This window comes from Oncorhynchus mykiss, chromosome 6 (assembly GCF_057628025.1).
Source record: "Oncorhynchus mykiss isolate SJ-2025 chromosome 6, ASM5762802v1, whole genome shotgun sequence".
NCBI lineage: Eukaryota > Metazoa > Chordata > Actinopteri > Salmoniformes > Salmonidae > Oncorhynchus > Oncorhynchus mykiss.
Window position 1 is genome coordinate 82190972 of NC_143027.1, and position 72089 is coordinate 82263060.

The window sequence follows — 72089 nt, forward strand, 5'->3', positions numbered from 1 at the left end:
CTTTGGGGATGACCAGTGTTGGCTTTGGGGATGAAATATACCTGCTGGAGCACGTGCAACGGGTGGGTGTTGCTATGGTGACCAGTGAGCTGAGATAAGGCGGAAAGCTTTGAGGAAAATTAAGGAAAGCATAGCCTTGCTATTGAGCAAAGGCGCCGTAGGCAGACAGGCTATGTGCACACTGCCCACAAAATGAGGTGGAAACTGAACTGCAGTTCCTAACCTCCTGCCAAATGTATGTCCATTTTAGAGACATATTTCCCTCAGACTTCACAGACCCACAAATAATTCAAAACTCCCATATCTATTGGATAAAATACCACAGTGTGCAATCACAGCAGAAAGACTTGTGACCTTTTGCCGCAAGAAAAGGGCAACCAGTGAAGAACAAACACCATTGTAAATACAACCCATATGTGAATTTATTTTCCCTTTTGTACTTGAACATTGTTACAATACTAGATGTAGACATGACATTTGAAATCACTTTACTCTTTTGGAACTTTTGTGTGTCATGTTTACTGTTCATTATTCCTATTTTTTCCCCACTTTTGTTTATCATCGATTTCACTTGCTTTGGCAATGTAAACATGTGGTTCCCATGCCAATAAAGCCCCTTAAACTAAATTGAGAAGAGCGAGAGAGAAGTTCCTCTTCTGCTCATAGATAATTGTGACATTTTTAAAATAACTAATATAAATATATAGTGGGGAGAACAAGTATTTGATACACTGCCGATTTTGCAGGTTTTCCTACTTATAAAGCATGTAGAGGTCAATTTTTTTTAATCATAGGTACACTTCAACTGTGAAAGACGGAATCTAAAACAAAAATCCAGAAAATCACATTGTATGATTTTTAAGTAATTTATTTGCATTTTATTGCATGACATAAGTATTTGATACATCAGAAAAGCAGAACTTCATATTTGGTAGAGAAACCTGTGTTTGCAATTACAGACCAGGTTTACACACACTGCAGCAGGAATTTTGGCCCACTCCTCCATACAGACCTTCTCCAGATCCTTCAGGTTTCGGGGCTGTCGCTGGGCAATACAGACTTTCAGCTCCCTCCAAAGATGTTCTATTGGGTTCAGGTCTGGAGACTGGCTAGGCCACTCCAGGACCTTGAGATGCTTCTTACGGAGCCACTCTTTAGTTGCCCTGGCTGTGTGTTTCGGGTCGTTGTCATGCTGGAAGACCCAGCCACGACCCATCTTCAATGCTCTTACTGAGGGAATGAGGTTGTTGGCCAAGATCTCGCGATACATGGCCCCATCCATCCTCCCCTCAATACGGTGCAGTCATCCTGTCCCCTTTCCAGAAAAGCATCCTCAAAGAATGTTTCCACCTCCATGCTTCACGGTTGGGATGGTGTTCTTGGGGTTGTACTCATCCTTCTTCTTCCTCCAAACACAGCGAGTGGAGTTTAGACCAAAAAGCTCTATTTTTGTCTCATCAGACCACATGACCTTCTCCCATCCCTCCTCTGGATCATCCAGATGGTCATTGGCAAACCTTAGACGGGCCTGGACATGCGCTGGCTTGAGCAGGGGGACCTTGCGTGCGCTGCAGGATTTTAATCCATGACGGCGTAGTGTGTTACTAATGGTTTTCTTTGAGACTGTGATCCCAGCTCTCTTCAGGTCATTGACCAGGTCCTGCCGTGTAGTACTGGGCTGATCCCCCACCTTCCTCATGATCATTGATGCCCCGCGAGGTGAGATCTTGCATGGAGCCCCAGACCGAGGGTGATTGACCGTCATCTTGAACTTCTTCCATTTTCTAATAATTGCGCCAACAGTTGTTGCCTTCTCACCAACCTGCTTGCCTATTGTCCTGTAGCCCATCCCAGCCTTGTGCATGTCTACAATTTTATCCCTGATGTCCTTACACAGCTCTCTGGTCTTGGTCAGTGTGGAGAGGTTGGTGTCTGTTTGATTGAGTGTGTGGACAGGTGTCTTTTATACAGGTAACGAGTTCAAACAGGTGCAGTTAATACAGGTAATGAGTGGAGAACAGGAGGGCTTCTTAAAGAAAAACTAACAGGTCTGTGAGAGCCGGAATTCTTACTCGTTGGTAGGTGATCAAATACTTATGTCATCCAATAAAATGCAAATTAAATACTTAAAAATCATACAATGTGATTTTCTGGATTTTTTTGATTTTTAGATTCCGTCTCTCACAGTTGAAGTGTACCTATGATAAAAATGACAGACCTCTACATGCTTTGTAAGTAGGAAAACCTGCAAAATCGGCAGTGTATCAAATACTTGTTCTCCACACTGTATATAAAATTATATATATAATAATATAAATATTTACTCAGACAGCCCAATTCAGATCTTTTTCCACTAATTTGCAAAATATCAAGATTGGGCTGCCTGTGTAACCGCAGCCTATAAAAACTGATGAGGGTGCATGTTTTTGGGTGGCTTGGACTAAATAAACCCACCAGGACTGAAGAACACTGGACAACTATAGTTCATCAAACAACCTCTGAACACTCTTAAGTGATTAATATATTTATTAAAGTCTCACATTTACATAAGTTCACAACTATTCAGAGCAAAATAGGGTTGCTGCCACACAGATGGCATCAGTTCTGATGGACTGTACATCACACAATTGCCCAACTCTAAATCAAGACCTTATGCTGTGTTCATAACCAAGTGGGAAGGTGTTATTTACCACATACAAAACCTACTTGAACGCCCCTCCAACTGGTAATTACTAGTAGGAAACTCATATATCATTCCTGAGCGCCAACTTCTCCCACATGTTGACCTCTGATGTCACCCACTAAGGAAATTATCTCGATAACAGCATTTTAGGCAGTTACATGCAGTAAAACATTATTTATAAAAAGCTATCTATTAATGTTTTTGAACACATATGTTTACAAGCATGATAGCTGTACTTTTAGTTTATGATTGACGCAGCTTGTTTGCCATTAGCCAATCAGCGTTTCTCAATGAGTTCAAAGCATGTGAATGCATCCAACTGATATTTACGACTTCACAGCTGGTAATTACCACCTTCCCACTCGGTTATGAACGCAACATAAGCTCCAAGATAAAGTCCCTGTGTAGATTTGAAAGGTTTGGATGGGTGTAACCAACATCACAGAAACCCATAAGAGAAAGAATAAACTGTTACCATATTGCTAACACCTATCAAATCTTCTGAGATCTACACAGGTGCCTAGGGGTTAGGGTCTAAGGGTCAAAGTGGAATTGAGCAAATTATCTAGATTCTAGGCCCTTACTGTCTGAGATTTCAAAATGTTATATCTGTATATAAAGTGTACAAAAAAGCCCAGCTTCTTTTAAAGAAACTGCATTGAATGAACAGTTTCTCAGTGTATAGTGTTGAGCAAATCAGACAATGCATTTCTAAAGACTGGTATGTTTTCATTTAAAAACACCAGTGATGTCATGGCTTCATTAAATGTGTAGGTAGTTCTAAACGGTTCCATAAAGAAACGTCAAAAACAACCACAATGGGAAAATGTGCTGAAAATCTGACATTATCAAAGCTGATTGGGATCAATTTAAGTCACCCCCCCTATCTCGACCCCAGATATCTTACACGTTTCATCTCATACATGGCATACTAACTGTACATACAGTATACTAGTAATTCCAGTGTTGGATATTTGAAATCCACCACAGAGCAGCCAAACTGATCTTTTTTGAAAAGGTTAACAATTTGACTATAAATACTTGTTCTGTAAAGAACGCTGGTTTCTATGACCTGGCTGACCTCGTCAGAGTTGTGAAGAAACAAAATGGCTTCCTTAAATTACATCAGAAAGACATGGTGGTTAAAACCAAATTTACCTTAATCCTTGACTGTCAAAAATAAAATGGTGTCAAAACAAAATAAGAGAAAATAGATTTTGGACTTGATACAATCCATTTCCATTAAGGTTTCCCAAACAAGTACTTATCACAAAGAGACACTAGCTACTTTATGAGAAAAAGTAAAAGTATCTTTACATTTAAACAGGATAACGTTCTTTCTCCTTTTCTCTCTCTCTGGGAAAGATGGGTAGAGAATACTTGGTTAATGTTAATTAAACCTTTGCAACAATTTGGGAACAAACTTTTTCCGATGTATGAAATTGCATAACCTACATCATCATGATCAACACTGATGTAATTCAGATGACATAATTACATTTGAAGTTACAATAATGGTATTTGTAAAATGCCATAGCTTATTAAATCGAAATGGCAATTTCTGAAGTTCCATTTTCCATTTTTGTTTGTTAGTTGTTGGCTGCATCCGCCTGCCTTGGCCAGCTCTCCTCCTCTATCCCAGAGTCATACTCCTCCTCAGACTCTTTAGCAGGTGCTCTGGAGACACACAAAAAAATATTAAATTCTGCTGCAAATAAATGAAAAGTCATGGTAAAAAACTGTATTTTCAATTAAATTGCTGTGAAACCACACCATATAAGATTTGCATGGGTCCTCAGATCCTCAAAAGGTTCTACAGCTGCACCACCGAGAGCATCCTGACGGGTTGCATCACTGCCTGGTATGGCAACTGCTCGGCCTCTGACCGTAAGGCACTACAAAGGCTAGTGCGTACGGCCCAGTACATCACTGGGGCCAAGCATCCTGCCATCCAGGACCTCTATACCAGGCGGTGTCAGAGGAAGGCCCTAAAAATTGTCAAAGACTCAGCCACACTAGTCATAGACTGTTCTCTCTGCTGCCGCACGGCAAGCGGTACCTGCACGCCATGTCTAGGTCCAAGAGGCTTCTAAACAGCCTCTACCTCCAAGCCATAAGAGTCCTGAACATCTAATCAATTGGCTACCCAGACTACTTGCAATGCCCTCCCCCCTCTTTTACACCGCTGCTACTCTCTGTTATTATCTATGCATTGTCACTTTAATAACTCTACCGCCATGTACATATTACCTCAATTACCTCGACTAACAGGTGCCCCTGCACATTGACTCTGTACCGGTACCCCCTGTATATACAGTTGCAAGAAAAAGTATGTGAGCCCTTTGGAATTACCTGGATTTCTGCATAAATTAGTCATAAAATTTGATCTGATCTTCATCTTAGTCACAACAATAGACAAACCAATAACACACACATTATTGTATTTTCTTGTCTATATTGAATACATCATTTAAACATTCACAGTGTAGGTTGGAAAAAGTATGTGAACCCCTGGGCTAATGACTTTTTGAAAAGCTAATTGGAGTCAGGAGTTAGCTAACCTGGAGTCCAATAAATGAGACGAGATTGGACATGTTGGTTAGAGCTGCCTTGCCCTATAAAAAAAAAACTCACAAAATTTGAGTTTGCTATTCACAAGGAGCATTGCCTGATGTGAACCATGCCTCGAACAAAAGATCTCAGAAGACATAAGATTAAGAATTGTTGACTTGCATAAAGCTGGAAAGGGTTACAAAAGTATCTCTAAAAGCCTTGATGTTCATCAGTCCACGATAAGACAAAATGTCTATAAATGGAGAAAGTTCAGCACTGTTGCTACTCTCCCTAAGAGTGTCCGTCCTGCAAAGATGACTGCAAGAGCACAGCGCAGAATACTCAATGAGGTCAGGTGTCAGCTAAAGACTTACAGAAATCTCTGGAACATGCTAACATCTCTGTTGACGAGTCTACGATATGTAAAACACTAAACAAGAAGGGTGTTCATGGGAGGACACCATGGAAGAAGCCCCTGTTGTCCAAAAAAACATTGCTGCACATCTGAAGTTTGTAAAAGAGCACCTGGATACCTCGCTAGGATTATTTACGTTAAGTTAGCTACAGCTCCTGCTGTCCTTTACTAGCTACTTCTGCTTCATGCCTCTAAAAATGACTAGGTCTCCAGTAAGGTTTCCATTTTGATGACTGTTACTTACGCCAAACCCAAACCGGCCGAGCGCTTGCGCCATCGTGCGCAAATTGATTTTGTCCCACCACATCAAACGCGATCATGATACGCAGGTTGAAATATTAACACAAACTCTGAACCAATTATATTAATTTGGGGACAGGTCAAAAAAACATTAAACATTTATGGCAATTTTGCTAGCTAGCTTGCAGTTGCTAGCTAATTTGTCATATTTAGCTAGCTTGCCGTTTCTAGCTAATTTGTCCTGGGATATAAACGTTGAGTTGTTATTTTACCTGAAATGCACAAGGTCCTCTCCTCCGACAATTAATCCACACATAAAATGGTCAACCAAATAATTTCTAGTCATCTCTCCTCCTTCCAGGCCTTTTCTTCTTTGGACTTTATATGGCGATTGATATCTAACTTCCATAGTTACCATGATGACCGACCGAACTCAGTTCATCTTTCAATCACCCACGTGGGTATAACCAATGAGGAGACGGCACGTGGGTATCTGCTTCTATAAACCAATGAGGAGATGGGAGAGGCAGGACTTCCACAGCCTTCAGCGTTACAAATAGAACTGACTTCTATTTTAGCGCTTGGTAACGCAGATGCTCGTTGGCGCCCGCGAGCTGTGTGGATGCAATAATTGAATAACATGTATGTTTACATTTATTTTGCAACACTCACGCACGTGACGTGAGCGGAGTGGTCAGCATGTTACTTATACACTTTAATACTGTATTGTCCCCAACCGAGTTGAGTCTCAGGTAATTATGAATACTTACTTTACATACACAGGCACTGATTTCCCTTGGACCACGTCTTCGTTCAGCTCAACAGCCATGATGTCTGAGTGTGGCACTTCAAACATGGGTTCAAGGAGCAATTTTTCCTTAAAAAGACAAGAGAAGGAATATTACTCGCCACCATCAAAGGTTTAAGACGTACATTTCAAAATGCATGTAAAACAATTACATTTCATATTCTTAAATATACATTTTAAAATGTAAATCACAATTTATACATTACTGTACGTTTCAAAATATATATTGGAGGTGCTTACCATAATGGACCTTAGCCCACGAGCACCGGTCTTCCTTTCCAAAGCCAACCTGGCGATGGCTCTCAAGGCATCTGGAGTTACATTCAGTTCACACTGGAATGAGATTAAGGTAATTAAAGTGTTAATGAAGTCATCACAACTTTTTTGGAGGGCACACACAAAGACATCAGAACCCACAGATGTATGTACACAGACACTAGTGTGTGCACATCCAAACACAGATAAATACAGGAAAGTACGCACACCCTTCCTCCATCCCACACCACCTCCCCTCCTGAAACACCTTGTCCATGCTGAACAGGGTCTGGTACTGGGGGATGACGGCGTTACTACTACTATCACTGCTACTTATATTACTACTACTATCACTACTAATGCTACTATTACAACTGCTGCTACAACGACTACTACTATTCCTGCTACTACAACTGCTCGTACGACTACTACTGCTACTACTACTATTCCTGCTACTACAACTGCTGGTACGACTGCTACTAATACTACTGATCCTACTACTACTAATACCACTGATCCTACTACTACAACTGCAGCTACTACCATAACTGCTACTACTGCTACTTATATCACTACTACCATTACTACTGCTGCTATTGCAACTGCTGCTACTACTACTACAACTGCTGCTACTACTACTACAACTGCTGCTACTACTACAACTGCTGCTACTAATACTACTGATCCTACTACTACTAATACCACTGATCCTACTACTACAACTGCAGCTACTACCATAACTGCTACTACTGCTACTTATATCACTACTACCATTACTACTGCTGCTATTGCAACTGCTGCTACTACTACTACAACTGCTGCTACTACTACTACAACTGCTGCTACTACTACAACTGCTGCTACTAATACTACTGATCCTACTACTACTAATACCACTGATCCTACTACTACAACTGCAGCTACTACCATAACTGCTACTACTGCTACTTATATCACTACTACCATTACTACTGCTGCTACTACTACTATAACTGCTGCTACTACTACAACTGCTGCTACTACTACAACTGCTGCTACTACTGCTGGTACTACTACTGATACTACTGATAATGCTGCCGCTACTACTACTACTGATAATGCTGCTGCTACTACTACTACAACTGCTGCTACTACTACTACTACAACTGCTGGTACTACTACTGATACTACTGATAATGCTGCCGCTACTACTATTACTACTGATACTGCAGCTACTACAACTGCTGCTACTACTACTACTACAACTGCTGCTACTACTACAACTGCTGCTACTACTGCTGGTACTACTACTGATACTACTGATAATGCTGCCGCTACTACTACTACTGATAATGCTGCTGCTACTACTACTACAACTGCTGCTACTACTACTACTACAACTGCTGGTACTACTACTGATACTACTGTTAATGCTGCCGCTACTACTACTACTGATAATGCTGCTGCTACTACTACTACAACTGCTGCTACTACTACAACTGCTGCTACTACTACAACTGCTGGTACTACTACTGATACTACTGATAATGCTGCCGCTATTACTACTACTGATAATGCTGCTGCTACTACTATTACTACTGATACTGCAGCTACTACAACTGCTGCTACTACTACTTATATTACTACTACTGCTGCTGCTACTACGACTACTATCACTACTGCTACTACTGATCCTACTACTATTGATGCTAATACTACATCTGCTGCTACTATCACAGCTACTACTATTGCTGCTACTATTACTACTACAACTGCTGCTATAGTACTACTGATGCTACTACTACTACGGACACTATTACTACTACTGCTGCTACTACTGCTACTCCTACTAATATTACTACTACTACCACCACTACTACTTATATTACTACTACTACAACTCAGTCCTTCCAGGATTTGGCAGAGATTTGTTGTGATATTTGCAGGCATAAATGCTTTATTTTGCTGTGGCAATATGCGATGAGGGAAAACGTTTGTTTGCGTCTGGATCGACTGAATCACATTATGCTGGAAATGTGGGGTGATCGGCAGTTTTATGCAATAATATTGCAATGACTGTTTTATGTACAGAATGGCAAAATCCTGAAGGGACCGATTATTACTACTATGACTATTACTACCACCACTAACCCCACTATTACTTCTACCACCACCAATAACACTAATACTTCTACTACTACTACCACCACCACTAATAATAACAATAATGAGTCTCCACCTTGTCCATGCTGAACAGGGCCTGGTACTGTGGTATGACAGCATTGCGTGGCTCCGTCAGGATCCTAACCAGGGTCTCCTCATCAAGGCTGTGCAGGGGAACCACCACAGGCAGGCGCCCCACAAACTCGGGGATCATCCCAAACTCTATGAGGTCCCGGGCCTCCACGTGCTTCAAGAGTCGGTCCTTCTCCTTGATCTCCAGCACGGCGTCCATCTCCGCTCCGCTGCTGTTGGCCAGGTCTGCGGCCGCAGCCGCCCGACGCCCCTGTCCCATATTGGACGGCGTTCCGAAGCCCAGATACTGCAGAGAGGAGGGATTCAGTTAAAGAGGGACAGTTCTGCTACTATAGGCTGATGTTGGCTGATTTTGTACTTATGTTGCATTGTCTATTTTGTTCTTTTTTAAACTTTTCTCCATAATAACAAAACATATAGTGCCTTCAGAAAGTATTCAGACCCCTTGACATTTTCCACATTTTGTTACGTTACAGCTTGATTCTAAAATGTATTAAATAAAAAATCCTCAGCAATCTTAACACAATATCCCATAATGAGAAAGTGAAAACAGGTTGTTAGAAATTTTAGCAAATGTATTAAAAATAAAAAACAGAAATACCTTATTTACATAAGTATTCAGACCCTTTGCTATGAAAATCGCAGTTGAGCTCAGGTGCATTCTGTTTCCATTGATCATCGTTGAGATATATCTACAAGTTGATTGGAGTCACCCTGTGGTCAATTTAATTGATTGGACATGATTTGGAAAGGCACACACCTGTCTATATAAGGTCCCACAGTTGACAGTGCATGTCACAACAAAAACCAAGCCATAAGGTCAAAGGAATTGTCCATAAAGCTCAGAGACAGGATTGTGTCGAGGCACAGATCTGAGGAAGGGTACAAAAACATTTCTTCAGCATTGAAGGTCCCCAAGAACACAGTGGCCTCTATCATTCTTAAATGGAAGAAGTTTGGAACCACCAAGACTCTTCCTAGAGCTGGCCACCTGGCCAAACTGAACAATCAGAGGAGAAGGGCCTTGGTCAGGGAGGTGACCAAGAACCTGATAGTCACTCTGACAGAGCTCTAGAGTTTCTCTGTGGAGATGGGAGAAACTTCCAGAAGGACAACCATCTCTGCAGCACTCCACCAATCAGGCCTTTATGGTAGAGTGGCCAGACCGAAGCCACTCCTCAGTAAAAGGCACATGACAGTTTGCTTGGAGTTTGTCAAAAGACACCTAAAGACTCTCAGACCATGAGAAACAAGATTCTGTGCTCTGATGAAACCAAGATTGAACTCTTTGGCCTGAATTCCAAGTGTCACGTCTGGAGGAAACCTGGCACCATCCCTAAGGTGAAGCATGGTGTTGGCAGCATCATGCTGTGTGGATGTTTTTCAGGGACTGGGAGACTAGTTAGGATCGAGGCAAAGGTGAACAGAGCAAAGTACAGAGAGGTCCTTGATAAAAACCTGCTCCACAGCGCTCAGGATCTCAGACTGGGGCGAAGGTTCACCTTCCAACAGGACAACGACCCTAAGCACACAGCCAAGACAACCCAGGAGTGGCTTCGGGGCATGTCTCTGAATGTTCCTGAGTGGAACCCAATCAAACATCTCTGGAGAAACCTGAAAACAGCTGTGTAGCAATGCTCCCCATCTAATCTGACAGAGGTTGAGAGGATCTGCAGAGAAGAATGGGAGAAACTCCCCAAATACAGGTGTACCAAGCTTGTAATGTCATACCCAAGAAGTCTCGATGCATCAACAAAGTACTGAGTAAAAGGTCTGAATACAAGTGATATTTCAGTTTTTTTATTTAAAAAAAATTGCAAATATTTCTAAAAAACAATTTTTCTTTGTCATCATGGGGTATTGTGTATAGATTTATAAGGGAGAAAAAAACAATTTAATCAATATTAGTATAAGGCTGTAACGAAACAAAATGTGGAATAAGTCAAGGGGTCTGAATACTTTCTGAAGGCACTGTATACACACAGGTGAATCTGCTACGAATACCCAAATCTTCTTGACCGCCCCTTGAACCTTACTAATCCCACCCACATTTGCAGTCTTTTCTGACCCAAGGCTGAATCCTAACTTGAGATAGGCCTATGCACAAATAGCTTGGATTTTCACGCAAATCGTGAAAGGACATTTTTACACACCAATTTCAAGTTAGGATTGGTTCACAGTAACTGGACTGTATCAGGTTGAGAGCGTTGTAAACACAACTAAAGTTGTCCTCATTTACCTTGTAATGTCATGGCGATACAGTGCCTTCAGAAAGTATTCACATCCCTTTACTTTTTACACATTTCACTGTGTTACTGCCTGAATTTAAATGGATTAAATATACTATTTGGGGTCACTGGCCTAAACACAATACCCCATAATGTCAAAGAGGAATTATGTTTTTAGAAATGTTTACAAATTAATAAAAAATGTAAAGCTGAAATGTCTTGAGTCAATAAGTATTCAACCACTTTGTTATAGCAAGCCTTAAGTTCAGGAGCAAAGATTTGCTTAACAAGTCACAATAATTTTCATGGACTCACTGTGTGCAATAATAGTGTTTTGAACGACTACCTCATCTCTGTGACGCACACATACAATTAACTGTAAGGTCCCAAGAAGTGAATTTTAAACAGATTCAACCACAAAGACCAGGTTTACAAATGCCTTGCAAAGGGCACCTATTGTCACGTTCGTCATAATGAGAAGACCAAGGCGCAGCGTGATAAGAATACATACTTCTTTGAATGAAGAATAAACACTGAATAAACATACAAAACGACCATGAAGCTATACGACACGAGTACTGACAGGCAACTACACATAGACAATAACCCACAACATACCCTAGGAATATGGCTACCTAAATATGGTCGCCAATCAGAGACAACGATAAACAGCTGCCTCTGATTGGGAACCAATCTAGGCAACCATAGACATATAAACACCTAGATATTCAACAACCCCTAGACATACAAAAACCCCTAGACAATACAAAAACTACACAAGCTACCCTCGTCACACCCTGACCTAACCAAATGTTGCATAATCCAAGTGTGGAAGGTGCTTCTACAAAGTATTGACTCAGAGGTGTGAATACTTATGTAAATTAGATATTTCTGTATTTAATTGTAAATATCATTTGCTAACATTTCTAATAAACACTTTTTTCACTTTTTTTTCATTATAGGGCATTGTGTGCAGATGGGTGAGAGAAAAATATATATATTTAATCCATTTTGAATTCAGGCTGTAACAACAAAATGTGGATTAAATCAAGGGGTATGAATACTTTCTGAAGGCACTTGATCAAAGAGCTTCAGTGTCCAGGATACACTGATTCAGTGCAATATCACTTATGGTAACACCAAAACCCCTGCACTTACAAATGCAACCTTGCCACAAAATGAAGGGTCTGTCTGAAATATCAGCCTCCTTATCTAGTCTAGTATAGTACATTTGGCCAGAGCCACACAGGGACGGCAGTCTAGTTTCATTCTTTATTGACTGTTATTTGTGTACAGTTTGTTTATTGTATGAACCACTCCACAAGAAATTCCTTTACAGAAAATGTAGTTATTAAAAATTTGAAATTCAATTTAAATAAAATTCGTAATTAAAATGTTGACATTGAAATGCTTACCTTTTCACACTTCCTCATGCTGATGATCCGGTCCAGGCCGTTGAAAGCACCGGAGGCCACAAACAGGATGTTGGTGGTGTCCACCTGGACCGTCTCACCTCTCAACTTCCTGGAGTTCTTCTCTGGGACGTTGATGATAGTACCCTCCAGGAGTTTGAGTAGACCCTACCAAACGACCACCAAACAGAGGACATTATAAGACACACACAATGTACAATAACCCAGTGTTTCCTAAACCTCTTCTCAACCTCTTCCAAAACTATAAATGTTTTTGCACCAGGAGAAATTCTCTCATTACCTCTCCTCATACTTGAACATCTTTGCCCTAGTCGTTTCTGGGCGATCAAACATCTAGAGCAAATATTGCGAAGGGAGGCAACAGCCAAGATGGTGGAAGGGTAATGAGGGAATTTATCACATGGTGTTAACATGTTTTATTTGTTTTTTACTTTTGATTTAACTCAGAGCATTTTTTAATTGTCTGAGTTTCAAGGGCAACTAGACACTGAAAGTTATAAGACACAAGCTTTCCAAATAGACAATTAAGGAAGTATCGCCAAGTAAAGTTTGGATGGGAAACCACTGTAACAGGTATGTATGATCCCATGTTGGAATCCTTATGGGAGATCAACAAGTCAACAAGTGTGTTTTTTTACAGACAATGCAGTGAAAGGTCAAGGAAATCTGTTATGAAGCGACCGGATCTACAGGTTTTATAACCGACAGGGCAAACAGTGTTCATGGCAGGACTGTACAGCCTGACAGTGACAGATCTACATATCTATAAATAATCAAACCACTGTAATATCTATCTATACACAGTATACACTGACCTGCTGTACTCCCTCACCCCCCACGTCTCGTAACTGGTGGATTCCGGGCACACTGCCAATCTTATCCACCTCATCCAGGAACACGATGCCTGCGAGGGCCAATCAGTGAAGAGAACGAGAACCAATCACCATTCAGAGCGAGTTAGCATACAGTATATCAACATTTTTACCACACAATAATATTTTGCCTCACCTTGGTTCGTCACACATGCAATATATATGTTGCACAGCAGTCACGAAAAATGTGGGCCTACACTGTCTCACTTTTCTATCTTTAAAGGTACAATAGGAAGAAATCACTGCACCATCTCCTGGTTACTAAAGTTCTAATGGTTCGCTTAATTTCAGTGTATGCGACAAAAGAAGTATTGAATAGTGTAGAGCATCGTTGTACCATCTAAACCACTAAGAAATATATTTTCAATAACTACAAATATATTGTTTTCAGATGTTTGAAGATGGTATACAAAACTCAAAGTAAAACGAGCAAAAGCCGGAAGCACAGAAAAATAGCACACATAGAATGGATCTACCGCTTCTCAGACATACTTTCAATGAGAATGACAGATCTATAACATTTCTATGTGCATTTGGTCGGCTCATCAAAACAGCTGCCTACTGTGCCTTTAATTTAGTTATTTACTTTCAAAAACTTCCACTCTTAGGGCATTTAGAGAAGTTGATCTGCTACAAGTACAGTAACTGATAAGCTAGTCGGACAGATTCAGTTTCATAAACTTTTCTTTATCCAATGAAATCATTCAGCATCAAAACTCTACCAACTCTTAGGACAAGGAATGAAGTTGATGTGCTTAAAGTACACTACTTGATAAGATAGTCATACTGATGTCACATGTCACACACAACCACAGGGATTCACATACACAAGCAAGTAAGTAACACATTATAGCATATACCTTGTTGTGCTTTCTCAACAGAGTTGTTGGCGTCTTGGAGGAGCTTGGCCACCACAGACTCAATGTCTTCGCCCACATAGCCTGCCTGGGTTAGCGTGGTGCAGTCACAGATGGCGAAGGGCACATCCAGGCACCTAGCCAGTGTCTGGGCCAAGAGGGTTTTACCTGCAATATGGATGTCAATCAATGTCAGGCAATAGGAAACACCAACACATCCATTTTACAACTTTTGTTTAAAGGAATACTACACTAAAAAAGCTTTGTGTTAAAGAGATACTTCAGGATCTTGGCCCTTTATCTACTTCCCCAGAGAGATGAACTCATGGATACAATTTTTATGTCTCTGCGTGCAGTTTGAAGGAAGTTGCTAACTAGCGCAATCACAACAAACTGTGCATGTCAGCAGTCAGCTATTCTAGAGCCCTTTCAATACAGAGCAAAAACTGAGTGTACTATTGCTTTAACACAATTTGTGTTTCCTGTAATATAGATATCAAAGCCAAGAATCCGATTACAACTTATTTTGTATGTGTTTTGTTAGACCCCTCTTGGGAACTCGTAAAAGACTACGTACGACTACGCAACAGATGGCATTCATGGTTGTAAAAGTAAATGTTAGCGCATAGCAATTGACTTTAGATTCATGTCAGAAATCGTGACAGTAATGCCATCTGTAATGCCATAACTGTGTCACCTTATGCAGAGCAGTGCAGGGTGAATTCAGGGCCTTGGCACAACTCTTACTGTCCGTGTCATAACTGTGTAAAGTCAGTTTCCATCCACCCTTATGAGCATTTATGACAACTGCTACTGTATGTCATTACTACCCTACGTAGGCCTTATGACAGTGTAGGGCCAATTAAAGAGCTGACCCAATGACAAACTGTTTAATCACAGAGTGACACAGGAGACTCTGCTCAAAGTAGTACACTATAGTAGAAAAAGACTTCCCTTATAGATTGGCACGTGCTCCAATTCTTCCAAAGCTCACCTGATCCGGTGGGTCCCAGCAGCACGATGTTGCTCTTCTCCAGTTTGATGTTGGCGTGGTGAGAGTCGAGCACCTCGCCCCCCCTCTTCTCCTGGGCAGGCTGCTGGCTCTGCTGCTGCACTGACGCACCCAGCGCATTGCCATGGGGATTGATCCCAGCGATCTGCAGCAACTCTGAAAGAACAGACAGAGAGAAGGTAAAGAAAGGGAGGGAATGGAGAGGCAAGAGGGGAGAGAGAGAGGTCAGCTAGGAATGTAGTGCGCTATATAGGGAATAAGGGTGTTGTGTAGAGATACTGTGAGAGTGAATAAATATTGGACTAAGGCACAGTGTATTGTTACTGTGTGGAGAGATATATATATACCATGTGCATGATTAACAACTAGGCCACTATCTGTCTGTCTGTATTTCTGCTTGATTGTCTTTGTCTGTCTGTATTTGGCCACCATATCCTGTCTGTCTGTCTGTCTGTCTGTCTGTCTGTCTGTCTGTCTGTCTGTCTGTCTGTCTGTCTGTCTGTCTGTCTGTCTGTCTGTCTGTCTGTCTGTCTGACTGACTGACTGACTGACTTACTGTAGATGTCTGAGAGAGGTAACATGGGAAAGAGACTATAAGCGAGCTAGAGACCATTTTGGTGAGAGAAGTGCTGAAAGCCTCTGGCTGCATGTAACTGATATTCTGGACGAGTTACTTGTCAATCTGTGTTCATCCTCTTGTCTTCTCTAGCTCCACAGAACGAGAATGAAAGTTGTCATCTGACATTGTCATTATCCCAAAGTCCTGTTCAAACAGGACTTTGGGCTAATGGGGCGACAGGAAGCCTAGTGGTTAGTGCGTTAACCGAAAGGTTGCAAGATCAAATCCCTGAACTGACAGGGTAAAAATCTGTTGTTCTGCCCCTGAACAGGCAGTTAACCCACCGTTCCTAGGCCGTCATTGAAAATAAGAATTTGTTCTTAACTGACCTGCCTAGTTAAATAAAGGTTAAAAAAACTGTAAAAACCTTAAAGCAACTGTCCAGTGAAAAGCTCTCTTTTAAAAGTTCATATTGTTAACTCATACCCAAATAATGTTGTTGACTCATCATATTAGTATTAGTGGCCAAAGCATAAATTGGAGAAAAAACACTTAAAATCACCTCAAACTTTTATCTCAAATAAACCATTTTAAAAATGCTGCTATTTCCTTATAGAGGAGGATTTCATCAAGCTGACCAATCAGCTGTCTACCCACATGAACATTTCTTATGACCGGTATACGCCATTCTGTTGTTTGGGTACGCCCACACCCCTCTTAACATACTTAATTACCATTTTTGGGAAGGAAAACTATTTCACTTATATTGTAATTCATTATTGGTCATATTTTATAGAAATCTGGAGACCCTGGGTCGTTACTTTAAATCCATGGATGAGGAAGGACTGCAAGAAGCCATTGTACACATGCCAAACCATTGCAGAGGAGCCTGCAAGAGAACACTTCATCCTACCATTCATTCCATTCAGCTGTGATTCTGTTTTACATTACAAATGGGCTAAGGCATTTTGTTAACCTGAATGGCATGCTGTTACATTTCAAGGTGCACAGTACATTTCAAGGTGCACAGTCAAACTGGAGATAGACAGCTCAGGGACAGTACCAACCTCGTGGAGTAAGGGAGGCCTGCTTCTCCACCTCCGCCTGTGGCTTGGTGTCCGCTCCCGGAAGGTTATTGTAGATGCGCTTGTAGTGGTTGTAAACAGCCACCGCCAGCACTTTCTTTGCATAGGACTGTCCAACAACGTACTTATCCAGGTAGGCATAGATCTGAAAGACAATTTGGTAACACTTTACATATAGCATAAGGCCTGATGCAGTTATAATGCATTACAAGACTTATCATAAGCATCAATGACTTTCCTTACAATGTCACATTATAATAATCTTATAATGATCCTAAAAGAACAGCCATTTTGAGTCAGTTGAAAATGTCCCACATACAGTGAAAAAAACATATTATAAGCCTTATAATAAGACATTCATTATAACGGCTCATACAAGCCAATAACAAGATATAAAGCATTATATCTACAGGCTTTAAAGGGCCTATCGTTGATTTGTACATACATTTTTGGATTTTGAATTTGAGAGTGTCTACATTTCTCCAGCCCCATTCCCCAACCATAGCTGTTTACACAAAAAAGTGGCGGGATGGCCGCATTGTTGTTGTTTGAATCCCAGATTGCCCCTGTAAGTAAAGTGTTATGTAAAATGTTACCAATAAGTTCTGCAGACAGTTTATAGACACATGTCCCTCTTTGGTGCTATTGTCGTACAATCTCTACTTGTTCTTCTTTCAGTGGTATGGCGGATGTTACAAAGCCCGGTAAGCTATAACTTAACACGGATGACTGAACCACCCGTTGTCTGGCAGACACAACAAGTGGATGTGTTGGGACATTGCAAGAGGACAGACAGTAGCTGGAAGGGTTGAATGCAGTTTGAATGAGATGTATCAGCCTGATTTCACATTATTGTGATTATTTTGGTAACACTACTTAAAGCCTGCAAGTATAATGCAGTTATAATGCATCAAGACCTGTCATAAACTTATATGACATCTTATAATGTCTAATAATCATCCTGATTACCATATACTTTTTTAAAGTCTGTATGTTTATTGGATAGAGAGAGATACAGGTGAAAGATAGAGGAGTGTCCTGAAATAGCAGTGGGCCGGATTAGAACCCATGCTGCAGCGGTATGTGTGCACCTGAGGCAGCGGATTAGAACCCATGCTGCAGCGGATTAGAACCCATGCTGCAGCGGTATGTGTGCACCTGAGGCAGCGGATTAGAACCCATGCTGCAGCGGATTAGAACCCATGCTGCAGCGGTATGTGTGCACCTGAGGCAGCGGATTAGAACCCATGCTGCAGTGGATTAGAACCCATGCTGCAGCGGTATGTGTGCACCTGAGGCAGCGGATTAGAACCCATGCTGCAGCGGATTAGAACCCATGCTGCAGCGGTATGTGTGCACCTGAGGCAGTGGATTAGAACCCATGCTGCAGCGGTATGTGTGCACCTGAGGCAGCGGATTAGAACCCATGCTGCAGCGGATTAGAACCCATGCTGCAGCGGTATGTGTGCACCTGAGGCAGCGGATTAGAACCCATGCTGCAGTGGATTAGAACCCATGCTGCAGCGGTATGTGTGCACCTGAGGCAGTGGATTAGAACCCATGCTGCAGCGGTATGTGTGCACCTGAGGCAGTGGATTAGAACCCATGCTGCAGCGGTATGTGTGCACCTGAGGCAGTGGATTAGAACCCATGCTGCAGCGGTATGTGTGCACCTGAGACAGCGGATTAGAACCCATGCTGCAGCGGTATGTGTGCACCTGAGGCAGTGGATTAGAACCCATGCTGCAGCGGTATGTGTGCACCTGAGGCAGCGGATTAGAACCCATGCTGCAGCGGATTAGAACCCATGCTGCAGCCGTATGTGTGCACCTGAGGCAGCGGATTAGAACCCATGCTGCAGCGGTATGTGTGCACCTGAGGCAGCGGATTAGAACCCATGCTGCAGCCGTATGTGTGCACCTGAGGCAGCGGATTAGAACCCATGCTGCAGCGGTATGTGTGCGCCTGAGGCAGCAGATTAGAACCCATGCTGCAGTGGATTAGAACCCATGCTGCAGCGGATTAGAACCCATGCTGCAGCGGATTAGAACCCATGCTGCAGCGGATTAGAACCCATGCTGCAGTGGATTAGAACCCATGCTGCAGCGGTATGTGTGCACCTGAGGCAGCGGATTAGAACCCATGCTGCAGCGGTATGTGTGCACCTGAGGCAGCGGATTAGACCACCAGACCATCCTACTTTTCTTCTTGTCCCACTTGTTAACACTTTACTTAAAGCCTGCAGGTATAATGCATTGTAAGACTTTTCCACTGTACCTTTTTAGGAGGAGGGGGAGGTTTCTGCTGGAAGGCCAGTTTGACGGCCTCGTTGGCTGCTTCCTGCTCCTTATTGAGACTCTTGCTGGAGTCGGTCTCTGACAGCACCACAAAGAAGTGATGACATTTCTCACATTTCACAAAGCGGGTTGAAGCTAGGAAGAGGGAGGGGGGAAGGATGTTATGGCACCAACTAAGCCGGATCATGATATTGCTAGTGGGGGCATAAGCACACAAACTAGACCTGTGTTACACTTAGCTGCTCTGTGACTATGACCCATTTGTTACATAAGGACTTTATTTGTTAGTAACACGCAATATGTCTGACAGCTGTTGCCCAGTAGTCTGGCATTCCCTATAGATGTGTGAGCTGCACTGAGCCAGTAGATACTAGGTAAAGCAGATCAGTTGAAAGCTGGAGTAACACCATATTCTCTTAAATGATGTCCCTTCCACATGATGTGCATGCCATTCAGACTGGTACTGGTACTGGTACATGTTATAAACCATATGTTCAATTAATTCAAATAAATTAAAAGAAAGTAAGTGTCAGGGTCACTGCACAGTTTGCTAGCCTGGGTTCCCAATCTGTTTGTGTTGTCTTGCCTACTCGTATGGTCAATTGGCATATTTTTGGTATAACAACGACCATATAGGAGTTGGCCATACAGCACAAACAGACCTGGGACCAGGCTAACAGTTTGCTGTTTGTTTCAAAGCACTTTTCAAAGCACTCAATTTCTCATAATTGAGATTTGCTCCTGTGCCAAGCTTGACCGTACACAAATCCTATCCTCTCTTGTCAATTCCTCTAGAAGAAAAGTAAAACACTTACACACAAAGGTTTCTACATGTGTGCAGGCATCTCCACACTTAGGACAGCGTAGCTGGCTGCCTCCTTTTCCGGAGCCACCAGAAGCTCCTCTTTTCCCACTTCCTGCATCACTAACTGACTTCTGTCAAGAGTGGAAGAGCAGAGAATGTAGATTAGGTACTGTAGCTCCTACTGGGACTAGATCATTCACCATGAAGGAAGTCATGAAGATATTATAACATTCAATGAACTTTACTTATAGCCAACAGATATTTTTTACATTATTATTTTATTTGACCTTTATTTAACTAGGTAAGTCAGTTAGGAACAAATTATAATCTTCAATGACAGCCTAGGAACAGTGGGATAACTTCCTTGTTCAGGGGAAGAATGACAGATGTTTACCTTGTCAGCTTGGAGATTCAATCTTGCAGCCTTTCGGTTACTAGTCCAATGCTCTAACCATTAGGCTACCTGCCTAGGCTACCACTCGGCTACCTGCCTAGGCTACTTGCCGCCCCAATGCATTATGATGTGATTGCAATTCATTGTAAGAATTGTCATCATAAGCATGTGTAACCTCCTTATAATGTCTTATTAATAGTAACAACATGTTAATAAGGCCTGATTTTGGCATACCTTTCCTCCATCACCGGAGCCATCTTTGACATCTTTTGATGAAAAACATACAGATGATTCGGAGAAGGATCTCACAGGAACTCTTCTGGTTAATCGGACTTCAGGTGTTCCTGGTCTGCTAATAGAAAATAACTGGAATCTGGTGGAAGGGATACCTGTGAACGTACAAGCAGATTCAATCAACTGACATACTGTTAATGTACATTTTCTAAATCAGCAAAGCAAACGTTGAGCATATTATGAATGCATAAGGGGGCACGTCGCTGAAAGTTCCCCTGAACATACATGTATTCATAACATGAAAATGTTGACAAAGTCTTTGGATAAATAACTAACTGTAATGCATGCACCACCACTGTATGGTTATTTCTTGCGTAACAACACTGTAAGTCAAGTTCACATCAGCTTAGCTAGCTTTAGCTACAAGGCTAGCAGGTAGATGTTACAGGTTACAACTTTGCAAAACAACCATGTTACCCCATTTCACATTAGTTTGCTTTTCTCAACACCTCATAATCATTATTTGTGCTGTATTTGAACATTATATGATTGTGCAACTTGCAAGCTGGCTGGCTAGAAGACTAACGTTAGCTAGCTAGCCAGCAAGTTAGCTAGCTAGCAAAATATGCTTACCTTTTTGAGAAGTTATGAACAATCTCGCCGCTGATCTGCATGTGCATGACATTATTTTATTTAAGTCGACAGAAAAGATAGAAATAGGAATGTGGGGAATATCACAGAGTAATAAAAAATAACTAGCCAAAGTATATGTTGACTGGCAGGCTAGCTAGCTAGCTTAGCTGGCTAACGAACCAGCAGTAGCGTTGGTAAATAGAGCACACTGTTTAGTTTAGCCAGCATTAACGTATCCAGTTTGTGTGTCTGGTCCGAACCTGTAGAAAAGGAGTTGAAAATAGAATGTAATTATAATGCAGAACAATACCCATAATATGAAAGTGTTATTATACCTGGAGACTACATCTAGTTAGAGAGCGGAGACTAGTGTGACAGAACAATACCCATAATATGAATGTGTTATTATACCTAGAGACTACATCTAGTTAGAGAGCAGAGACTAGTGTGGCAGAACAAGTATCAAGTAGCTTAACGTTCTTGCTAGCTTGCCAATAAAGTAGTCTAAACATATACTTACAATTATGCTGGCTTGAAAGCCAAACAAATACAATCATCGATGAAATGTAAATCAAATGACACTGTCATGCTGTCAATACCACAGAGGGTGCGAGTTACACAACCCTCGTGTGTTTTCTTATGTGACAGTGTGTTCTTGAGTGATGTAACCAATGAATGGTGTTATGATGGGCCATTCAGAAGAGAGCAGAAAAAACGTATACCATTTGTACAATATATTGTAGATTGTGGATCTAGAACAACCAGAATAAGAGCAGTATTAAATATGACTCTGGATTCGAATAATATGGACAACCAATATTTATACTTCAAGAGAGGATGAACAGAATACACTTCCGCGTACAGCTATTATTATTGGCTTGAGCTCAAGGGCGATTCCACGCCAGGACAAACAAAAAATATTTAGGGTATCTCAGCTTTTTCTGGCAATTCTCACATAGAAACTTCACTGGGAGGAAATACGTTTGACTTGCTTTTTACATTTGTATCACAATTTATTTAATTTAAAAAAAAATGTATCTTGATGAAAGTGGCTATTTTAGGTCTCTTTTAGACCTACACTATATGATCTGTGAATGGTACATGATACAGTCAGACAACATCTTGGTGTCATTACACTCCTTATAGTGTGCTCTAATCGTTAGCCCGCTAAGCGATTCTAGACCAAATTTCACACAGAACAATACGTTTTTTTGTAAATAAGAACAAATTCTTATTTACAATGAAGGCCTACACCGGCCAAACCCGGACGACGCTGGACCAGTTGTGGTACAAACCGAAACAGGGTGTATGTAATGACGCCTCTAGCACTGAGATGCAGTGCCTTAGACCGCTGCGCCCATTTTCAAGATGGCCGGGGAGGAACTGCATCAAAGATTTTCTATTATATTGACAAGACATTAGAGTGACTGCTCCAACAATGGAAATACATGTCCTCAACGAGGTGCGATCAGGTGGGACCCTTCTAGCCAATGAGAGGGCACCAGGGCAGCTGTGCTCTGAACAACTGGCACAACTAAGTCGTTTTTTTCTTCCAAAGTTGGCGGAATGCCACATGCATCCACTTATATCAGTACATTTGTAACAGTCTAAACATTACGAAACTTCTATTAGATCAAACAAGCCATGTTATTCGACACGCTCTCATAGACCTCATACAAAAAAGGGCTTATCTCTGATTGGGAGTCCCATAGGGCTGCGCACAACTCGCCCAGCGTCGTCCGGGTTTGGCCGGTGTCGGCCGTCATTGTAAATAAGAATTTGTCCTTAACTGACTTGCCAAATTAAATAAAGGTTAAATAAGAAAATCTCCCAAGGACAGATTTTGGGTGTAGTAAATCCTCTTGCTTTGCCTCTTCCTCTCTGACTACATTGATTTTGCGTAACTGAATAAATAATTAGTGTAATAGACCAATAATGACTTAAAATGTGTGCTACAATGAGGACAACCCAAGTATGTCAGTTATATGTATATAATCAAAATCAAATCCAATTTTATTTGTCACATGCCCCGAATACAACAGGTTTAGACCGTACTGTGAAATGTTTACTTATAAGCCCTTAAACCAACAATGCAGTTTAAAGAAAAATAAGTGTTAAGAAAATGTATTCGTCACTTACACAGTTTGCAGCGAAATGCTTATGTGCTAGCTCCCATAACAATGCAGTACATTAATCATTAATAACACAGAAAAGAGTTGAGCCAAAAATAACAAGTAGTAGAAGTAATAGAAGAGGTAGTGTGCATCGTAATAATGGACTCTATTTACAAGTATAAAGCTGGTAGTGGAATCAATAGTATATATTAGAACAGGAGGGTTGACTGCGTGTGTGTGTGTGTGTGTGTGTGTGTGTGTGTGTGTGTGTGTGTGTGTGTGGGTGGGTGGGTGGGTGTGGGTGTGGGTGTGCGTGCGTGCGTGCGTGTGTGTGTGTGTAGGTTTGTGTATAAGGGTTGTATGTGTGGGTAGTCAGTGCAAACAATTTCTAAGATACATATAGTCTCTCCGGTGTATATAGTCTCTAAGCTGCAGGTCTGTGCAGGGAGACAGCTAAGTTTAGCTTTTCAGAAATCTGATGGCCTGGTAGTGGAAGCTGTCTCAGATCCTGTTGGTCCGTGACCCGATACTCTGATACCATTTCCCAGATGGTAACAGAGTGAACAGTCTCTGGCTCGGGTGACTGAAGTCCTTGACGATCTTTCGGGCCTCCCTCAGACACGCCTGGTGTAGATGTCATTGCTTACCGCCCCAATAGGTCCACAGACGACGCAATCGCGATCACACTACACACTACACTAACCCATCTGGACAAGAGGAATACCTATGTAAGAATGCTGTTCATCAACTACAGCTCAGCATTTAACACCATAGTACCTTCCAAACTCATCATTAAGCTTGAGACCCTGGGTCTCGATCCCGCCCTGTGAAACTGGGTCCTGGACTTCCTGATGGGCCGCCCCCAGGTGGGGAGGGTAGGTAACAACATCTCCACCCCGCAGATCCTCAACACTGGGGCCCCACAAGGGTGCGTTCTCAGGCCTCTCCTGTACTCCCTGTTCACCCATGACTGCGTGGCCATGCACGCCTCCAACTCAATCCTCAAGTTTGCAGACGACACTAATGTGGTAGGCTTGATTACCAACAACGACGAGATGGCCTACAGGGAGGAGGTGAGGGCCCTCGGAGTGTGGTGTCAGGAAAATAACCTCACACACAATGTCAACAAAACAAAAGAGATGATCGTGGACTTTAGGAAACAGCAGAGGGAGCAGCCCCCTATGCACATCGAGGGGACAGTAGTGGAGAAAGTGGAAAGTTTTAAGTTCCTCGGCGTACACATCACGAACAAACTGAAATGGTCCACCCACACAGACAGCGTGGTGAAGAAGGCGCAGCAGTCCCTCTTCAACCTCAGGAGGCTGAAGAAATTCGGCTTGTCACCAAAAACACTCACAAACTTTTACAGATGCACAATCGAGAGCATCCTGTTGGGCTGTATCACCGCCTGGTATGGCAACTGCTCCGCCCACAACCGTAAGGATCTCCAGAGGGCAGTGAGGTCTGCACAACGCATCACCGGGGGCAAACTACCTGCCCTACAGGACACCTACACCACCCGATGTCACAGAAAGGCCAAAAAGATCATCAAGGACAACAACCACTCGAGCCACTGCCTGTTCACCCCGCTATCATCCAGAAGGCGAGGTCAGTACAGGTGCATCAAAGCGGGGACCGAGAGACTGAAAAACAGCTTCTATCTCAAGGCCATCAGACTGTTAAACAGCCATCACTAACATTGAGTGGCTGCTGCCAACATACTGACTCAACTCTAGCCACTTAAATAATGGAAAAATTGATGTAATAAATGTATCACTAGCCACTTTAAACAATGCCACTCTATATAATGTTTACATACCCTACATTACTCATCTCATATGTACTGTATATACTGTACTCTATACCATCTACTGCATCTTGCCTATGCCATCCTGCCATCACTCATTCATATATTTGTATGTACATATTCTTATTCATTCCTTTACACTTGTGTGTATAAGGTCGTTGTTGTGAAATTGTTTGGTTAGATTACTTGTTAGATATTACTGCATGGTCGGAACTAGAAGCACAAGCATCCAGGCGGTGATGCAGCCAGTCAAGATGTTCTCGATTGTGCTGCTATAGAACTTATTTAGGATTCAATGGGCCATGCCAAATTTCTTCAGGCACCTAGGGTGATGGTGATGGTGATGTGATTGGGCCATGTCTGGATCTCTGTGATGTGCACACAGAGGAACTGTAAGGTTTTTACCCTCCCCCAGCAGCCCTGTCAATGACAATAGGTGCAGGCTCCTCCCCCTGTTTCCTGTAGTCCATGATCGTCTCCTTGGTTTTGCTGACGTTGAGGGAGAGGCTGTTTCTAACCTCCTCCCTCCTCCTCCGCCCTGCTTTGTTTATCTTGGCCAGGTCACAGTTGTAAATTAGAACTTGTTCTCAACTGGCCTACCTGGTTAAATAAAGGTGAAATAAAATAAATCCAATAAACATGGAGTATACCCTGTATACCCACGACTGTGTGACCTCACACAGTTCCAACTCCATCATCAAATTTGCTGACAACACAACAGTAGTAGGCCTGATTACCAACAACGACGAGATGGCCTACAGGGAGGAGGTAGGCCCTCTGACGGTGTGGTGCCAGGTAAAAAACCTCTCCCTCAACGTCAGCAAAACCAAGGAATTGATCGTGGACTTCAGGAGGAACCAGGCTGGGCATGCCCCCATCCTCATCAACGGGGCCGCCATTGAGACAGTTCCTCTGGTACACATCTCCAAGGAGCTAAAATGGTCAAACCACACGGACACTATGGTGAAGAAGGAACGACAGTGACTCTTCAACCTCAGGGGGCTGAAGAAATGTGGCCTGTCCCCGAGGGCCCTCACAGTGTTCTACAGGAGCACCATCGAGAGCATACTGTCAGGCTTTATCATAGCCTGGTCCGACAACTCCACCTCTACACACTGAGTGTACAAAACATTAGGAACAACTGCTCTTTTCATGACATACACTGACTAGGTGAATCCAGGTGAAAGTTATGATCCCTTATTAATTTCACCTAAATCCACTTCAATCAGTGTAGATGAAGGGGACTTAGAGAAGGATTTTTAAGCCTTGAGACAATTGAGATACGGATTGTGTATGCGTGCCATTCAGAGGGTGAATGGGCAAGACAAAACATGTAAGTGCCTTTGTATGGTAGTAGGTGCCAGGCGCACCAGTTTGAATGTGTAAAGAACTGCACAGCTGCTGGGTTTTTCATGCTCACCAGTTTCCCGTGTGTATCAAGAATGTTCCACCAACCAAAGGACATCCAGCCAACTTGACACAATAGTGGGAAGCATTGGAGTGAACATGGGCCTGCATCCCTGTGGAATGCTTTTGTCACCTCGTAGAGTCCATGCCCCGACAAATTGAGGCTGTTCTGAGGGCAAAAGGGGGTGCAACTCAATATTAGGAAGGTGTTCCTAATGTTTTGTACACTCAGTGTACAACAGACTATTACAGGTGGCTATATAAAACTATAAAAAAATACGCTACCAGCTTTGGATCTCTTGGACTTGTAGAATTTCCCATTATAACCAATTTCCCTACAACAAATATGTAGTTTGTTACATTGTTGTTTCAATGATGAGTCAGTCTAAGTAAATCATTAGATCTGAAGGCAAAAATGTACCTAATCCCATGGTTTTTAAGAGATCCAATAGAATGTTGTTTGTTTGATAGTCATTTTCAATGAACATGTGAACATTCCAACTTGTCTCAACATTCCTTTATCAGCCTGCGAACATTCTATTGAATAGACCCCATACAACAAAATATTTAAAGATGTGAAAAACATAGAACAATTGAATGCCATCAAACCTTTGACACCTCAAAGTGGACACATTTTGGGTCTGGCCCCTTGACTATTCGTTGTAGATATATGAGCCTAAAAGGGAACACACCATGTCCTATTGTAAAATCTTGGTGAACAAAATGTATACATTGGTCTCATGACCATCTTTTCTCTAATGTATAGACAAAGGTTTTAGGCTTTAGGTTTTTAATAGAAGTCTGTGGTTTTAGGAGATCAATAATCATGAAGTAAAGGAGACGAGGAGAGGAAGGAAGTAATTTAAGAATGTTGAAACACGCCCCTGAGCATCACGGAAGTGCGTGCAAGTAATGTCATATGACTTGTTCAGAACGAGAAATAAAATGTTGCTAATCTGTGGATAAAAGTGGACCTTAACGGTGAATGATATCCAAAGCAAACACGGTAATATTGACCCTATGTATTTTGACATATTTTTGTTTTTGTCATTGATCATCGGTTTGCAGGTAATAACTTTGTGAGAGAGAAAATCGTACAGTCGTTAGCTAACGTTGCAGCTTAAGTATTCGTCACGAGTGGTGACTAACGTTAGCTAGGATGGCTAACGTGAACTAGACAGAGACATGCGACAAACTAGCCAAATAAAATAAATGCAAACTGGTGTTAGCTGACGGTTCTCATCAACCCCCCTCTTTAGTTACTAAAGAGATAAACAAGCACACGCTGAAGGATGGCTAATCAGTTTCAGAATCATCTTACTTCCTTCCTTCCTTTAACAGGAGGATACTTAATACCAGCCTATTAGCTTTCTTACTAGCCTTCGTCTTCTTGTTTCCACAGAAATGGAGGAGATAAGAATATCTCCTGATTACAACTGGTTCAGAAGCACAGTGCCACTGAAAAAAGTAAGCAAAAACAACATATCGCACTCCACAATAGCCTAGCTAGCTTTATCACTACAGTTGTTTCCGTTGCTGGCCATTCACATAGCCCGTATGAACTCAATACAATAATATTTAATTGAACAGTTATACTATATATCTTCAGTTTGTTGACATTGACGAGTCCAACACAGTCTTCTTAAATATCCCTTTCATTGACGTGATCCCATCTAGAAACACAGTTCTTTGTTATAGAATTTGCTATAATATTACATGGAATGTTTTGCATTTATGGGTTGTACATTCATGTTTCACCTCTGTATCATCTCTCTAGATTATAGTGGACGACGATGACAGCAAGGTGTGGTCCTTGTATGACGCAGGCCCAAAGAGCATCAGGTGTCCCATCATATTCCTTCCCCCTGTGAGTGGGACAGCAGAGGTGTTCTTCCAGCAGGTCTTAGCCCTGACAGGCTGGGGCTACAGAGTCATCTCAGTGAGTCACTGTGAAAGAACACCTTTATGGCTTGTGGCTCATAATATTCATTAAGATATTCATCATCCACAGTCAAATGACCAAGGCACTCCTTTTGGAATATTAGATACACTAGACTGGGTCCACTCTACAGGTTTTGTGATGCTTATTTATTCAGTGTAGAGGCAACCAGTGCAAATCAAACATTTTGGCTGTTAGGCCATCCTCCATATTTAGAATTTCAAATAAAAAGCCTTTTATATGAAGAACTTTGGAAAAACTGTATTCGGACTGTATGGTGAGAATTTAGAATGGATCAGTAATGGATGAATGCTGGTATTTTGATATTTGACCTACACAGTTAATATAACTAATATAACAGTAAGACAGGCAAAACTGAGGAGTGTAATTAAGTCTAATGCTTTTATAAGCATCTTTATGAAGCTGGTATACTTTTAATTGCGCTATAGGTTCATAAAGGTGTTTTCAGATTTTTATTGACCAAATAGTGAGAGAGAATAACAGTGGGGAAGGTTAAAGCGAGGTTGTGTGAAAGGGCAGTAGGCTGGATTTGATCACATGCCGATACTAAAGACGCGTGCTGGAGGCTTTACCTCTAGACCAGCCAGGGTACAATACAAGTCTATTCTGATGTAGAAGTCTTTCACTAGGCTATATTCCAAGTGATTTTTATTTGAGCCAGGCACCATTGAATGTCATGACTTTAACATCACACTGAGTGGCATAGAGTTGATTCCGGTTCTCTGTAGCTGCTAGGTTCATCTAGTGCTTTTAGCTGTTAGAGATTTGGCTTTGTTTTGTTTTAGAACTGTATGCAAACAAGGATAAAACACATCCGAAGCAGAATAAGTTTACCCAACACAGGACCGTTTTGATCTGGATTAAATGTGTTTTAAACTAGCCCCAGGGGTTCCTAGACTGGATATATTCTACAAGTTAAGGTTTCTGAAAATGACTTTTCTCTGTCTCTCTTAGCTGCAGTATCCTGTTTATTGGGATCTCTTGGAGTTCTGTGATGGATTTCGGAAGCTTCTCGATCACTTGCATTTGGACAAGGTTTGTATTACCATGGAAAACTTGTAACGCTAGTCTTTTATGGTTTTACAATGGTATGACCTGGAATTATGCAAAACCGACAGCTATAATGCGTTTTTAATATAATAATATATGCCATATAGCAGACGCTTTTCTCCAAAGTGACTTAGTCATGCATCTATACTGCATACATTTTACGTATGGGTGTCCCTGAGAATTAAACCCACAACCCTGGCGGGGCAAGCACCATGCTCTACCAACTGAGCCATACAGGACCATATTATTACTATATTAATGGTACTATTACATAATACATTATTACTTGTTATAAACATGTATGAGGCGTTATAATTGTCTTATTATAATTTATGTAGCAAATGTTCAATATAGTCATGATCATTATGGACTTCCATTATAAGGCGTGTCATAAGCATGTATTCTAAGTGCATCATAATGCATTAAGGCTTTAAGTAAAGTGTCAAGACTATTTCTATTGTTATAGGTCCATCTATTTGGTGCTTCTCTGGGCGGCTTCCTGGCCCAGAAGTTTGCCGAGCACACACACAAGTCTCCCAGAGTCCACTCTCTGATCCTGTGCAACTCCTTCAGTGACACCACCATCTTCAACCAGACATTGACAGCCAACAGGTACAGTCCTGGGTTGTATTCCTTAAGGAACACTGTAGCAAAATTAAAACAAGCATTTCTTATTGGACAAGTTCAAGTAGTCCTGCCCTGTTTGTCTGTTTTGTTCGATTTGGTGCCTAATGAATAAGACCGTTTTACCCTTGACCGTGCTGTGGAGGAAGAACAGGGTCGTGTTCAGTGGACAAACGTTGTGGAGCGGTACAGATAGAAATGCCATGAATAGAGCTGACATGATTCCTTTCTCTACATGTCAGAAAGGCACCATTTTACCCTGCTGAACGTGACCCAGGTGTTTGTCAAAACGCAAAACATAGCCTTTGTTTATGGTCTGTCATTACAAATGTCATCTGTGTACCGTGTAGGCCTCCGTAGTTCATTAAAGTTACATGTTTGCCAGTCCTGTCTTTTTTGGTTTAGCCTTACCATTTAGCTTTGAGACACATAAGTTTCTCTATTCTGTTCTGAGTCATTCATACAGGGACGCCATGTTATTTCTTGCCTTCCAGCTTTTGGTTGATGCCCGCCTTCATGTTGAAGAAGATTGTCCTGGGGAACTTCGCTAAAGGACCTGTCGACCCCAAGATGGCCGACGCAATCGACTTTATGGTCGACAGAGTAAGTTCCAGACCTCTATTAAAGGGGTAATCTGAAATTGTTTTGGTAAACAGCTGAGGGATTGTCTAGAGAAATGTAACCACTCAAATTCACAGCAGAGATGCATATTTTGGGTTTTGATGAGGTATGACAGTTACCACCTCTCTCTCTCTTTCTCCCCCCCCCTTCTCTCTCTCTCTACCCATTTCTCTCTTTCATCTCTCTCTTTCTCTCAACCCCCTTCTCTGTCTCTCTCCACCTCTTTCTCTCTCCCCCCTCCCTAGCTGGAGAGCCTGAACCAGGGTGAGCTAGCCTCCAGACTAACACTCAACTGTCAGAACTCCTACGTGGAGCCTCACAAGATAAAGGACCTGGCCGTCACCATTATGGATGTAGGAGGAACTGCTGTTCATTTGCAGCATTTTATTTCCATTCTTGTTTACTGTACATCTCACTTCACATATCAGTAGGGATTGGCTGTTTTGTGGCTTGTGGGTGGGTCATTGGAGCTGTAACCTGGATGTGTTCTGTGCTTATGCATATGTATGCGACTGTGTATAACTGTGTGTGTGCTACTTGTTTGTGTGCGCGTTTCATTTGGTTTAAAGGTGTTCGACCAGAGTGCCCTGTCACACGAGGCGAAAGAGGAAATGTATAAGCTGTATCCAAATGCCAGACGGGCTCACCTCAAAACGGGTGGAAACTTCCCCTACCTGTGTAGGAGTGCTGAGGTCAACCTATACATACAGGTGAGCACATCAGAGTTGGTAGAAAAGACACACTGTACCATTTAAACCACCAAACTGATATGATAAATATTACACAATATATTTCATGTGGGGATATGATGTGACTTTCCCCTTACATTGTATTAGGAACAGAAGTTTATAAGAAAGTGAAGTGATGTCTGTCATCAAAATGTATCTTGTAGCACAGATGCGGCTGGTTGGGTTAGCCTGGAGAGGAAGCTGTGGTATTATCTCACCACTTTAGTATGTTTATCTTGTATATTTCAGACTCAGCTGATGATGATAGTGTCAACTGTTCTACTCTCATACCGCTCTCACCTCAATGTGGCTAACATTTCCCAGCCTAATTGTTACCAAATATCCAAATGGAGATTCAGTGAATACTAACATCTGACATAGATTGATTTATCTCGAGGAGTCTCCCACGCTTGTCTCAAAGCAGCGAGATGTCGCTGTCCCAATCAAAACGGTGCTGAAATTATAATCTAGGTGACCACACACGACTATTGCTTTAAATTAGTATAACGGCTGGATATGACTTTGGGAGTTTCAGTATAAGCAAGAATTTGATACATGCCTTCAATTGCATTAGCCTACTTTATTCAAATATTGTCATCATTCAGTGCATCATAACTAAGGTGAGTTTTCCTCTATCTGCGCTTTTTCTAGATCCAATGGCTGTTTCCTCCTCTCCTCACTCTGCTGTCGTCCGCCTCCGCCATGTTGTTCTCAACACCACTTTATTTCAATGTACACTTTTCTAGAAATCTTTTTACTCATTTTTTTGGCACTTCATTTCTGTGATGTCAGGCCTGGGCTCGGGCTTCAGCTCACCGGGCTTCGGTCAGACCGGGATCGAATTTCAGTTCTGATGAGAACTCTAAACTGCATTCGGGTCTCATGTGCAGTCCGGCGGTGTCAATTATGCTCAAGGTTTCCATGTGAAAACCTGTTTGGATAATGTGCTATTTTATGCCAATATTTGCGGAATTGCTTTAGTGCGACATTGTTGTAATTTCTCAGGTCTTGTAATTTTATTTTCTTGGGAAATGTGAGGTGTTGATCCCGGCTACCGGTGTTTATCTTTAAAATTGTATTTAACTTGGCAGGTCATTAAAGTCAATGACAGGAAGAGTGGTAACCCCACACTGTTGAATGTTCTAACAATTCTCAGACTCGTACATGTAGTAGTGTAGCCTCGGTAATGTATTAAACATGTGAGTTTGTGATGAATCCAGCAGTGCAGGCTCCTGCACATTTCTTATTGCCGTTTCATTGTGTTACTACTATGGTGCTATTTCTACTGAAACAACCTTAAACGGTCATAGACCACAAGCATCACTATGTACCATTTGGTACCAGATAGTTATCAATAGTGCTGACTTCTTTGATGCAAGTCAAGTATCCATTGTTGGTACATAGTTACTACTGTAGTTAGTTAATACCAATGTACATACCAATTACTAGCTGGAAATCAGGCTGTAGGTATCTACAACCACCAGATAGACCACAATCTTGAATAGCACCACTAAACATAGTCAGACACTTGATTCCACAGCTTCCTCTGCAGGCTAACCCAACCAGCTACATCTGTGCTACAAAAGAGGTTTTGGTCACTGACATCCCTTGTTAATCCCTAGTGTTAAGTGTTTGACTATGTTTTAAGTGGTGCTTTTCAACAAGATTGTCTGTCTGGTGTTTGGAGATGCAGCCAAAAATCTTTCTTTCCAGCTAGTACTTGGTATGTACATTGGTATTAACTAACTACAGTAGTAACTATGTACCAACAATGGATACTTGACTTGCATCAAAGAAGTCAGCACTATTGGTAACTATCTGGTACCAAATGGTACGTAGTGATGCTTGTGGTCTATGACCGTTTAAGGTTGTTTCAGTAGAAATAGCACCATAGTAGTAACACAATGAAACGGCAATAAGAAATGTGCAGGAGCCTGCACTGCTGGATTCATCACAAACTCACATGTTTAATACATTACCGAGGCTACACTACTAGATGTACGAGTCTGAGAATTGTTAGAACATTCAACAGTGTGGGGTTACCACTCTTCCTGTCATGACCTTACTTATTGTACCTGCAAGTTAGCCTTGTACCAACATCCTGATCTCAAGCTTACATTCTGTAAGGATGGTCATATGAGGCTTCCTGCATGTAACTTCATATAGACTATTTCTGAACATGTTCCCTCTGTCTCGACCCCTCTCCTCAGATTCACCTGCGGCAGTTCCACGGGACGCGGTACGCCGCCATCAACTCGGACATGGTGAGCGCCGAGGAGCTGGAGGTGCAGAAGAGCCACCTGGTGAATAGCGCCAACGACCAATGACGAGACTGTTACCCAGCACCTTCTCCTCTCTCCCAGCTCTGACCGGCAGGCCAGAACCATAGAATCGGATTGGCTGATTCTGTGGGGCAGAACTATGGGAACTACGTTTCCCTGACCAGCAAAACAGCCAAGAAAAAGTCAACCATAGAAATTAGAATGACTCAATTCTATTTCTGTATTTCTATGATCTCAACCATCATCACCCAGTCACCACGACTGGTCACACGGATCTATGGATCCACTTGTTAAAAAAGGTCATCTCTTCACCTGATCTTCTTTCTGTTTTTTCTACGATATTGAATACAATCAATCCACAAGTTGAACTGATACTATTTTTACTTTACAGTTAAAAATATATATTTTAATTATCACTGTTACTGTAAATAGAGCGTAATTGGCTACGTTGCTTTGAGAGAAGAAACGCCATGTTATGAACCTTTTGCCTTATGTGATATAAATCTCATGCATTTAATTGATGTTGCACTTTTGAATTCCATGTTTTTCCTTCTATGTTTATGGTTAACTCTGCCAACCGTGGCGATACTTGGTAAGCTAGAAAACCTGCACTGATTAGATATACAGCGGAGGATGTTAGTCAGAAGAAATAATGTTAAATTTAATTTGTAATTTAATAAAGCCTTCTTGAAAACATGCCCTGCCATGTGGGGTTTTGTGTAATTTCAACCAACTTTCTATGCATTTCCATAGGTTGTTATACACTTATGAATGCCTAAATCCTATTTGTGCTGGAATGATGTAAAGCACAATAAATGCAAGATGTCATGTTGATAGAACATTTTCCATAATGCTGGGGGTTGGTCTATTGCAGGGATCAATAACTACAATCAGCCATGGGATGATTTTTAATTTTCTCGAGCGGATGGTCATGGGGTCGGAACATACACTACCGTTCAAAGGTTTGGGGTCACTTTTTTATTGCGGACTGCAATAGCATCGAATAGTCCCCACGATATGCAACTGTTCAGGGAAGTCAGGAACCAATACACGCAGTCAGTCAGGAAAGCCAAGTCTAGCTTTTTCAAGCAGAAATTCACATCCTGTAGCTCTAACTCCAAAAAGTTTTGGGACACTAAAGTCCATGGAGAATAAGAGCACCTCCTTCCAGCTGCCCACTGCACTGAGGCTAGGCAACACGGTCACCAATGATAAATCCATGATAATCAAAAATTTCAATAAGCATTTCTCAACGGCTAGCCATGCCTTCCTCCTGGCTACTCCAACCCCGGCCAACAGCTCCGCCCCCCACGCAGCTACTCGCCCAAGCCTCCCAGCTTCTCCTTCACCCAAATCCAGACAGCATATGTTCTGAAAGAGCTGCAAAACCTGGACCCGTACAAATCAGCTGGGCTTGACAATCTGGACCCTGTCTTTCTAAAACGATCCGCTGCCATTGTTGCAACCCCTATTTACCAGCCTGTTCAACCTCTCTTTCGTATCGTCCGAGATCCCTAAAGATGGGAAAGCTGCCGCGGTCATCCCCCTCTTCAAATGGGGTGGCACCCTAGACCCAAACTGTTACAGACCTATATCCATCCTGCCCTGCCTATCTAAAGTCTTCGAAAGCCAAGTTAATAAACAGATAACTGACCATTTCGAATCCCACCGTAACTTCTCCCCCTTGCAATCAGGTACTAAACGATATCATAACCGCCATCGATAAAAGACAGTACTGTGCAGCCGTCTTCATCGACCTGGCCAAGGCTTTCGACTCTGTCAATCACCGTATTCTTATCGGCAGACTCAATAGCCTTGGTTTTTCTAATGACTGCCTCGCCTGGTTCACCAACTACTTTGCAGACAGAGTTCAGTGTGTCAAATCGGAGGGCATGTTGTCCGGACCCCTGGCAGTCTCTATGGGGGTACCACAGGGTTCAATTCTCGGGCCGACTCTCTTCTCTGTATATATCAATGATGTCACTTTTGCTGCGGGCGATTCCCAAATCCACCTCTACGCAGACGACACCATTCTTTATACTTCTGGCCCTTCCTTGGACACTGTGCTAACTAACCTCCAAACGAGCTTCAATGCCATACAACACTCCTTCCGTGGCCTCCAAATGTTCTTAAACGCTAGTAAAACCAAATGCATGCTTTTCAACCGTTCGCTGCCCGCACCCACCAGCCCGACTAGCATCACCACCCTGCACGGTTCCGACCTAGAATATGTGGACAACTATAAGTACCTAGGTGTCTGGCTAGACTGTAAACTCTTCTTCCAGACTCATATTAAACATCTCCAATCAAAAATCAAATCTAGAATCAGCTTTCTATTTCTACCGATCCTCGACTTCGGCTATGTCATCTACAAAATAGCTTCCAACACTCTACTCAGCAAACTGGATGCAGTCTATCACAGTGCCATCCGTTTTGTTACCAAATCACCTTAGACCACCACCACTGTGACCTGTATGCTCTAGTCGGCTGGCCCTCGCTACATATTCGTCGCCAGACCCACTGGTTCCAGGTCATCTATAAGTCTATGCTAGGTAAAGCTCCGCCTTATCTCAGTTCACTGGTCACGATAACAACACCCACCCGTAGCACACGTTCCAGCAGGTATATCTCACTGATCAACCCCAAAGCCAACACCTCGTTTGGCCGCCTTTCCTTCCAGTTCTCTGCTGCCAATGACTGGAATGATTTGCAAAAAACCCATTATCAGCAACCATCACTCCTGTGTTCCAATGGCTCTTTGTGTTAGCTAATCCAAGTTTATAATTTTAAAAGGCTAATTGATCATTAGAAAACCCTTTTGCAATTATGTTAGCACAGTTGAAAACTGTTGTTCTGATTAAAGAAGCAATAAAACTGCCCTTTAGACTAGTTGAGTGTCTGGAGCATCAGCATCTGTGGGTTCGATTACAGGCTCAAAATGGCCAGAAACAAAGAACTTTCTTCTGAAACTTGTCAGTCTATTCTAAGAAATTAAGGCTATTCCATGCGAGAAATTGCCAAGGAACTGAAGATCTGGTACAACGCTGTGTACTACTCCCTTCACAGAACAGCGCAAACTGGCTCTAACCAGAATAGAAAGAAGAGTGGCTTCATTAAATAGTACCCTCAAAACACTAGTCTCAACGTCAACAGTGAAGAGGCGACTCTGGGATGCTGGCCTTCTAGGCAGAGTTCTTCTGTCCAGTCTCAACGTCAACAGTGAAGAGGCGACTCTGGGATGCTGGCCTTCTAGGCAGAGTTCTTCTGTCCAGTCTCAACGTCAACAGTGAAGAGGTGACTCTGGGATGCTGGCCTTCTAGGCAGAGTTCTTCTGTCCAGTCTCAACGTCAACAGTGAAGAGGGACTCCGGGATGCTGGCCTTCTAGGCAGAGTTCCTCTGTCCAGTCTCAACGTCAACAGTGAAGAGGCGACTCTGGGATGCTGGCCTTCTAGGCAGAGTTCTTCTGTCCAGTCTCAACGTCAACAGTGAAGAGGTGACTCTGGGATGCTGGCCTTCTAGGCAGAGTTCTTCTGTCCAGTCTCAACGTCAACAGTGAAGAGGCGACTCCAGGTTGCTGGCCTTCTAGGCAGAGTTCTTCTGTCCAGTGTGTGTTCTTTTGCCCATCTTAATATTTGTTTAATTTTTATTGGTCAGTCTGAGATATGGCTTTTTCTTTGCAACTCTGCCTAGAAGTTCAGCATTCCGGAGTCACCTCATTAACAATGTCTACACTGTATTTCTGATCAATTTGATGCTATTTTAAATGGACAAAAAAAATGTGCTTTTCTTTCAAAAACAAAGGACATTTCTAAGCGACCCCAAACTTTTGAACAGTAGTGTAATTACAAATTATTTGTAAACTGCAAATTAACTGCAAGAAGCCCAAACAGATATATTGAAATATAACGTACTTTCAAACCTTGCTTATCACATGTCTCTATTATTCGTGGAAATAATTGGGAACAGATTTACCAAATTAAAATCAATTGAAGCTGATTTCTTGCTATTCAGAAAACTTGGGATGCCAAAGAAAAGCACAGAATTTGGCTCGCAGGCTGCCAGTTGGGGAACCCTGGTCTAGTGGTAATTCTGCTGCCCCCTGGATCACATGACAGTGAAGGCAGCAGTTTGATCCCCTGTTCCACCACTCCCTCTCCACTATATCCCTGTCATCTATTTCATCTGTTTTAATACGTCAATAAATCTTCAAAATACACTTAAAAAATATATTTTTAAAGAAAGTTTCACTAAGATGTTTCTGTATAGAAAGTCAATTAACAAATTCATACCTCATCAGTTGTTGATCATCAATTGTTTAATTGAACTAAATGTACAAGCCAAACAGTGATCAACTAAATAACAGTCCATTCCAGTGCATTGTCCATCAATACAAGAAAATCGAAAATAGTTAAGCATTTGTTAAAAACGGATCTTTACACAATATGTATGGCATTTTATGGTAAAAATCTACCATGTGGTAGAACCACCACCTATTTCAGTTATTGAGCTGCATAGTCATGAACAGTTGTAATTTAGTAGACTGAGTTGGCATTGCAGTCCGGTACAGAAGAGAGCAATGTGGAATACTTCACCACACAGCTGAAAACAGTATAAAACATGTGGTCTCGCTAGTAAAACATTGAAAAAAGCATTATACTAATATGGCAGATGTAGAGAGAAAACATGTTTTACTTCTCAGGTATGAAAACATTAAATGGTAGAATATTTGTTTTAGTTTCAGGCATGAAAAAGATGGTGATTGTTAATTTATTATGCCCTCTTTGCCTTTTAGGCTAAACAACATGTGGTCTTAAATGCATGGTGCCTAGATAGTTAGGCCATGCCTTGAATATGGAAATATAATGGCTCAGTAGAACATTTATTTTCATTGCACCTGCACCAGTAGAGCAAATATTTTTCACATTTACAATGCACCACCCCACACACAAAAAAACTCTTAACATTTAATTCAGTTGAACTTAGAGAAAAACACTGACTGCTATAGTTCTCTGTATGACAGACATGGATCCTTGACTGATCCAGGGGTCGAATTACAGGTTGCGGGGCACCATAACATATTAGATATATTTACATGGGTGCCTCCATAAGCATTAAATATATACAGATCAAAAATATAAAACACAACATGCAACAATTTCAAAGATTTTACTGAGTTACAGTTTATATAAGGACAGCAGTCAATTGAAATGAATGAATTAGGTCCTAATCTATGGATTTCACATGACTGGGAATACAGATATGCATCTGTTGGTCACAGATACCTTGGATCAGAAAACCAGTCAGTCTCTGGTTTCACCACCATTTGCCTCATGCAGCGCGACACATCTCCTTCACATAGAGTTGATAAGGCTATGGAATGTTGTCCCACTCCTCTTCAATGGCTGTGCGAAGTTGCTGGATATTGGCAGGAACTGGAACACACTGTCATACACGTGAATCCAGAACATCCCAAACATGCTCAACAGGTGACATGTCTGGTGAGTACGCAGGACATGAAAGAACTGGGAAATGTTCAGCCTCCAGGAATTGTGTACAGATCCTTGCGACATGGGGCCGTACATTATCATGATGAAACATGAGATGGTGGCGGATGAATGGCATGACAATGTGCCTCAGAATCTTGTCATGGTATCTCTGTGCATTCAAATTGCCATCGATAAAATGCAGTTGTGTTCGTTGTCTGTAGCTTATGCCTGCCCATACCATAACCCCACCGCCACCATGGGGCTTTCTGTCCACAACGTTGACAGCAGCAAACCGCTCGCTCACATAACGCCATACCTGTGGTCTGTGGTTGTGAGGCCGGTTGGACGTACTGCCAAATTCTCTCAAATGACTTGAGGCTTATGGACATTACATTCTCTGGCAACAGCTCTGGTGGACATTCATGCAGTCAGCATTCCAATGTCATGCTCCCTCAAAACATGAGACATCTGTTGCATTGTGTTGTGTGACAAATCTGTACATTTTGGAGTTGCCTTCTATCGTTCCCAGCACAAGGTACACCTGTATAATGATCATGCTGTTTAATCAGCTTCTTGATATGCCACACCTGTCAGGCAGATGGATTATCTTGGCAAAAGAGATATGCTCACTAACAGGGATGTAAACACATTTGTGCACAAAATTTGAGAGAAATAAGCTTTTTGTGCAAATGCACCATTTCTGAGATCATTTATTTCAGGTCATTAAACATGGGACCAACACTTTACATGTTGCATTTATATTTTGTTCAGTGTGTTAACTTTATTCAGACACTATTTTTAGTTTTGAACCCTGGAATGGGCATTTATTCCTGCAGTATATCAGTGTGTTTCAGGATGGACTTGTTCACATGGCGGTGCATTTCTTGGGAGAGCTTGTGTCTGCATTTGCCTTCTGTCTGATGCTTTCTGTTGAAAGAAAGAAAAAGGAAACTTCTTTGTTCATTCAAGTTGACCTACGGGCTACGGACCATTACTGGTAGAGATGATAAAAGATGGTCAAACCAGCATTTAATGTACTTATGTAATTAATAACCACAATATCAGTGGTGGAAAAAGTACTAAATTGTCATTCTTGAGAAAAGTACAAGTAAATACTATACATCAAATGTCTTATATTAAGCAAACCAGACGATACAATTTTCTCGTTTTTTAAATTTACGGAGAACCAGGGGCACACTCCAAAACTCAGACATAAGTGAGTTCGCCAGAAAAGTGGCAGTAGGGATGAAAACCTGTTATATTGGTAATTGAATTGGATTATATTGCTGTCCTACCTGAGCACTCGAAATGTGACCAGTGCTTTTGGGTGACAGGGAAATGTATGGGAGTAAAAAGTACATATTTGCTTTAGGACTGTTTTAGAATTAAACTAAAAGTTGTCAACAATATAAATAATAAAGTAAAGTTCAGATACCCTTTCAAAGTACAGAAATACAGCCGGTGTGATGCATTTTGCATCCTCTGATGCAAAACGCAAAACACAGCATCTTATGATGCAAAATGCATCTTACCGGCTGTATTTCTCTACTTATATATCATGAAATCTTCATTGCTGACATGCAAAACATTTTTGGACTATATCAACAATGGGCTAATGAAACAAATACCAAAAGATTGAAGTACTACTTAAACTACTCTAAGTATTTTTACTTAGTTACTTTACACCACTACATAATATGCTCATAAAGCTTATGGACAACTACCTCCCCCAGGCTAGACAGCAGTGTGGTCTAGAGGGAAGCTGGGCAGTGTTCAGTAGCCATGAAATGACTGACAATGATTGGACAGTACAGTCCGATAAGAACATCCATTGTTGTTTTTTTATTTAAAAAAATGCTATTCGCCCATTGTGCCCTGGTGCTCAGGTTCGAATACCTGATGGGTGTTGACTCCCGTCCCCCGTTCCATTGACTCACCAGCTAGGTCGGTCCTGGAGATCCCCGTCAGTCCCTCATACAAGCCTTTGATTGGGTTCTCCCCTGCGATGACTACTCCATGCAGCCAGATCAGCAACATACGGTGCCCATGCTCCTTGAAGCTCTTTGTACCTAACATATGTGAATGTCATAAGAGACTTATATAAAATAGGTGGGCTACAATAAGGACAGTTCTGGGCTTAAGTGCCTTGCTCAAGGGCACAACGGCAGGATATGGTACCTGGGATCTGTCAATTAACCCTCTAGGTTGAACCAGCAACCCTCTGGCTACTGGTCAGCCTCTCTCACCTAAAGGCTACCTGTCCGCCCAGGCTGCTAACTCCTTATTCCTTAGGCTCTTTGGTGTTTACAGATCTGAAGGAATCATATGAATGTAAGCAATATGGCGGAAACGCCCTTAAAATCAGATAGAAAGCTAGATGGAAAGTTGAATTTTCACTTAGACCTATGTGATTGCTTCAGATCTGAAAATTACAACGAGCTAGGCTCTGGGGGTTATTTCTAGACCAAGCCAACACTTCACCTGTCCACTGCTGCTCTATGGAGCGTATGTGGGCATCCGTGAAGCCCCAGTGTTGTGCGAGACTCTTCCACTCCCCGCGGGATAGGTCTTTGGTGGCCAGCCTCCACGTGACAGAGCGCAGGTGCTGGGTCTCCACCTGGTGGTCCTGCTTAAAGCTCAGCTGCTTCCCCAGCCACGAATCATCATCGCTGATCACGTTGTCCTGGTACACAAATAAAGGGGGTGTGTTTGAGATTGACTGCATTGCAGTTGAGCTGCGAAGCAGACTGATATTTAATTATGAAATTCCAAAACACTCATTCCGGAATCGTGATGATCTGGTACAGCTGTGAAGACCTAAAGTAGTCGATCTCAACATGAACAAAGTAGAGCTGCAGGCGCGTTTAAATATGAACCTACTTTTTCCCACTTGTAAAACCGGTCTGCTTTGATGATCATGTCCACTAAGATGACATGGTTTCCTCTGGCTGCCACCTCCAGAGAAGTCTTCCCCTGCTGAGAGTAGCAACACACAGCCACAACACTGGATTCAATATGACATACAGTACATCACCTGGGTCCAGTTCATTAGCACTACTTCACCTGGGTCCAGTTCATTAGCACTACTTCACCTGGGTCCAGTTCATTAGCACTACTTCACCTGGGTCCAGTTCATTAGCACTAATTCACCTGGGTCCAGTTCATTAGCACTAATTCACCTGGGTCCAGTTCATTAGCACTAATTCACCTGGGTCCAGTTCATTAGCACTAATTCACCTGGGTCCAGTTCATTAGCACTAATTCACCTGGGTCCAGTTCATTAGCACTAATTCACCTGGGTCCAGTTCATTAGCACTAATTCACCTGGGTCCAGTTCATTAGCACTAATTCACCTGGGTCCAGTTCATTAGCACTAATTCACCTGGGTCCAGTTCATTAGCACTAATTCGGGGGGAAACAGTGAAATGAGAGGTACTACCTAAACTTATCTAATAAGCAATACTTGTTGTTTTCTGTTGCAAAATGCTTTTCTCCGGTGTGCTCTGATTAACAGGATCCTGGCATAGTCTTCAGACTGGAATTAAATAATGCTTGAGCCCTTTAAACACACTTTAACGGGAATAGGGGAAATGATTTCATTAATCCAGTGAGACACTGGCTGGTCCCATACTACACAAAGAGCCCATGAGATGTTAACCTAGTCTCAGGACTATTACTCACAGGAGGAAGCATCTGCTGTGCCAGACTGATGAGATATGAAAATGGAAGCTTTCTTAGAAATTGTGTTTAAGTGTGTTGGGAATTCTGATGTTAAATGTTTGTATTATATGATATGAGTTATTTTAATACACAGCATTGTTTCCAATGCAATTTTACCATCAAGGAAAATAAAGTTGACATTATTGCATTTTTATTGCAAGTGTGACTGTCAGTGAAACACGTTATCTGTATTGGTATGATTTAGATACCATATCTTCAGTGATTGATACCCTCAATGAGTTGTCCAACCACATTGGAATTTAGATAAACTCTTGAAATGTGTTTTATCCACGCGTTATTAACAATCCATTACAACTCCCACATACAGGCGTTCTTGTTTGCTGCGCCATGTTTTAATGGATCACTTCACTTCTAAAGGTAAATAAAAAACAAGATAAAAAAATTACCCTTTAAAATGAGATTAAATCAAATACCTTATCCAGTAGTTTGAGGTTAACCCCAGCTATGAGGATCATCTCAGCGATGTCCTGTCTTCCATGCTCTGCTGCGATGTGCAGGGCTGTCTGGAGCCTCTGTAAGGAAGGAGGGAGAGAGGGAAGGGAGAAAGAACGAGAGTGAGACAGAAAAAGAGAGATGAATTAGGTCATTAGTGTTACAAGTGTTATGGCAGTTACTGTACAGAAGCATTCTTTCTGTTCTATGGTCTTTACCTCAATGATAATGTACACAAAACTTCAAACACAGATCACGCAACACGATGACTCAGAATCGATACAGACACTAAGGTACACGATGCACCATTGGCCTAACAAATCATTGAATGCATTGTATAGAAAGTTTCCATACAGTAAGGTGTTTACTGTAACGCCCAGAGAGTGGAAACATTACTCACATTGTCAGATATGTCCAGATCACATTCAGCGTCTATTAGCAGCCGTACCACCTCGGTGTGATTGTGGAGCACGGCGGTGTGAAGAGGGGATGTGTGTTGCTGTTCAAAACACAAGGTAAAATTAGATACACATTGATGGTTACCACATACAGATGCCACGTAAATAATAATAAGTTGTACTTGTAAAGCGCTTTTCATTATGCAAGAATAATCTCAAAGTGCATAAAATGAAATATAAACTAGGAAGTACAGTAAAATATATATATTTTTAATGATAATATATCAAACAAGACATTTAAAAATATATAACAATATCATGAAAACAACAATAGGAGTCTAGGAACGAGGCTAGTCCAGCCGACAGAGATGAGTCTTAAGGCCTGCTTTAAATGCACCAACAGTCTGAGCAGCTTTGAGATTGTCATTGAGGGAGTTCCAGAGGTGTGGTACGTGGGAGGAACAAGGAGGTGTAATGAGTTCACACTCAAAAAGACGTTGCATAAATGTTACTTCATTATTCACTGTGTTTTATAATGGTCACTGCATCAGGGATAACTTACACAGACAGGTATTCAGTAAGAACCCATTACACCTCTTTGTTTGTCTGAATTGGCGGGTTTTACCCACCAGCCAAGCTTCTGGGGGAGTGCGATGGTTCTCTTTTGATTAGTGGTACGTGGGAGGAAAAGGCCTGTTGTACTGTAGCTTGTGGTCTTGTGTCAAACACAAACTAAAACAAAGATCTATGGAGAGAACCTATTCTGCACTGAGGCACTGAAAAAACACCTTTTGTGTCTTGGGCGGATCCAGTGGTCTAAGCTGCTGCCTCCAGGACCCTACCGCTGCAGCAAGGGTTTAAAACTAGCATGTCAGAACACCTGTTTATTGACTCTCTCTATCCAATACAACAAACATATGAGTGGAGTGGGACTGTCCTACTCCTTAAAAAATAAAATAAATAAAACACTTTCACTGAAAACATCAATATAGGACATGCACTGAATTATACAAACAAATGTGGCACCAATTCTCTGAGTAGGAAAAAGTTAGGAAAAAAAGAGTGGAGAAGACATGGTGCAGATGCTGAACCCTACTGGTGTATTCTGAGCTGTTGGGCTTAACTAAAAGACCTGGCTGTTCACTATTGTAATTTGAAAGAGGAGCTAACCAAGTTGCAATAAGTGCTACCAACTATTCCTACAGGGGAGCTAACCGATGCACAAACTAATGTAGCATGTACAGTATGGTTAAAGGTTGGCTTGCATACTCACACCATCCACCGTGTCTGTGTTGACGCCCGCCTCCAGCAGCAGACTGGTCTCCCTCTCAAAGCCGTGCTGGGCCACGTAGTGGAGGGCATTCATATTCTTCTGCACAGACAACAACATAGTGGGACAGGTCACAGTTCAGACTCACTAATGTACATCAGTCTCACACATTAGTTGGCACTGTGTATAATGTCACCTATCTAACCAATTATCTATCTATCCAATTATCTATCCATCCAATCTATCCATCCAATTTATCTATCCATCCAATCTATCTATCCAATTATCTATCTATCCAATTATCTATCTATCCAATTATCTATCCATCCAATCTATCCATCCAATTATCTATCCAATTATCTATCTATCCAATTATCTATCTATCCAATTATCTATCTATCCAATCTATCCATCCAATCTATCCATCCAATTATCTATCCATCCAATTATCTATCCATCCAATTATCTATCCATCCAATTATCTATCCATCCATCTCAGATTCTTAAATGTAAGTGTGATAATCAGGTACTACTTTAAACTAATTACAACTGACTTAGAAAGGGTTTATAAAGACTTTGTTAAGACATATTTAGATGCTTTAGAAATCATGTAGTATCATCCATGCCTGTCTCTGCAAGGGTTTTAACATCAATGTCTTGGAAGAGAAGGTCCCAGTCAGTGCACCCACTTCTAGGTGGTCCTCTACATTTACAGCTATATGAATGCTCTATAAAGCCTTTATGAGTTATAGTTAATTGAAAGTTGACCCTTACGTTTGTCAGCGCGTTGACATTACAGCAGGCCTCCAGCAGTAGTTTGACACATTCATAGTGACCTCCATCAGAGGACAGGTGCAGAGGTGTCAGTCCGTCCTGGAGAACCAAATATCACGTCACAAAAGGCCTCCATCAGCTTTACATTCTATCAACAGAATAGGGAATAATCAACCATATAAAACAGAACAACAAGTAGCAGTAACCCTAATTGTTATTATAGTAAAATATAATTTGTTATTTCCTGGCAAAATAAAGGTTTAGAAGCAAAACATAAATTAACAGTAAACTATTTTTTCTCATCATTATCCATATAAAGTGAAGCAGGAACCACGACAGCTAAAAGGTATTGAATATAAAATATAGTTTCTGGGCTGCTTTTAACCCTACACCACACCTGACAGTGACAATATGTTCTTTACTCACTATGTTTCTCTCGTCAATGTCCACTCCTGTCTCAACTAACTTCTGCAGGACCTCGTTATGTCCATGCTTGGCTGCTAGATGGATGGCCATGTTTTCATCCTATACAATATATAAAAACACATCAAAGACATCATGCTATTTACATGATAACATCTTAGTTACAAACACACGAAAAGTAATTAAACACATTTGGAAAATGTGTTTAAAGTTCATGTTTACTCTCGCTACTGTAACACCAGCCTAATCATGTATTAACCTATAAGTGTGTATGTGTCCACGTGTCAACCTACCTTATCCTTGAGGCCGTGAGTGCAGCCCATACCGATGAGGAACTCAACCACCTCTAGTTGTCCATGTTCTGCAGCCAGGTGAAACGCTGTCTTCCCAGACTGACAGTAAAACAGGGAGTGAGGGATTAACTAGAAGAAGACAGTAACAGTAATGACAACATCACAGTATGGACAAATGACACTAATGACAATATGACCAAATTACAGTATGAAAGTATTGACAGTATGGAATAACAGTGTCTTCTGTTCTGCCCCAAGCAGGGCTCGAACTAATAACCTCCTGCACAAACACACAAGCCAACCGTTTTAGCCAACAGAGCAAGGGACTAGTCTGTCACTCTGTAAGCGACAGTTGGCTGTTGGGGGTGGGGCTTGATGTCACTGATGTCCAGCCAACATGCGACAAGCAGGTTTGACATCCTAGTAAACACATCCAACATGGCACAGGATAAATAATAGGTAGCATAGCAAACCCTCAAGGTATCTGTTGTGCACAGAGGGTGGTGATACTGCATCAATCAAATTCTTAAAGTAAACAAGATTTCTTTCATTGTGTCATCAATTTCCCTTGTAAATCCTGTAACCAGGCAGGGTTGAGACTAAAGCACACACAGGGAGAGTATAAGGAAAGGAAAGCCCTAGGACAGTACTGGGAAAGTCCTGGGAAAGGAAAGCACTCCCAGGAAAATACAAGTTCAAGGAATTTGCTATGAAAGGTCTTTGGAAGAACTAGGAAAGTGCAGAAAGCGTGCTAGTGAAGAACCGGTAATGTGGTGTGGGGCAGTCACATTGTCCACCCTGTCCAGCAGTACATCCTCTACTAGGTCCTCCATGATGAACTCCAGCACTCTGCTATGACCCCGCTGGGCGGCACAGTGCAGCAGGCCCAGCCCATTCTGACAGAGAGACAGATACATAACATATTATAAGTCTTATTATAATACAAAAATGAATTGTAAGACAGAAATGACTGAAAGCCGCCTCAAGTGGTGTGATCTGGAAAACTTGCTGTCACGTTCACTGTCTTCAAACTCCCTGTCATAGATGAGCCAAGGCGCAACGTGCATGTAATTCCACATCTTTAATAAAGTGAAACCTTCACAAAAAACACAGGTAAACAGAAACCGACCGTGACGCAACTGTGGCACACACAGAAAATAAATAATTACCCACAACATTAAGTGGGAAAAAAGGCTGCCTAAGTATGATTCCCAATCAGAGACAATGATAGACAGCTGCCTCTGATTGGGAACCACACTTGGCCAAAAACAAAGAAATAGAAAACATAGAATGCCCACCCAAATCACACCCTGACCTAACCAAATAGAGAAATAAAATGTCTCTAAGGTCAGGGCGTGACACTTGCCCCAAACCGAGTGAGATGGAGTACATTTGTCAATGGCCTATGCTCCTCATAGGAGCCAAAGGCTTAAATCAAGTCAGTCAGTCAATTATTATGACATATAAATGAACTTACAGAGCACTATATTTGCAAGCTTTAAAGGCGTAATATGCAGAAATTGCTCCGCCATTGCCTGGATGCTAAAATGTTTGTGAATGTTATTTTTCAAATTAAACTCTTTATGACAATGTATCATTCTTTGAGGGTCTAATTACACCATAACACACTGGTCTGACACAACCCTGCAAAACACAGTATGCTGGCTTGCAAAGTGATGTGTAATTTTTTGAGGAATCCAGCCAGAGTAAGGATATCCAAAATTGACTGCTGGGGTAGAGAAGTTTGATTAATGAGACCTAAATCATCTAAACTGGAACAGCCATCTCAGTAACTGGTGCAATAAGTCCAACTACTAACAGATTGGGTTAGTTCAGAAAAATTTAGCATAAGATGAATCAACAATTCTGAGAACAAACCTGCAGGGAAATATGAAGATGATTGGTTTTGAGCAAACATGAATTTGAAATTTTACTCAACAAGCTTGTTCAAATTCAGCCAACTTCGAGCAGTATTTGTTGAGTGAACAAACGAACACATTAGCTCAACTTCTTGTCCTTTTGAAGTCCAGCCAACTCAGAGTACCCCTGATTAAGCAATTGGTTAAGTTGGCTTTTCTTTTGTGTGCATATGTGTGAATACAAACAGCATATTGTTTGCCTGAATTACACAAGCAATGACTAGTTACAATTAGACACAATTGTAGAATAGACACAATTAAAACACTAAAACATGAAGATAATTGCATGATGTAGTTCTATCTGCGTTTTTACATCATTGGGGGTAGGATCCATTCCATTGTATTGGGTCAATTCATGTAATTAATTGAATAACTTACTTTGTTTTCACAGTTGAGCTTTGCGCCAGAGGCCACGAGGATCTGTAGGATCTTGAGGTGACCGAACCAGGCTGCCAGCAGCAGAGGATTCATACCAAACTGAGAAGGGACAGCATGTTGTAGAAATAGAATGAACACACAAGTATCTGCTGCTGTTCACTTTACTCACCCTCTTCTGGACTCGCAGCCAATTTGATCTCCATGATTATGTAGCCTACATCTCTGCCTCATATATAACATGTGCCTTCAGAAAGTATTTTCCCCTTGACTTATTCCAAATGTTGTTTTAAAGCCTGATATTCAACATGGATGAAATTGTTATTTTTTCACCCATCTTAACACAATACCCCATAACGACAAAGTGAAAACATGTTTTTAGAAAGTGTTGCTAATTTATTGTTAATTAAATACAAAAATATCAAATGTACATAAGTGTTCACACCCATGAGTCAATACATGTTAGAATCACACCTGAGAACACATGGATTGTACAATATTTGCACATTATTATTTGAAAGATTCTTCAAGCTCTGTCAAGTTGATTGTTGATCATTGCTAGACAGCCAGTTTCAAGTCTTTCCATAGATTTTCAAGCCGATTTAAGTCAAAGCTGTAACTACAGTAGGCCACTCAGGAACATTCAATGTTGTCTTGGTAAGCAACTCCAGTGTATATTTGGCCTTGTGTTTTAGGTTATTGCCCTGCTGAAAAGGGAATTTGTCTCTGTGTCAAGTGTGCTCCCTCTCCGGCCTCTAGGTCACAAGGCTGCTCGTTATGGCGCACACTTGTCACCATCGTTACGCGCACCTGCGTGTCGTCAGACTCACCTGGACTCCATCACTTCCCTGATTACCTTCCCTATATATGTCACTCCCTTTGGTTCCTTCCCCAGGCCGTATTGTTTCTGTATTATGTCTGTGTGCTGTTAGTGGTTCTTGTTTTGTATTATGGTCCGTTTATTTTATTAAAACACTTGCTCCCTGAACTTGCTTCCCGACTCTCAGCGCACATTGTTACACCCAGTGTCTGTTAGAAAGCAGATTTAGCCAGGTTCTTCTAGGATGTTGCCTGCGCTTAACTTCATTCTGTTTCTTTTTATTTAAAAAAAACTAACTAGTCCTTGCCTATGACAAGCATACAGTGCCTTGCAAAAGTATTCATCCCCCTTGGCATTTTTCCTATTTTGTTGTATTACAACCTGTAATTTAAATACATTTTTATTCGGATTTCATGTAATGGACATACACAAAATAGTCCAAATTGGGGAAGTGAAATTTAAAAAATAACTTGTTTCAAAAAAATAAAAAAATGAACTGAAAAGTGGTGCTTGCATATGTATTCCCCCCCTTTTCTATGAAGCCCCTAAATATGATCTGGTGCAACCAATTACCTTCAGAAGTCACATTACTAGTTAAATAAAGTCCACCTGTGTGCAATCTAAGTGTCACATGATCTGTCACGGGATCTCAGTATATATACACCTGTTCTGAAAGAGTCTGCAACTTCACTAAGCAAGCGGCACCACCAAGCAAGAGGCACCATGAAGACCAAGGAGCTCTCCAAACAGGTCAGGGACAAAGTTGTGGAGAAGTATAGATCAGGGTTGGGTTATAAAAAACTATCTGAAACTTTGAACATCCCACGAAGCACCATTAAATCCATTATTAAAAAATGGAAAGAATATGGCACCACAACAAACATGCCAAGAGAGGGCCGCCCACCAAAACTCATGGACCAGGCAAGGAGGGCATTAATCAGACAGGCAACAAAGAGAACAAAGATAGGAAGGAGCTCCACAGCGGCGATAGGAGTATCTGTCCATAGGACCACTTTAAGCAGTACACTCCACAGAGCTGGCAAAAAAAGCCATTGCTTAAAGAACAAAAATAAGCAAACACGTTTGGTGTTTGCCAAAAGGCACGTGGGCGACTCCCCAAACATATGGAAGAAGGTACTCTGGTCAGATGAGACTAAAATTGAGCTTTTTGGCCATCAAGGAAAACGCTATATCTGGCGCAAACCCAACACCTCTCATCACTCTGAGATACTAAACGATATCATAACCGCCATCGATAAAAGACAGTACTGTGCAGCCGTCTTCATCGCCCTGGCCAAGGCTTTCGACTCTGTCACTCACCGTATTCTCATCGGTAGACTCAACAGCCTTGGTTTCTCAAATGACTGCCTCACCTGGTTCACCAACTACTTCTCAGATAGAATTCAGTGTGTCAAATCGGAGGGCCTGTTGTCCAGACCTCTGGCAGTCTCTATGGGGGTACCACAGGGTTCAATTCTCGGGCAGACTCTTTTCTCTGTATATATCAATGATGTCACTCTTGCTGCGGGTGATTCCTTGATCCACCTCTATGCAGACGACACCATTCTGTATACTTCTAGCCCTTCTTTGGACACTGTGTTAACAAACCTCCAAACGAGCTTCAATGCCATACAACACTCCTTCTGTGGCCTCCAACTGCTCTTAAACGCTAGTAAAACTAAATACATGCTCTTCAACCGATCGCTGCTCGCACCCGCTCGCCCGACTTGTGTCATTACTGGACGGTTCTGACTTAGAATATGTGGACAACTACAAATACCTAGGTGTATGGCTAGACTGTAAACTCTCCTTCCAGACTCATATTAAGCATCTCCAATCCAAAATTAAATCTAGAATCTATTTCACAACAAAGCCTCCTTCACTCACGCTGCCAAACATACCCTCGTAAAACTGACTATCCTACCGATCCTCGACTTCGGCGACGTCATCTACAAAATAGCCTCCAACACACCAACTCAGCAAACTGGATGCAGTCTATCACTGTGCCATCCGATTTGTCACCAAGCCCCATATACCACCCATCACTGCGTCCTGTATGTTCTCATCGGCTGGCCCTCGCTACATATTCGGCTGACCCACTGGCTCCAGGTCATCTATAAGTCTTTGCTAGGTAAAGCTCTGCCTCATCTCAGCTCACTGGTCACCATAACAACACCCACCCGTAGCACACGCTCCAGCAGGTGTATCTCACTGGTCATCCCCAAAGCCAACAACTCCTTTGGCTGCCTTTCCTTCCAGTTCTCTGCTGCCAATGACTGGAACAAATTGCAAAAATCGCTGAAGTTGGAAACTTATGTCTCCCTCAATAATTTTAAGCATCAGCTATCTGAGCAGCTTACCAATCACTGCAGCTGTACACAGCCCATCTGTAATAGACAATCCAACTACCTAACTCTTTTGCACACCAGTATTTCTACTTGCACATCATCATCTGCACATCTATCACCCCAGTGTTAATTTGCTAAATTGTAATTACTTCACTACTATGGCCTATTTATTGCCTTACCTCCTTACTCCATTTGCACACACTGTATATGTATATTTCTATTGTGTTATTGATTGTACTTTTGTTAATCCCATGTGTAACTCTTATTTTTTGTTGCACTGCTTTGCTTTATCTTGGCCAGGTTGCAGTTGTAAATGAGAACTTGTTCTCAACTGGCCTACCTGGTTAAAACATTTTTTAAATAACCATGTTTTTTTATCGGCAGGGACTGAGAAACTGGTCAGAATTGAACGAATGATGGATGGCACTAAATACAGGGAAATTCTTGAGGGAAACCTGTTTCAGTCTTCCAGAGATTTGAGAGTTCACCATCCAGCAGGACAATGGCCCTAAGCATACTGCTAAAGCAACACTCGAGTGGTTTAAGGGGAAACATTTAATTGTCTTGGAATGGCCTAGTCAAAGCCCAGACCTCAATCCAATTGAGAATCTGTGGTATGACTTAAGATTGCTGTACACCAACGGAACACAACCAAATTGAAGGAGATGGAGCAGTTTTGCAAAACTCCCAGTGGCAAGATGTGCCAAGCTTATAGAGACATATCCCAAGAGACTTGCATCTGTAATTTCTGCAAAAGGTGGCTCTACAAAGTTTTGACTTGAGGGGGAATAGTTATGCACGCTCAAGTTCTGTTTTTTTGTCTTATTTCTTGTTTGTTTCACAATAAAAAATATTTTGCAGCTTCAAAGTGGTAGGCATGTTGTGTTGTGTTCACTCTGTCATGTAGGTTAGTATTGTGGAGTAACTACAATGTTGTTGATCCATCCTCAGTTTACTCCTATCACAGCCATTCAACTCTAACTGTTTTATAGTCACCATTGGCCTCATGGTGAAATCCCTGAGTGGTTTCCATCCTCTCCGGCAACTGAGTTAGGAAAGATGCCTGTATCTGCTCAAAAGGATATTCCATGTCTGCTTTTGTTTTACTCAAAGCCCTTCTTTGCAAGGCATTAGAACATGTCCTTGGTCTTTGTCATTGAATCTGTGTTGGAAATTCACCGCTCGACTGAGGGAACTTATACAATTATATGTGTGTGTGTAACAGTATAACTTTACACCGTCCCCTCGCCGGGTAAAGAGAGGAGGTAGTCATTCAGAAATCATGTTAAACACTATTATTGCACCATGCAATTGATTATGTGACTTGTCCAGCACATTTTTACTCCTGAATTTATTTGGGCTTGGCGGTTGAATACTTATTGACTCAAGACATTTCAGCTTTTATTTTTTTAAATTAATTTGTAAACACTTCTAAAAACATAATTACACTTTGACATTATGAGGTATTGTGTGTAGGCCAGTGACACAATCTCAATTGAATACATTTTAAATTCAGGCCGTAACACAACAACATTTGGAAAAAGTCAAGGGGTGGGAATACCTTTTGAATGTAATGTATACAGTGCATTCGGAAAGTATTCAGACCACTTGACTTTTTCCAAATGTGGTTATGTTACAGCCTTATTCTAAAATGGATTAAATACTTTTTCCCTCATCAATCTACACACAATATCCCATAATGACAAAGAAAAAAATGGGTTTTATAATTGTTTTCAAGCTATGAGACTCGATATTGAACTCAGGTGCATCCTGTTTCCATACAACTTGATTGGAGTCCACCTGTGGTAAATTCAATGTATTGGACATGATTTGGAAAGGCACACGCCTGTCTATGTAAGGTCCCACAGTTGGCAGTGCATGTCAGAGCAAAAACCAAGCCATGAGGTCAAAGGAATTTTCCATAGAGCTCCGAGACAGGATTGTGTCGAGGCACAGATCTGGGTAAGGGCACACCAAAAAAAATCTGCAGCATTGAAGGTCCCCAACAACACGGTGGCCTCCATCATTCTTAAATGGAAGAAGTTTGGAACCACCAAGACTCTTCCTAGAGCTGGCCACCCAGCCAAACTGAGCAATCGGGGGAGAAGGGCCTTGGTCAGGGAGGTGACCAAGAACCCAATGGTCACTCTGACAGAGCTTCAGAGTTGCTCTGTAGAGATGGGAGAACCTTACAGAAGGACATCTCTGCAGCACTCCAACAATCTGGCCTTTACGATAGAGTGGCCAGACGGAAGCCACTCCTCAATAGAAGGCACAAGACAGGTAACTTAGAGTTTGCAAAAAGGCACCTAAAGGACTCTCAGACCATGAGAAACAAGATTCTGTGGTCTGATGAAAACAAGATTGAACTCTTTGACCTGAATGCCAAGCTTCACGTCTGGAGGAATCCTGGCACCATCCCTAAGGTGAAGCATGGTGGAGGCAGCATCATGTCTGGAGGAATCCTGGCACCATCCCTACGGTGAAGCATGGTGGTGGCAGCATCATGCTGTGGGGATGTTTTCAGCGGCAGGGACTGGGAGACTAGTCAGGATCAAGAGAAAGAATAACGGAGCAAAGTACAGAGAGATCCTTGATGAAAATCTGCTCTAGAGCGCTCAGGACCTCAGACTGGGGTGAAGGTTCACCTTCCAACAGCTCATCGACCCCAAGCACATAGTCAAGACAACGCAGGAGTGGCTTCGGGCAAACCTCTGAATGTCCTTGGGTGGCCAAGCCAGAGCCCGGGCTTGAACCTAATCTAACATCTCTGGAGAGACCTGAAAATAGCTGTGCAGCGACGCTCCCCATCCAACCTGACAGATCTTGAGAGGATCTGCAGAGAAAAATGGGAGAAACTCCCCAAATATAGGTGTGCCAAGCTTGTAGCGTCATACCCAAGAAGACTTGAGGATGTAATCGCTGCCAAAGGTGCTCCAACAAAGTACTGAGTAAAGGGTCTGAATACTTATGTAAATGTGATATTTCAGTTTATTTCAAAATTTATAGAAACCTGATTATTCCTTGCTATTACAGGCTATTTTGTGTAGATTGAAAAGGAATTAAAACAGTTTCATCCATTTTAGAATAAGGCAGTAATGTAACAAAATGTTTAAAAAGTCAACGGGTCTGAATATTTTGTAGGTTAATTTAGAATGTAGGCTACAACCTTATGTCTGTTGTAATTAAGAATATTGCAGTAGCACAAGCAGGACACAGTCAACACATTGCAGTGGCAAAACACATGAAATCACCATTTAGACTGCCTGTCTGTGTCTTACTTGTGTTTGATGAAATATTCATCATCACAGTCATTATAATGCCAGTGTCCTGAGACAAAGGGTGTTTACTGTGTGTGTGCATACATGTGTGTGTGTGCGGGTGTGTGTGCGAGCATGCACTTTTGTGTGTGTCTGTGCAGAGAACCAGACAAGAAACACTGAGTAAGGTCATTTCTATGACCCCCCACGTCTACGCTGATGAATATGAAGGGGTCTCTAACTGTTACCTCATTATACACCCAAATGAACTGCATTACAGAGACAGAGTTGTCTCAAGGGCTCATAAACAAAGGTGGGATGTTATGAGCAATTTTACGCACAGTTCATTAGAAAATGCAGATGATGGCTGAGTAACTGCAATAAACTTTGTGAGGCCATAGCCCACAATAAAATACTGTCTGTATGAGTGTGAGTGTGTGTTTGTGAGTGTGAGTGTAAGCATGAGTGTGAGTGTAAGCGTGAGTGTAAGTGTAAGCGTGAGTGTGAGCGTGTGTGTGTACCTACACTGTCCTCCACATCCACCTCATTATTATGGTCTAGTAACAGACGTAGAGCCTGCTCGTTCCCAGCCCCTGCCGCCCAGTGCAGCGCTGTACGGCCTTTCTGTGGAGAGCAAGAGGAGGAAGAGAGAGAAAACATAATGAGAATGGTGAGAGAGGAGGAGCGAGAGAAACACAATAGAGAGGAGAAACAACACGATAGAGAGGAGAGAGAAACAACACGGTAGAGAGGAGAGAGTAACACGATAGAGAGGAGAGAGAGTAACAACATAGAGAGGAGAGAGAGTAACAACACGATAGAGAGGAGAGAGAAACAATACAATAGAGAGGAGAGAGAAACAACACGATAGAGAGGAGAGAGAAACAACACGATAGAGAGGAGAGAGAGAGAAACAACACGATAGAGAGGAGAGAGAGAGAAACAACATGATAGAGAGGAGAGAGAGAAACAACACGATAGAGAGGAGAGAGAGAAACAACACGATAGAGAAACAACACGATAGAGAGGAGAGAGGAGAGAGAAACAACATGATAGAGAGGAGAGAAACAACACGATAGAGAGGAGAGAGTAACACGATAGAGAGGAGAGAGAGTAACAACATAGAGAGGAGAGAGAGTAACAACACGATAGAGAGGAGAGAGAAACAACACGATAGAGAGGAGAGAGAAACAACACGATAGAGAGGAGAGAAACAACACGATAGAGAGGAGAGAGTAACAACACGATAGAGAGGAGAGAGAGAGAAACAACACGATAGAGAGGAGAGAGAGAGAAACAACATGATAGAGAGGAGAGAGAGAAACAACACGATAGAGAGGAGAGAGAGAGAAACAACACGATAGAGAAACAACAGCCCCAGCCGTTCCCAGCCCCTGCCGCCCAGTGCAGCGCTGTACGGCCTTTCTGTGGAGAGCAAGAGGAGGAAGAGAGAGAAAACATAATGAGAATGGTGAGAGAGGAGGAGCGAGAGAAACACAATAGAGAGGAGAAACAACACGATAGAGAGGAGAGAGAAACAACACGGTAGAGAGGAGAGAGTAACACGATAGAGAGGAGAGAGAGTAACAACATAGAGAGGAGAGAGAGTAACAACACGATAGAGAGGAGAGAGAAACAATACAATAGAGAGGAGAGAGAAACAACACGATAGAGAGGAGAGAGAAACAACACGATAGAGAGGAGAGAGAGAGAAACAACACGATAGAGAGGAGAGAGAGAGAAACAACATGATAGAGAGGAGAGAGAGAAACAACACGATAGAGAGGAGAGAGAGAAACAACACGATAGAGAAACAACACGATAGAGAGGAGAGAGGAGAGAGAAACAACATGATAGAGAGGAGAGAAACAACACGATAGAGAGGAGAGAGTAACACGATAGAGAGGAGAGAGAGTAACAACATAGAGAGGAGAGAGAGTAACAACACGATAGAGAGGAGAGAGAAACAACACAATAGAGAGGAGAGAGAAACAACACGATAGAGAGGAGAGAGAAACAACACGATAGAGAGGAGAGAGAAACAACACGATAGAGAGGAGAGAGAAACAACACGATAGAGAGGAGAGCGTAACAACAGCAGAACATATCGAGGGGATGGCGAAATACATTTGAATGTGAAATGCTTTTGATGTGTTTTTAGTGTGTAGCTGTTCTTTCATATTGTTGTTTTACAGCCGCAAACCAAATCGCCCAATGTAGGACAATAAAATGTTCTGAATCAGAATGAAATAAAACACAACAATAATGTAGGCATGAAAGGTGGTTTATCTGCAGTGGACGTGAGCATGCAGATAAAGAAGCTTGAGGTAGACAGAAGCTCTCTCCCTTTCCACTGGAACAGATACAGTAACAGCTCTGAAAGGTTATGTAAAGTCTAGGTTAAGATACTTCCACTATATAACCACATAGACAGCTTCATACTTTCATGATCCCTGCAGGGTAATTCAGTTCATCAAGACACAGAGAAGAAAACAAGTTGCATGCTATATTTTACTGCAAAAAAAAAAAAAAAAAAACTTTTATTATGCAACTTATTTGCAAGAACATTGAGTGAGAAACAGTTAACGACCTAGCGGTGAAACCTTGGGCCATGCTAGCCAAGAGAAACAAGTCGGATGGTGTTATTTCACCACAGTGAGGTGAAATCCGGGTCATATCCTTTTCCCGGGACAACAAGATGCTGGTTTCCTTTTCTTCAAGGAACAGGAACAGGAACAAAGCTACAGCTGCTAAAGCGTTGGCAGTGGCAGTGTGGCACTGACTGACTGGCATCGACTCTGTCAGATCAAATCCTTCCTGGGTATTTGCACTGTGGTTTACTAATGGGAATTAGTACAGCTTAGTATAAGTTTTGTGGAATTAGTAGAAGTTCTTGTGAACTCACTTTCAGTCAGGTTTCAAGACAACAATAGTCATTATCATGAAAAACATGCATCGCATCCCGTATTCAATTGACAGTGGTAAACTATTGTGTGTATGTGTGTGTGCATGCGTATCTGCCAACGACTGTGACTGTGTGTGTATGCTCTCCAATCCCGTTCATGTACTCACTTTGTTTTTGGCCTTGATGTCCACTCCTTTCTTCATCAGCTCCCGCATTTTGTCCGTGTCGTTCCTCTTTGCTGCATCGTGGAACTCCTTCTCAGACCGGAGCACTGTGAACAGACATGGGCCATGGAAAGTAGGATGGGAGAAACAAGCATCAGGCTCTTATCTCTGTTCACAAGGAGGGGGCAGGTAGCCAAGTGTTTAGAGCGTTGGGCCAGTAACCGAAAGGTTGCAAGATCAAATCCCCGAGCTGACAAGGTAAAAATCTGTCATTCTGTCCCTGGCTGTCATTGTAAATAAGAATTTCTTATCTCTTAAATATCTATCCAATGGATTTTGTGAGCCCTGTCATGCAGCCCGACAACCATCATATTGCAATATGACATAGCCTAGTATTTGAACTGGCTTCAGTTCATGGTAGCTCTTATCAATTAATCAATTATTCTGACTGAATCTGTTCGATTACAGTGTCCGCGCGTGCAATAACCTGCTAAAGGCAGGCTGCCTAGACAAGTACAGTATATAGGCCAGATGAGCAGAGTAGGCATCACAAAAACCAATACATACAGCTATTCCGTTAGTAATGAGAGAATTATAAATTCTTACAGATATCATCCTCTGAAACCAGATCGTCCTCCATTCTGTCAGTGATTCCAAAACGGCACTGATTCAGTTGATTTCATTTTTTGTCGTAATCCGCGATCTGATTCCCATCAAATAGTCGATTATCTGGATCCAGCGATTCTACTATGCAGTCAAAGTGCCGCACACATCCGGGTGTTGAGTGTTGAGCGCAGAGGGACCAGCCCACATTCATTGCCTATCATTTAGATATGAGAGAGAACAACTGGAACGATCTATCATCTCAGATCGCAATAATATTTAGCCTGTAATGCTGCGCATAGATGTAAACTAGGCTTTCTGCCTCACATAAAGGCTTATAATACTGTATTATGGCGCCTAATGTGTGTAGCCTAATAACAATATTTTTGGTGTTTTAAACCAGCTTGGTTGTTATTTATTACGCAGTATATATTCTTACAAGTCATTATAGTTCATGATCTATAAAACATCATACAGACTTTAATAACCACTTATGAGTGGTTATGGACGCTTATAGTCAGTGTCTTAACACATAGTTATGATAAAGCATTATAGGTCGGTACTTCATAGAAAGTTTAACCGAATATAATTTAATTGAGAAAAAATGTTGAAACCCTGGACTGTTTGCTCATAGCTGACACAATCACATTTCTTGGGAAATCTACTCTCTCATCTTATGGCAAACACATCTCAGCCTTCTGTATCAATGGGGCGAGAGAGAGAGAACAGTCAATAAGAAACCCCCGACTGTTTGCTCATAGCTGACAATACTGAAACTAAAGAAAAATCTTTGCCAGTCATCATGTATTCCACAAGAGGGAGACATCTCTAAGCAATTCCTTACGATGTAGGTATCTGCCGTTTGAAGTAGCCAGTATGTATCTCTTATCACACTATACTTGCATTCTCATGTTTCTTTAACTCCCATCGTATTTATCTGTTGTTGATTATGGTGATAGTATTTATCAAAGTGCAACTGCTACTACTCTTAAACCTTTGGATGCCATCTACCATAGTGCCCTTCGTTTCATTACAGGTAACAGTTTTGATACTCATTACTGCATCTTGTATCATCTCATCTAACTTTGGTGTTGAAGTATAGACACCTGATTTGTGATGTTTTATTTGTGCTTCCCATGACTGTGTTTTTGTATTCTAATGTTTAAATACAGTACCAGTCAAAAGTTTGGACACAGTTACTCATTCCAGGGTTTTTTCTTTATTTTTTTTTGTATTTTCTACATAGTAGAATAATAGTAAAGACATCTAAACTATGAAATAACACATATGGAATCATTTAGTAATCAAACAAGTATTAAACAAATCAAAATATATTTTACATTCGATTCTTCAAAGTAGCCACCCGTTGCCTTGATGACAGCTTTGCACACTCTTGGCATTCTCTCAACCAGCTTCATGAGGTAGTCATCTGGAATGCATTTTAATTAACAGGTGTGCCTTGTCAAAAGTTAATTTGTGGAATTTGTTTCCTTCTTAATGCGTTTGAGCCAATCAGTTGTGTTGTGACATGAGGGGGTATACAGAAGATAGTCCTATTTGGTAAAAAATCAAGTCCATATTATGGCAAGAACAGATCAAATAAGCAAAGAGAAACGACAGTCCGTCATTACTTTAAGACATGAAGGTTAATCAATACAGAAAATTTGAAGAACTTTTAACTTTCTTCAAGTGCAGTCACAAAAACCATCAAGCGCTATGATGAAACTGGCTCTCATGAGGACCGCCACAGGAAAGGAAGACCCAGAGTTACCTCTGCTGCACAGGATAAGTTCATTAGAGTTTCCAGCCCCAGAAATTGCAACCCAAATAAATGCTTCACAGATTTCAAGAAACAGACACATCTCAACATCAACTGTTCAGAGGAGACTGCATGAATCAGGCCTTCATGGTTGAATTGCTGCAAAGAAACCACTACTAAAGAACACCAATAAGAAGAAGAGACTTGCTTGGGCCAAGAAACATGAGCAATCGACATTAGACTGGTGGAAATCTGTCCTTTGGTCTGATGAGTCCAAATGTAATATTTTTGGTTCCAACCTGTGTCTTTGTGAGATGCAGAGTAGGCGAACGTATGATCGCCGCATGTGTGGTTCCCACCGTGAAGCTCGGAGGAGGAGGTGTGATGGTGTGGGGGTGCTTTGCTGGTGACACTGTCTGTGATTTATTTAGAATTCAAGGCACACTTAAACAATATGGCTACCACAGCATTCTGCAGCGATACCAGATGACCTTGTCTCCACAATCACCCGACCTCAAGAAAAAGCATGTATTCCTGTCATTATTTAATACATTGTCCATAGACTGCTTAAAGGGTAAGAAAACCAATGTGTAATTTTGTAATTTGCATGAACTATCCCTTTAAAGCCTGTTTTTTGCTGGAGGAACATTTGGTTCAGTCGGTGGGACACTGAACCACTTCTGTATGACAGAAGTGGTTCAGAGGATGTTTCATGGGAAGCATGATGGTGCACAAGCTGCCAAAGTCTCTGTGCTGTAGGGAGCCTGTGTGGTCAAATCAAATCAAATCAAATGTTATTTGTCATATGCGCCGAATGCAGGTAGACCTGCTTACTTACAAGCCCTTAACTACCAATGCCGGTTTAATTAAAAAAGTTTTAAGAAAGTATAAACTGAAGTAAACTATAAAAATAATACAAATAAATAGAGAACAAAATAGAAAGTAACGAGGTACTGGTACTGGTACAGAATCAATGTGGAGGCTATATACAGGGGGTACTGGTACAGAGTCAATGTGGAGGCTATATACAGGGGGTACTGGTACAGAGTCAATGTTGAGGCCATATACAGGGGGTACTGGTACAGAGTCAATGTGGAGGCTATATACAGGGGGTACTGGTACAGAGTCAATGTGGAGGCTATATACAGGGGGTACTGGTACAGAGTCAATGTGGAGGCTATATACAGGGGGTACTGGTACAGAGTCAATGTGGAGGCTATATACAGGGGGTACTGGTACAGAGTCAATGTGGAGGCTATATACAGGGGGTACCGGTACAGAGTCAATGTGGAGGCTATATACAGGGGGTACTGGTACAGAGTCAATGTGGAGGCTATATACAGGGGGTACCGGTACAGAGTCAATGTGGAGGCTATATACAGGGGGTACTGGTACAGAGTCAATGTGGAGGCTATATACAGGGGGTACTGGTACAGAGTCAATGTTGAGGCCATATACAGGGGGTACTGGTACAGAGTCAATGTGGAGGCTATATACAGGGGGTACTGGTACAGAGTCAATGTGGAGGCTATATACAGGGGGTACTGGTACAGAGTCAATGTGGAGGCTATATACAGGGGGTACCGGTACAGAGTCAATGTGGAGGCTATATACAGGGGGTACCGGTACAGAGTCAATGTGGAGGCTATAGACAGGGGGTACCGGTACAGAGTCAATGTGGAGGCTGTATACAGGGGGTACCGGTACAGAGTCAATGTGGAGGCTATATACAGGGGGTACCGGTACAGAGTCAATGTGGAGGCTATATACAGGGGGTACTGGTACAGAGTCAATGTGGAGGCTATATACAGGGGGTACTGGTACAGAGTCAATGTTGAGGCCATATACAGAGGGTACTGGTACAGAGTCAATGTGGAGGCTATATACAGGGGGTACTGGTACAGAGTCAATGTGGAGGCTATAGACAGGGGGTACCGGTACAGAGTCAATGTGGAGGCTGTATACAGGGGGTACCGGTACAGAGTCAATGTGGAGGCTATATACAGGGGGTACTGGTACAGAGTCAATGTTGAGGCCATATACAGAGGGTACTGGTACAGAGTCAATGTGGAGGCTATATACAGGGGGTACTGGTACAGAGTCAATGTGGAGGCTATAGACAGGGGGTACCGGTACAGAGTCAATGTGGAGGCTGTATACAGGGGGTACCGGTACAGAGTCAATGTGGAGGCTATATACAGGGGGTACCGGTACAGAGTCAATGTGGAGGCTATATACAGGGGGTACTGGTACAGAGTCAATTTTGTCGTGCCCTCTTCATGACTGTCGATGAGAATGGGGGCGTGTTCAGTCCTCTTTTTCCTGTAGTCCACAATCATCTCCTTTGTCTTGATCACATTGAGGGAGAGGTTGTTGTCCTGGCACAACACAGCCAGGTCTCTGACCTCCCTATAGGCTGTCTCGTTGTTGTCGGTGATCAGGCCTACCAACTGTTGTGTCGTCTGCAAACTTAATGATGGTGTTGGAGTCATGCCTGGCCATGCAGTTATGGGTGAACAGGGAGTACAGGAGGGGACTGAGTACGCACCCCTGGGGAGCTCCAGTGTTGAGGATCACCGTGGCGGATGTGTTGCTACCTACCCTCATCACCTGGGGGTGGCCCGTCAGGAAGTCCAGGATCCAGTTGCAGAGGGATGTGTTTAGTCCCAGGATCCTTAGCTTAGTGATGAGCTTTGAGGGTACTATGGTGTTGAATGCTGAGCTGTAGTCAATGAATAGCATTCTCACATAAGTGTTCATTTTGTCCAGGTGGGAAAGGGCAGTGTGGAGTGCAATAGAGATTGCATCATCTGTGGATCTGTTTGGGCGGTATGCAAATTGGAGTGGGTCTAGGGTTTCTGGGATAATGGTGTTGATGTGAGCCATTACCAACCTTTCAAAGCACTTCATGGCTATGGACGTGAATGCTACGGGCCTGTAGTCATTTAGGCAGGTTGCCTTTGTGTTCTTGGGCACAGGGATTATGGTGGTCTGCTTGAAACATGTTGGTTTTACAGACTCAATCAGAGACATGCTGGTAATCCGTCTGGATTATGTTGACCTGTTTAAAGGTCTTATATCGGCTGCGACAAGCGCGATCACACAGTTTTCTGGAACAGCTGGTGCTCTCATGCATTTTTTCGGTGTTGCTTGCCTCGAAGCGCGCATAGAGGTAATTTAGCTCGTCTGGTAAGTAAGTGTCACTGGGCAGCTCGCGGGTGTGTTTCCCTTTGTAGTCCGTAATAGTTTGCAAGCCCTGCCACATCCGATGAACATCGGAGCCGGTGTTGTACAATTCAATCTTAGTCCTGTATTGACGCTTTGCCTATTTGATGGTTCATCGGAGGGCATAGCAGGCTTTCTTATACGCGTCTGGGTTAGAGCCTCTCTCCATGAAAGCAGCAACTCTACCCTTTAGCTCAGTGTGGATGTTGCCTGTAATGCATGGCTTCTGGTTGGGGTATGTACGGTCACTGTGGGGACAACATCATCGATGGTGTTTAACCAAGGGTTCTGTACAGCAGGGAGCCTGTGTGATGGTGTTTAACCAAGGTCTCTGTACTGAGGGAGCCTGTGTGATGGTGTTTAACCAAGGTCTCTGTGCTGCAGGGAGCCTGTGTGATGGTGTTTAACCAAGGTCTCTGTGCTGCAGGGAGCCTGTGTGATGGTGTTTAACCAAGGTCTCTGTGCTGCAGGGAGCCTGTGTGATGGTGTTTAACCAAGGTCTCTGTACTGCAGGGAGCCTGTCTGATGGTGTTTAACCAAGGTCTCTGTACTGCAGGGAGCCTGTGTGATGGTGTTTAACCAAGGTCTCTGTACTGCAGGGAGCCTGTCTGATGGTGTTTAACCAAGGTCTCTGTACTGCAGGGGGCCTGTGTGATGGTGTTTAACCAAGGTCTCTGTGCTGCAGGGAGCCTGTGTGATGGTGTTTAACCAAGGGCTCTGTACTGCAGGGAGCCTGTGTGATGGTGTTTAACCAAGGTCTCTGTACAGCAGGGAGCCTGTGTGATGGTGTTTAACCAAGGTCTCTGTACTGAGGGAGCCTGTGTGATGGTGTTTAACCAAGGTCTCTGTACTGAGGGAGCCTGTGTGATGGTGTTTAACCAAGGTCTCTGTACAGCAGGGAGCCTGTCTGATGGTGTTTAACCAAGGGCTCTGTACTGCAGGGGGCCTGTGTGATGGTGTTTAACCAAGGTCTCTGTACAGCAGGGAGCCTGTGTGATGGTGTTTAACCAAGGTCTCTGTACAGCAGGGAGCCTGTCTGATGGTGTTTAACCAAGGGCTCTGTACTGCAGGGGGCCTGTGTGATGGTGTTTAACCAAGGGCTCTGTACTGCAGGGGGCCTGTGTGATGGTGTTTAACCAAGGGCTCTGTACTGCAGGGGGCCTGTGTGATGGTGTTTAACCAAGGGCTCTGTACTGCAGGGGGCCTGTGTGATGGTGTTTAACCAAGGGCTCTGTACTGCAGGGAGCCTGTCTGATGGTGTTTAACCAAGGTCTCTGTACTGCAGGGAGCCTGTGTGATGGGGTTTAACCAAGGTCTCTGTACTGCAGGGAGCCTGTCTGATGGTGTTTAACCAAGGTCTCTGTACAGCAGGGAGCCTGTCTGATGGTGTTTAACCAAGGTCTCTGTACTGCAGGGAGCCTGTGTGATGGTGTTTAACCAAGGTCTCTGTACAGCAGGGAGCCTGTGTGATGGTGTTTAACCAAGGGCTCTGTACTGCAGGGGGCCTGTGTGATGGTGTTTAACCAAGGTCTCTGTACAGCAGGGGGCCTGTGTGATGGTGTTTAACCAAGGTCTCTGTACTGCAGGGGGCCTGTGTGATGGTGTTTAACCAAGGTCTCTGTACTGCAGGGAGCCTGTCTGATGGTGTTTAACCAAGGTCTCTGTACTGCAGGGGGCCTGTGTGATGGGGTTTAACCAAGGTCTCTGTACAGCAGGGAGCCTGTCTGATGGTGTTTAACCAAGGTCTCTGTACTGCAGGGAGCCTGTGTGATGGTGTTTAACCAAGGTCTCTGTACTGAGGGAGCCTGTGTGATGGTGTTTAACCAAGGTCTCTGTGCTGCAGGGAGCCTGTGTGATGGTGTTTAACCAAGGTCTCTGTACTGCAGGGAGCCTGTGTGATGGTGTTTAACCAAGGGCTATGTACTGCAGGGAGCCTGTGTGATGGTGTTTAACCAAGGTCTCTGTACTGAGGGAGCCTGTGTGATGGTGTTTAACCAAGGTCTCTGTACTGCAGTGAGCCTGTGTGATGGTGTTTAACCAAGGTCTCTGTACTGCAGGGAGCCTGTCTGATGGTGTTTAACCAAGGTCTCTGTACTGCAGGGAGCCTGTCTGATGGTGTTTAACCAAGGGCTCTGTACTGCAGGGAGCCTGTGTGATGGTGTTTAACCAAGATCTCTGTACTGAGGGAGCCTGTGTGATGGTGTTTAACCAAGGTCTCTGTACAGCAGGGAGCCTGTGTGATGGTGTTTAACCAAGGTCTCTGTACAGCAGGGAGCCTGTGTGATGGTGTTTAACCAAGGTCTCTCTACTGCAGGGGGCCTGTCTGATGGTGTTTAACCAAGGTCTCTGTACTGCAGGGGGCCTGTGTGATGGTGTTTAACCAAGGTCTCTGTACTGAGGGAGCCTGTGTTATGGTGTTTAACCAAGGTCTCTCTACAGCAGGGAGCCTGTCTGATGGTGTTTAACCAAGGGCTCTGTACTGCAGGGAGCCTGTCTGATGGTGTTTAACCAAGGTCTCTCTACTGCAGGGAGCCTGTCTGATGGTGTTTAACCAAGGTCTCTCTACTGCAGGGTGCCTGTGTGATGGTGTTTAACCAAGGTCTCTGTACAGCAGGGGGCCTGTGTGATGGTGTTTAACCAAGGTCTCTGTACTGAGGGAGCCTGTGTGATGGTGTTTAACCAAGATCTCTGTACTGCAGGGAGCCTGTCTGATGGTGTTTAACCAAGGGTTCTGTACAGCAGGGAGCCTGTGTGATGGTGTTTAACCAAGGTCTCTGTACTGCAGGGAGCCTGTGTGATGGGGTTTAACCAAGGTCTCTGTACTGCAGGGGGCCTGTGTGATGGTGTTTAACCAAGGTCTCTCTACTGCAGGGAGCCTGTGTGATGGTGTTTAACCAAGATCTCTGTACTGCAGGGAGCCTGTCTGATGGTGTTTAACCAAGGTCTCTGTACTGAGGGAGCCTGTGTGATGGGGTTTAACCAAGGTCTCTGTACAGCAGGGAGCCTGTGTGATGGTGTTTAACCAAGGTCTCTGTACTGAGGGAGCCTGTGTGATGGTGTTTAACCAAGGTCTCTGTACAGCAGGGAGCCTGTCTGATGGTGTTTAACCAAGGTCTCTGTACTGCAGGGAGCCTGTGTGATGGTGTTTAACCAAGGGCTCTGTACTGCAGGGGGCCTGTGTGATGGTGTTTAACCAAGGTCTCTGTACTGAGGGAGCCTGTGTGATGGTGTTTAACCAAGGGCTCTGTACAGCAGGGAGCCTGTGTGATGGTGTTTAACCAAGGTCTCTGTACAGCAGGGAGCCTGTGTGATGGTGTTTAACCAAGGTCTCTGTACAGCAGGGAGCCTGTGTGATGGTGTTTAACCAAGGTCTCTGTACAGCAGGGAGCCTGTGTGATGGTGTTTAACCAAGGGCTCTGTACTGCAGGGGGCCTGTGTGATGGTGTTTAACCAAGGTCTCTGTGCTGCAGGGAGCCTGTGTGATGGTGTTTAACCAAGGTCTCTGTACAGCAGGGAGCCTGTCTGATGGTGTTTAACCAAGGTCTCTGTACTGCAGGGGGCCTGTGTGATGGTGTTTAACCAAGGTCTCTGTACTGCAGGGAGCCTGTGTGATGGTGTTTAACCAAGGTCTCTGTACAGCAGGGAGCCTGTCTGATGGTGTTTAACCAAGGTCTCTGTACTGCAGGGAGCCTGTGTGATGGTGTTTAACCAAGGGCTCTGTACTGCAGGGGGCCTGTGTGATGGTGTTTAACCAAGGTCTCTGTACAGCAGGGAGCCTGTGTGATGGTGTTTAACCAAGGTCTCTCTACTGCAGGGAGCCTGTGTGATGGTGTTTAACCAAGGGCTCTCTACTGCAGGGAGCCTGTGTGATGGTGTTTAACCAAGGGCTCTGTACTGCAGGGAGCCTGTGTGATGGTGTTTAACCAAGGTCTCTGTACTGCAGGGGGCCTGTGTGATGGTGTTTAACCAAGATCTGCAATCACATCATTAATGGGATACGTGTTTGGCACCCAACATCCCCTAACAAGTCTCTTGTATGTCCTCTGTGTACTGTTAATATCAGCCACCAGGGGTCCCTGTAAGAGTTCCCCATGCTCATTCCCCTTTCACTGCAAGTCAGTTTTGGTCAAATAGTGTGAATTAGTTTTTATGGCCATGAGGTAGGCGTGACAGAACAGTAAATTGGAGCTGAAATGACTAACAATATTGAGTTTTCTGATGAAACACCTACGTCTTGTAAGCGATGTGAGAGGTATTCACAGTTTGCTCCCTTCTGTCACACAGATGAACAGTGTTCAGTCCTAGCCAGACAGACTGTAGTTCTGTTATGGGTGTTGGCCAATGCACACTGTTGCTATGGGAACTAAGCAGATACAGGTTCCAATAATAAAGTCTCCCCACCACCACACACTGCGAGAAATTATAGGAAAAATAATAAACAAGTTGGCCTTATTAACCAACACATTTAATGTTCACCTCATAATTTTTGTTTTGCTGTGAGATTCATTTGTACAGAGTAGATTGAGTTTCTGCAAGAGGGTTTGGTTTATAAATAACACACGCACATGCTCACACACACACACACACACACACACACACACACACACACACACACACACACACACACACACACACACACACACACACACACACACACACACACAGAGAAAGGTTGACTAGTACATGATCAACTCAACACAGAGAGCCCAGTACCCACACCGTGTCATAGATAGATTCCTCTTCTATCACTACAACACAGAGACCAGTAACCACCCCGTGTCATAGATAGATTCATCTTCTATCACTACAACACAGAGACCAGTAACCACCCCGTGTCATAGATAGATTCATCTTCTATCATTACAACACAGAGACCAGTAACCACCCGTGTCATAGATAGATTCCTCTTCTATCACTACAACACAGAGACCAGTAACCACCCCGTGTCATAGATAGATTCCTCTTCTATCACTACAACACAGCACTAGAGCATCACATTAGTTTGATCATCAATCTAAAACCCTTCACACATTCCCCATGTCCACGCTCATCCCTTAGAAGAGAAATACAGTTGAAGTCAGAAGTTAACATCTTAGCTAAATACATTTGAACTCAGTTTCTCACAATTCCTGACATTTAATCTTAGTAAAAATTCCCTGTTTTAGGTCAGTTAGGATCACCACTTTATTGTAAGAATATGAAATATCAGAATAATAGTAGAGAGAATGATTGATTTCAGCTTTTATTTCTTTCACATTTCCAGTGGGTTAGAAGTTTACATACACTCAATTAGTATTTGGTAGCATTCCCTTTAAATAGTTTAATTTGGGTCAAATGTTTCGGGTAGCCTTCCACAAGCTTCCCACAATAAGTTGGGTGAATTTTAGCCCATTCCTCCTGACAGAGCTGTTGTAACGGACTCAGGTTTGTAGGCCTCCTTGCTCCCACACTCTTTTTCAATTCTGCCCACAAATGTTCTATAGGATTGAGGTCAGGGCTTTGTGATGGCCACTCCAATACCTTGACTTTGTTGTCCTTAAGCCATTTTGCCACAACTTTGGAAGTATGCTTGGGGTCATTGTCCATTTGGAAGACCCATTTGCGACCAAGCTTTAACTTCCTGGCTCATGTCTTAAGATGTTGCTTCAGTATATCCACATAATTTTCCATCCTCATGATTTCATCTATTTTGTGAAGTGCACCAATCCCTCCTGCAGCAAAGCACCCCCACAACATGATGCTGCCACCCCCGTGCTTCACGGTTGGGATGGTGTTCTTCGGCTTGCAAGCCTCCCCCTTTTTCCTGCAAACATAACGATGGTCATTATGGCCAAACAGTTATATTTTTGTTTCATCAGACCAGAGGACATTTCTCCAAAAAGTACAACCTTTGTCCCCATGTGCAATTGCAAACCGTAGTCTGGCTTTTTTATGGCGGTTTTGGAGCAGTGGCTTCTTCCTTGCTGAGCGGCCTTTCAGGTTATGTTGATACAGGACTCGTTTTACTGTGGATATAGATACATCTCCTTCCTGAGCGGTATGACGGCTGCCTGGTCCCATGGTGTTTATACTTACGTCCTATTGTTTGTACAGATGAACGTGGTTCCTTCAGGTGTTTGGAAATTGCTCCCAAGGATGAACCAGACTTGTGGAGGTCTACAATTTTTTACTGAGGTCTTGGCTGATTTCATTTGATTTTCCCATGCAAAGAGGCACTGAGTTTGAAGGTAGGCCTTGAAATACATCCACAGGTACACCTCCAATTAACTCAAATTATGTAAATTAGCCTTTCAGAACTTCTAAAGCCATGACATCATTTTCTGGAGTTTCCAAGCTGTTTAAAGGCACAGTCAATTTAGTGTATGTAAACTTCTGACCCACTGGAATTGTGATACAGTGAATTTAAGTGAATTAATCTGTCTGTAAACAATTGTTGGAAAAACTACTTGTGTCATGCACAAAGTAGATGTCCTAACCGACTTGCCAAAACTATAGTTTGTTAACAAGAAATTTGTGGAGTGGTTGAAAAATGAGTTTTAATGACTCCAACCTAAGTGTATGGAAACTTCTGACTTCAACTGTATGTCATGGTGGTTTGAGAGTGCACGGTTCACACCTGACTAGGAGCTAAGTTTCAGGGATTTGTTTGGATAGAAAAACACACACACACACACACACACACACACACACACACACACACACACACACACACACACACACACACACACACACACACACACACACACACACACACACACACACACACACACACACACACACACCTCTCCTTCTCAGTAACTAAACCACAAGCCCATGTAGTCTTATGACCAGCCAGTCACATATTAAACGATATGTGTAATTTTGGGACAGTAAGGGTAATTTTTTCTCTCTAAATTCACAAACTTTTTCTGAATCCCTTCCATGCCATAACTCTCAATAATTAGGTTTCTCTGTGCCAAGTCTTACTTCACACGGACTGTACGGTAACATCACTGTTATGCAGTGGGCAGTGATTGTTCCCAGTAGTCTCATTGGGCTTGGTTCTGTGTCCCAAATGACCCCCTATTCCCTATATAGTGCACTACCTCTGACTAGAAGGAGTGCATGACATAAGGAATAGGGTGCTGTTAGGGATTTACATTTGGTATTCGATATTGGTTTGTTGGGAAGGAGATGAGGGGCCATACGATGAGTGGGCTGTTGAGCATGATGATATCAGTTCCTCTCTATCTGGTACCCTGTTCTCTTTAATCTAGTTACTGTACTATATAGAGCCCTGTCTCTCTGGTACCCTGTTCTCTTTAATCTAGTTACTGTACTATATAGAGCCCTGTCTCTCTGGTACCCTGTTCTCTTTAATCTAGTTACTGTACTATATAGAGCCCTGTCTCTCTGGTACCCTGTTCTCTATAATCTAGTTACTGTACTATATAGAGCCCTGTCTCTCTGGTACCCTGTTCTCTTTAATCTAGTTACTGTACTATATAGAGCCCTGTCTCTCTGGTACTCTGTTCTCTATAATCTAGTTACTGTACTATATAGAGCCCTGTCTCTCTGGTACCCTGTTCTCTATAATCTGGTTACTGTACTATATAGAGCCCTGTCTCTCTGGTACCCTGTTCTCTTTAATCTAGTTACTGTACTATATAGAGCCCTGTCTCTCTGGTACCCTGTTCTCTATAATCTGGTTACTGTACTATAT

General features: G+C 42.5%; 3 protein-coding genes across 6 annotated transcripts; 1 reads left to right on the top strand and 2 right to left on the bottom strand.

Moving 5' to 3' along the window:
- Positions 1 to 2508: 2508 nt before the first annotated feature.
- On the bottom strand, positions 2509 to 22478 carry LOC110526686 (ATP-dependent clpX-like chaperone, mitochondrial). The gene is made up of 14 exons (XM_036981174.2): positions 22119 to 22478; positions 21599 to 21858; positions 20966 to 21120; positions 20348 to 20468; positions 19513 to 19667; positions 17218 to 17380; positions 15574 to 15747; positions 14583 to 14747; positions 13666 to 13754; positions 12833 to 12997; positions 9173 to 9475; positions 6940 to 7032; positions 6662 to 6768; positions 2509 to 4360 (listed from the first exon to the last, which is right to left on the bottom strand). The coding sequence occupies exons 2-14, from the start codon at positions 21648 to 21650 to the stop codon at positions 4273 to 4275; spliced, it is 1830 nt and encodes a 609-aa protein (XP_036837069.2). The 5' UTR covers positions 21651 to 21858; positions 22119 to 22478; the 3' UTR covers positions 2509 to 4272.
- A 5312-nt stretch (positions 22479 to 27790) lies between these two features.
- On the top strand, positions 27791 to 34887 carry spg21 (spastic paraplegia 21 (H. sapiens)). 3 transcript variants are annotated; one of them, XM_036963151.2, is made up of 10 exons: positions 27795 to 27932; positions 28329 to 28393; positions 28704 to 28865; positions 29841 to 29921; positions 30403 to 30548; positions 31055 to 31163; positions 31427 to 31534; positions 31751 to 31891; positions 32561 to 32641; positions 34120 to 34887. In XM_036963151.2, exons 2-10 carry the CDS (start codon positions 28331 to 28333, stop codon positions 34234 to 34236), a joined length of 1008 nt encoding a protein of 335 aa, XP_036819046.1. In that variant the 5' UTR covers positions 27795 to 27932; positions 28329 to 28330; the 3' UTR covers positions 34237 to 34887.
- Positions 34888 to 38489: 3602 nt separating this feature from the next.
- On the bottom strand, positions 38490 to 59636 carry LOC110526982 (ankyrin repeat and death domain-containing protein 1A). Of its 2 annotated transcripts, none has more exons than XM_036981178.2 (15): positions 59407 to 59636; positions 58804 to 58907; positions 56257 to 56355; positions 49307 to 49405; positions 47798 to 47905; positions 47010 to 47108; positions 46720 to 46818; positions 46294 to 46392; positions 45523 to 45621; positions 44252 to 44350; positions 43833 to 43931; positions 42559 to 42654; positions 42160 to 42361; positions 41616 to 41747; positions 38490 to 40605 (listed from the first exon to the last, which is right to left on the bottom strand). In XM_036981178.2, exons 1-15 carry the CDS (start codon positions 59438 to 59440, stop codon positions 40544 to 40546), a joined length of 1530 nt encoding a protein of 509 aa, XP_036837073.2. In that variant the 5' UTR covers positions 59441 to 59636; the 3' UTR covers positions 38490 to 40543. The 2 variants fall into 2 exon arrangements, with proteins under 2 accessions (XP_036837073.2, XP_036837072.2); XM_036981177.2 differs by having other exon boundaries at positions 47010 to 47138; positions 59407 to 59593.
- Between the last annotated feature and the right edge of the window lie 12453 nt (positions 59637 to 72089).

Bases quoted from the DNA above. Each gene is read 5' to 3' on its own strand.
- LOC110526686 (XM_036981174.2), bottom strand. From the start codon at position 21,650: ATGTCATGCACATGCAGATCAGCGGCGAGATTGTTCATAACTTCTCAA. The intron at 14,748-15,573 runs GTGAGCTTTGGA...TCCATATTGCAG, and splicing joins GCTGGGACCCACCGGATCAG to GTAAAACCCTCTTGGCCCAG. The intron at 6,769-6,939 runs GTAAGCACCTCC...TGTCTTTTTAAG, and splicing joins GTGGGCTAAGGTCCATTATG to GAAAAATTGCTCCTTGAACC.
- spg21 (XM_036963151.2), top strand. From the start codon at position 28,331: ATGGAGGAGATAAGAATATCTCCTGATTACAACTGGTTCAGAAGCACA. The intron at 29,922-30,402 runs GTTTGTATTACC...CTATTGTTATAG, and splicing joins ATCACTTGCATTTGGACAAG to GTCCATCTATTTGGTGCTTC. The intron at 32,642-34,119 runs GTACACTTTTCT...CCCTCTCCTCAG, and splicing joins CAACACCACTTTATTTCAAT to ATTCACCTGCGGCAGTTCCA.
- LOC110526982 (XM_036981177.2), bottom strand. From the start codon at position 59,440: ATGGAGGACGATCTGGTTTCAGAGGATGATATCT. The intron at 46,393-46,719 runs GTGAGTAAAGAA...TTGGTTCTCCAG, and splicing joins ACATTGACGAGAGAAACATA to GACGGACTGACACCTCTGCA. The intron at 40,606-41,615 runs GTGAGTCAATGG...TTCTTTCAACAG, and splicing joins CTCCAGGACCGACCTAGCTG to AAAGCATCAGACAGAAGGCA.